Source organism: Electrona antarctica (genome assembly GCF_951216825.1).
Source record: "Electrona antarctica genome assembly, chromosome: 6".
Lineage (NCBI taxonomy): Eukaryota > Metazoa > Chordata > Actinopteri > Myctophiformes > Myctophidae > Electrona > Electrona antarctica.
The window spans coordinates 38,462,058-38,523,050 of NC_136811.1; the positions used below are offsets into that span (position 1 = coordinate 38,462,058).

The 60,993-nt window shown below is 41.0% G+C and overlaps 2 protein-coding genes across 3 annotated transcripts; both read left to right on the forward strand.

Moving 5' to 3' along the window:
* The first annotated feature begins 20,174 nt into the window (after positions 1-20,174).
* On the forward strand, positions 20,175-34,546 carry thrap3a (thyroid hormone receptor associated protein 3a). Its single transcript, XM_079502640.1, has 11 exons — positions 20,175-20,230; positions 20,335-20,480; positions 23,743-24,693; positions 25,299-25,970; positions 26,311-26,483; positions 27,385-27,493; positions 28,173-28,257; positions 28,978-29,159; positions 29,280-29,457; positions 29,611-29,763; positions 31,072-34,546. Exons 2-11 carry the CDS (start codon positions 20,359-20,361, stop codon positions 31,336-31,338), a joined length of 2,892 nt encoding a protein of 963 aa, XP_079358766.1. The 5' UTR covers positions 20,175-20,230; positions 20,335-20,358; the 3' UTR covers positions 31,339-34,546.
* A 4,628-nt stretch (positions 34,547-39,174) lies between these two features.
* sh3d21 (SH3 domain containing 21) lies at positions 39,175-58,062 on the forward strand. Of its 2 annotated transcripts, none has more exons than XM_079502987.1 (17): positions 39,175-39,346; positions 39,966-40,123; positions 40,262-40,319; positions 41,238-41,347; positions 41,887-41,977; positions 42,089-42,144; positions 42,243-42,291; positions 44,103-44,191; positions 45,137-45,235; positions 45,679-45,730; positions 51,185-51,235; positions 51,315-51,435; positions 53,045-53,201; positions 54,660-54,734; positions 56,607-56,788; positions 57,308-57,371; positions 57,522-58,062. In XM_079502987.1, exons 1-17 carry the CDS (start codon positions 39,343-39,345, stop codon positions 57,552-57,554), a joined length of 1,449 nt encoding a protein of 482 aa, XP_079359113.1. In that variant the 5' UTR covers positions 39,175-39,342; the 3' UTR covers positions 57,555-58,062. The 2 variants fall into 2 exon arrangements, with proteins under 2 accessions (XP_079359113.1, XP_079359114.1); XM_079502988.1 differs by having other exon boundaries at positions 51,327-51,435.
* The last annotated feature ends 2,931 nt before the right edge of the window (positions 58,063-60,993 follow it).

A 60,993-nucleotide genomic window follows, 5' to 3' on the forward strand; every position in this document is an offset into this window, starting at 1 on the left:
TGCAGCCAGTGTGCTAAGTCACTGATCTACTTGCTACCTGCCACAACACAGTCTGCTGTTCCCTTTGAGTACAACATTGATACAAAAATAAAATACAAAAAATAAAATAACAGGAGATTTTGTCTATTGTTTATTTTGCTGTTGTTTATCTCTAGACGTTTGAATGTTTATGAACCACAATGGAAACTGGCTCTTCTGTCATTATCTATTCTGCCTTTTAAGAACAGCATGCACAGTGGCTCACTGGGTACAGAGCCTGCCTGGGAATCAGGAGGCTGCAGGTTCAAGTCCTGGCTCTGACATAGAATCCCCATTCAAACCTATTTAGGTTCATCTTACGGTGGACATGTTTGCCTGAAAATGAATCTTTGAAATGTTTCATAGTTTTAGAAATATAGTGCTTTAAATTTGAGAAATGTATAATGGAAGATAGTGGCACGTCAAAAAATCATTCACCTAGAAACTCCATTCGCACTTTTTATAATTCAGCTTTCTGTGGAGACACATGCTGGAACTTTTTACTTTGAAATGTTTTGTAGTTTCTGAGTTATTTAAGTTAAACGCCCAATGCATTCTCAATGGCAATAGCACAAACTTTGGCATGCTACTAGTCCTACATACTTACACCTAGAAACCCCATTCAAACCTATTTAGGTTCATCTTACGCCGGACATGTTTGCCTGAAAAGGAATCTTTGAAATGTTTCATCGTTTTAGAAATATAGTGCTTTCAAATTTGAGACATTTACAATGGGGCTCAATGGCAGATATTGGCAAGTCAAAAAAGCACTTTCACCTAGAAACTCCATTCACACGTTTTATAATTCAGCTTTCTGTGGAGACACATGCTGGAACTTTTTACTTTGAAATGTTTTGTAGTTTCTGAGTTATTTAAGTTAAACGCCCAATGCATTCCCAATGGCAATAGCACAAACTTTGGCATGCTACTAGTCCTACATACTTACACCTAGAAACCCTATTCAAACCTATTTAGGTTCATCTTACGGTGGACATGTTTGCCTGAAAAGGAATCTTTGAAATGTTTCATCGTTTTAGAAATATAGTGCTTTCAAATTTGAGACATTTACAATGAGGCTCAATGGCAGATATTGGCACGTCAAAAAAGCACTTTCACCTAGAAACTCCATTCACACGTTTTATAATTCAGCTTTCTGTGGAGACACATGCTGGAACTTTTTACTTTGAAATGTTTTGTAGTTTCTGAGTTATTTAAGTTAAACGCCCAATGCATTCCCAATGGCAATAGCACAAACTTTGACATGCTACTAGTCCTACATACTTACACCTAGAAACCCCATTCAAACCTATTTAGGTCCATCTTACGGTGGACATGTTTGCCTGAAAAGGAATCTTTGAAATGTTTCATCGTTTTAGAAATAGAGTGCTTTTAAATTTGAGAAATTCAGAATGGGGGTCAATGGCAGATTTTGGCAAGTAAAGATTTGAGTGGGGTTTGAACCCACAATCTCCAAATCATGCAGCCAGTGTGCTAAGTCACTGATCTACTTGCTACCTGCCACAACACAGTCTACTGTTCCCTTTGAGTGCAACATTGATACAAAAATAAAATACAAAAAATAAAATAACAGGAGATTTGTCTATTGTTTCTTTTGCTGTTGTTTATCTCTAGACGTTTAAATGTTTATGAACCACAATGGAAACAAGTCTCTGGCTCTTCTGTCATTATCTATGCGGCCTTTTAAGAACAGCATGCACAGTGGCTCACTGGGTGCAGAGCCTGCCTGGGAATCAGGAGGCTGCAGGTTCAAGTCCTGGCTCTGACATAGTGTTCAAAATCATGAAAATATGACAAAATATATTATGCCGTCCCAAACCATGGACTATAGTATGTCGTTTTTTCATGATTTTCATCTTTTTTTCAAATCCTCCAAAATCATGAAAAACGACATGCTATAGTATAGTATGCCGTCCGAAAAAAATTATAACTTTGGCATGCTACTAGTCCTACATACTTACACCTAGAAACCCCATTCAAACCTATTTAGGTTCATCTTACGGTGGACAGCTTACTGTGGAGACACATGCTGGAACGTTTTACTTTGAAATGTTTTGTAGTTTCTGAGTTATTTAAGTTAAACGCCCAATGCATTCCCAATGGCAATAGCACAAACTTTGGCATGCTACTAGTCCTACATACTTACACCTAGAAACCCCATTCAAACCTATTTAGGTTCATCTTACGGTGGACATGTTTGCCTGAAAAGGAATCTTTTAAATGTTTCATCGTTTTAGAAATATAGTGCTTTCAAATTTGAGACATTTACAATGAGGCTCAATGGCAGATATTGGCACGTCAAAAAAGCACTTTCACCTAGAAACTCCATTCACATGTTTTATAATTCAGCATTCTGTGGAGACACATGCTGGAACTTTTTACTTTGAAATGTTTTGTAGTTCTGAGTTATTTAAGTTAAACGCCCAATGCATTCCCAATGGCAATAGCACAAACTTTGGCATGCTACTAGTCCTACATACTTACACCTAGAAACCCCATTCAAACCTATTTAGGTTCATCTTACGGTGGACATGTTTGCCTGAAAAGGAATCTTTGAAATGTTTCATCGTTTTAGAAATATAGTGCTTTCAAATTTGAGACATTTACAATGAGGCTCAATGGCAGATATTGGCACGTCAAAAAAGCACTTTCACCTAGAAACTCCATTCACACGTTTTATAATTCAGCTTTCTGTGGAGACACATGCTGGAACTTTTTACTTTGAAATGTTTTGTAGTTTCTGAGTTATTTAAGTTAAACGCCCAATGCATTCCCAATGGCAATAGCACAAACTTTGGCATGCTACTAGTCCTACATACTTACACCTAGAAACCCCATTCAAACCTATTTAGGGTCATCTTACGGTGGACATGTTTGCCTGAAAAGGAATCTTTGAAATGTTTCATCGTTTTAGAAATATAGTGCTTTCAAATTTGAGACATTCAGAATGGGGGTCAATGGCAGATTTTGGCAAGTAAAGATTTGAGTGGGGTTTGAACCCACAATCTCCAGATCATGCAGCCAGTGTGCTAAGTCACTGATCTACTTGCTACCTGCCACAACACAGTCTGCTGTTCCCTTTGAGTACAACATTGATACAAAAATAAAATACAAAAAATAAAATAACAGGAGATTTGTCTATTGTTTATTTTGCTGTTGTTTATCTCTAGACGTTTGAATGTTTATGAACCACAATGGAAACAAGTCTCTGGCTCTTCTGTCATTATCTATTCTGCCTTTTAAGAACAGCTTGCACAGTGGCTCACTGGGTACAGAGCCTGCCTGGGAATCAGGAGGCTGCAGGTTCAAGTCCTGGCTCTGACATAGAATCCCCATTCAAACCTATTTAGGTTCATCTTACGGTGGACATGTTTGCCTGAAAATGAATCTTTGAAATGTTTCATAGTTTTAGAAATATAGTGCTTTAAATTTGAGAAATGTATAATGGCAGATAGTGGCACGTCAAAAAATCATTCACCTAGAAACTCCATTCACACTTTTTATAATTCAGCTTTCTGTGGAGACACATGCTGGAACTTTTTACTTTGAAATGTTTTGTAGTTTCTGAGTTATTTAAGTTAAACGCCCAATGCATTCTCAATGGCAATAGCACAAACTTTGGCATGCTACTAGTCCGACATACTTACACCTAGAAACCCCATTCAAACCTATTTAGGTTCATCTTACGGTGGACATGTTTGCCTGAAAAGGAATCTTTGAAATGTTTCATCGTTTTAGAAATATAGTGCTTTCAAATTTGAGACATTTACAATGGGGCTCAATGGCAGATATTGGCACGTCAAAAAAGCACTTTCACCTAGAAACTCCATTGACACGTTTTATAATTCAGCTTTCTCTGGAGACACATGCTGGAACTTTTTACTTTGAAATGTTTTGTAGTTTCTGAGTTATTTAAGTTAAACGCCCAATGCATTCCCAATGGCAATAGCACAAACTTTGGCATGCTACTAGTCCTACATACTTACACCTAGAAACCCCATTCAAACTTATTTAGGTTCATCTTACGGTGGACATGTTTGCCTGAAAAGGAATCTTTGAAATGTTTCATCGTTTTAGAAATATAGTGCTTTCAAATTTGAGACATTTACAATGAGGCTCAATGGCAGATATTGGCACGTCAAAAAAGCACTTTCACCTAGAAACTCCATTCACACGTTTTATAATTCAGCTTTCTGTGGAGACACATGCTGGAACTTTTTACTTTGAAATGTTTTGTAGTTTCTGAGTTATTTAAGTTAAACGCCCAATGCATTCCCAATGGCAATAGCACAAACTTTGGCATGCTACTAGTCCTACATACTTACACCTAGAAACCCCATTCAAACCTATTTAGGTTCATCTTACGGTGGACATGTTTGCCTGAAAAGGAATCTTTGAAATGTTTCATCGTTTTAGAAATATAGTGCTTTCAAATTTGAGACATTTACAATGAGGCTCAATGGCAGATATTGGCACGTCAAAAAAGCACTTTCACCTAGAAACTCCATTCACATGTTTTATAATTCAGCTTTCTGTGGAGACACATGCTGGAACTTTTTACTTTGAAATGTTTTGTAGTTTCTGAGTTATTTGAGTTAAACGCCCAATGCATTCCCAATGGCAATAGCACAAACTTTGGCATGCTACTAGTCCTACATACTTACACCTAGAAACCCCATTCAAACCTATTTAGGGTCATCTTACGGTGGACATGTTTGCCTGAAAAGGAATCTTTGAAATGTTTCATCGTTTTAGAAATATAGTGCTTTCAAATTTGAGACATTTACAATGAGGCTCAATGGCAGATATTGGCACGTCAAAAAAGCACTTTCACCTAGAAACTCCATTCACATGTTTTATAATTCAGCTTTCTGTGGAGACACATGCTGGAACTTTTTACTTTGAAATGTTTTGTAGTTTCTGAGTTATTTAAGTTAAACGCCCAATGCATTCCCAATGGCAATACCACAAACTTTGGCATGCTACTAGTCCTACATACTTACACCTAGAAACCCCATTCAAACCTATTTAGGGTCATCTTACGGTGGACATGTTTGCCTGAAAAGGAATCTTTGAAATGTTTCATCGTTTTAGAAATATAGTGCTTTCAAATTTGAGACATTCATAATGGGGGTCAATGGCAGATTTTGGCAAGTAAAGATTTGAGTGGGGTTTGAACCCACAATCTCCAGATCATGCAGCCAGTGTGCTAAGTCACTGATCTACTTGCTACCTGCCACAACACAGTCTGCTGTTCCCTTTGAGTACAACATTGATACAAAAATAAAATACAAAAAATAAAATAACAGGAGATTTGTCTATTGTTTATTTTGCTGTTGTTTATCTCTAGACGTTTGAATGTTTATGAACCACAATGGAAACAAGTCTCTGGCTCTTCTGTCATTATCTATTCTGCCTTTTAAGAACAGCTTGCACAGTGGCTCACTGGGTACAGAGCCTGCCTGGGAATCAGGAGGCTGCAGGTTCAAGTCCTGGCTCTGACATAGAATCCCCATTCAAACCTATTTAGGTTCATCTTACGGTGGACATGTTTGCCTGAAAATGAATCTTTGAAATGTTTCATAGTTTTAGAAATATAGTGCTTTAAATGTGAGAAATGTATAATGGCAGATAGTGGCACTTCAAAAAATCATTCACCTAGAAACTCCATTCACACTTTTTATAATTCAGCTTTCTGTGGAGACACATGCTGGAACTTTTTACTTTGAAATGTTTTGTAGTTTCTGAGTTATTTAAGTTAAACGCCCAATGCATTCCCAATGGCAATAGCACAAACTTTGGCATGCTGCTAGTCCTACATACTTACACCTAGAAACCCCATTCAAACCTATTTAGGTTCATCTTACGGTGGACATGTTTGCCTGAAAGGGAATCTTTGAAATGTTTCATCGTTTTAGAAATATAGTGCTTTCAAATTTGAGACATTTACAATGAGGCTCAATGGCAGATATTGGCACGTCAAAAAAGCACTTTCACCTAGAAACTCCATTCACACGTTTTATAATTCAGCTTTCTGTGGAGACACATGCTGGAACTTTTTACTTTGAAATGTTTTGTAGTTTCTGAGTTTTTTAAGTTAAACGCCCAATGCATTCCCAATGGCAATAGCACAAACTTTGGCATGCTACTAGTCCTACATACTTACACCTAGAAACCCCATTCAAACCTATTTAGGTCCATCTTATGGTGGACATGTTTGCCTGAAAAGGAATCTTTGAAATGTTTCATCGTTTTAGAAATAGAGTGCTTTTAAATTTGAGAAATTCAGAATGTGGGTCAATGGCAGATTTTGGCAAGTAAAGATTTGAGTGGGGTTTGAACACACAATCTCCAAATCATGCAGCCAGTGTGCTAAGTCACTGATCTACTTGCTACCTGCCACAACACAGTCTGCTGTTCCCTTTGAGTACAACATTGATACAAAAATAAAATACAAAAAATAAAATAACAGGAGATTTGTCTATTGTTTCTTTTGCTGTTGTTTATCTCTAGACGTTTAAATGTTTATGAACCACAATGGAAACAAGTCTCTGGCTCTTCTGTCATTATCTATGCGGCCTTTTAAGAACAGCATGCACAGTGGCTCACTGGGTACAGAGCCTGCCTGGGAATCAGGAGGCTGCAGGTTCAAGTCCTGGCTCTGACATAGAATCCCCATTCAAACCTATTTAGGTTCATCTTACGGTGGACATGTTTGCCTGAAAATGAATCTTTGAAATGTTTCATAGTTTTAGAAATATAGTGCTTTAAATTTGAGAAATGTATAATGGCAGATAGTGGCACGTCAAAAAATAATTCACCTAGAAACTCCATTCACACTTTTTATAATTCAGCTTTCTGTGGAGACACATGCTGGAACTTTTTACTTTGAAATGTTTTGTAGTTTCTGAGTTATTTAAGTTAAACGCCCAATGCATTCTCAATGGCAATAGCACAAACTTTGGCATGCTACTAGTCCTACATACTTACACCTAGAAACCCCATTCAAACCTATTTAGGTTCATCTTACGGTGGACATGTTTGCCTGAAAAGGAATCTTTGAAATGTTTCATCGTTTTAGAAATATAGTGCTTTTAAATTTGAGAAATTCAGAATGGGGGTCAATGGCAGATATTGGCACGTCAAAAAAGCACTTTCACCTAGAAACTCCATTCACACGTTTTATAATTCAGCTTTCTGTGGAGACACATGCTGGAACTTTTTACTTTGAAATGTTTTGTAGTTTCTGAGTTATTTAAGTTAAATGCCCAATGCATTCCCAATGGCAATTGCACAAACTTTGGCATGCTACTAGTCCTACATACTTACACCTAGAAACCCCATTCAACCCTATTTACGTACATTTTAAATCAACTAATAGTACGTTGGTTTTGGTGAATAAATGTTTGAATATTAGATGAATATTCTCAGTTTACAAGTTAAAAGCCATAGAATGTCTGCATGTGATCTTACATTTCATGTATTCCAAATACACAGCCATATCGTCCTATCCGCACACGGTTAGCAGACTGACCTCGTCGGCATTTAAACTTGTAGCACTCCCTTTGTACTCACCCAATAATTAATTCCTAAGACTTTGAGTCAGATATTGTCCTCTAGTTTCATATCCATTTGAAAGTTCTGGCAGAAAACATGTGTTAAGTAAAAAATGGCCACTTTTGCTCAAGATTCACACGGACAACATTCTCTGTCAGCGATGAGGCCAGACCTGAAATTACTGCTGGACTAAAAATATGAAAACTTCCTTTGGGAACAGTCAATGTTTGGGATAGCACAAACGTATGAGGCACACAATTGACAGGTGCGTTGCGATTGGTGTGGGGTAATTGATCACACCACCTGCCAATTGTGTGCCCCATACATTTGTGTTTACCAAAGGAAGTTTTGCTATGTTCAGTCCTGCACTAATTCCAGGCCCCTCGTCGGAGAGAATGTTGTCCGTGTGCTGCAGCTTGTGGAAAAGTGGAGATATGAACGAGGACAATCTGACTCCAAGTCTTGGGAATTAATTATTGGGTGAGTACGCACGCAGCAGTGAGCACACACGCAGCGCACATGTTGTGGGACTGATCTATGGCTGTATATTTGGAATATATGAAAAATGACAGTGTGCTTATGGGATTAGATCTAGGCTATCGCTTAAATCAGCCTATAAATTCAGACTTCCAAAATTACATAAAGTTGTAAAATTGAAAAATCAGACCCGTCTGAAGTGAGTGGTGCTGTACTGTACTGTACTGTACTGTACTGTACTGTACTGTACTGTACTGTACTGTACTGTACTGTACTGTACTGTACTGTACTGTACTGTACTGTACTGTACTGTACTGTACTGTACTGTACTGTACTGTACTGACACAGGGACAGACACAGGGACGGACACAGGGACACACACACACACATAGCTGTCTATAGGAGTGGTTGCACCACTCAAAAAGCCATATAACTGACATGTGAGGCTAATAGCCTATACCATGGTGGCTATATAGTGCTGTATATATATTTTTAATAAATTAAACCTCCTGATAGTAGCCTAATCATAGTTTGTTCAATAACAGGGGTCTCTGTCTCCCTGTCTCTCGCATCTCTTGGTAGACAGAAATGTCATTTTCAGGTGGGACAACAATTTCATCCAATCAGGAGAGGGAACCCATTTATCGGGTTCAATTATAGCAGTGGTTTTCAACCCTTTTCATATCAAGGTGCATTATTTATTTGGCCTTTGAACCACGGACCACCATTTGATGAGATTTAGCATTGCAGACCAAAAACTAAAGAATATTTTTGTTATTGTATGGTATTGATGTGGTAGGCCTACCATAGGAGAGAGAACAGGCATAAAAATAACAATTCTTCTACATTCTCTAATTGTGTAGACTTCTTCTAAATTAAGTAGGCCTAATACAGATGTTTAACAATAATGTTGTATTGAAGTATTACGTACTTCCTGGCCTAAAAGAATCTTATTGTTAAAAATACCTTAAAAACATGGAACAGAATACGGAAACATTTTGGCATAACAAACCATATTTCTTGTTTGGCACCAGTAGCAAAAAACCCTGATTTTGTACATTCATGCCATGATGCAGGCTTTGGGGTATGGAAAGATGCTGGCATCTTGTCTATCAAAGACCTGTACAAAGATGGTGTGCTAAAATCATTCCAACAACTTCAATCAGAATTCAACTTACAGCAACCCCAATTCTTCCGTTATCTACAACTCAGGAGCTACATCAACTCTGTTCCAGAATATAGGACTGGCCTGTGCACGACCCCCAACCAAGTAGAATCCATCCTAATAAAAGCATCTACTCTCCCCAAAAAGATAGTCAGCTTTCTTTACGAGAGCCTATTCCAGGTGGAAAAAGTCTCAACTAACAATAGTAAAATAGCATGGGAAAACCATCTCCAAGTACAAATAGACGAGGGGTCATGGCGTAACATACTACTCAATGCAAAGAAAATAACATGCTCAAACAAGTCCTATGAAACCCAGTATAAAATAATACACAAACTACATATCTTATAACCAGGAGTAAATTTGACCCCCTATGCTCTCCCATATGCCCTAGGTGCAAAAGTGGACAAGGTACCCACAGCCATATGATGTGGACATGCCCACTAATCAGACCCTTTTGGGTATCTATTCAAGATGAAATTCTGAAACTGATCGGAATTAGAATACCATTAGATCCAATTCACTACATATTAGGGGCAGACATAATTACCATACTAACTAAAAGTAACAAACATCTAGTACGAGCCTTGCTCTATGCTGCTCGGCTGTCAATCCTTCATAAATGGATAGATGACAGCCCTCCTAGTGTTATATTATGGTTTGAAAAAGTGCTGCGCTTAATGCCATTGGAGAGGCTCTCATGTGTCCTACGGGGCAACCTGGCCGAATTCGTTGAAGCATGGCTGCCTCTGGCGCCTCATATAGGGGATGAGTTGTCAAATGTTATGTGTATTGGAATGACCGAGGAGGCCAGTTAGACGACATACCAATGTGGAGGTATAGGGGTCAGACTTACATAATCTAAAAGATGATGATGGCAGCTATATTGTGATGTCTAATATACTCAATTTGGTGTGAAACTGTAAATAGGTACTTATGATTTGAATATACTTTCTGTCCCTATGCCCCTTTGGCATATGTATCTTATGATTTGCATATACTTTTTGTTTTTGTCCTGTTATTGAACTGTCAACCCATTTGGGATTATGGTTGATCTCATTAATGTCTTATAGCTCTGGATGTAAACCCCCAGAGAACCTCAGTGTTTAATAGGAAAAAAAAAACTGTTACAGAAGGGGGTTCCAGCCCAGAATGGGCTAAGTGTCGTATGTCATACTTATGACACATGGGGTGTCATAAGTTCATGTATTGTCCATGTCTTGTCTTTTCTGCTTAATAAAAAAATATTGAAACACAACAATAATGTATTTACCGTATCTCTTGAGAGCATAAAATGAAATCAAATTAATGGACCCATAAGGGTCCATTTGGTTTCATTTTCATTTCATTTTCTCCTCCATCATTTAGCTGGGGACCACCTGGAACCCCCTCAAGGACCACTGGTGGTCCCCGGACCACTGGTTGAAAACCACTGAATTATAGTGTTCCAGTTCCAATTTTGGGCTCCTGTAATTCCCTCTCGATTGGATGAAATTGGTATCACGCACACACACACACGCACGCACGCGCACACACACACACACACACGCACACATGGAATAGCCTATCATAAAGGAACACTTTACACGAAAAATAAAAAAAACTAATTTTCACACTAGCAACCCAAGTGTAGAATAAACACATTGATTTCAGTTTTGAGCGTTAAAGCAGTTGAAATGATCTTCCAAAAATGATGTCATTTGTTTGGCATCTGTTTGTGTTCTATAATTGAAACAGCTAGCCTACTGTTTGGGGAATAGGGTCTATAACAAACACGCATCTCCTGTCCTCCTCCATCCAAACCGTGTTTTGACAGTGACAAAGAAGGGAGATAATATTGTGCTCTCCTCTCGATCCATACACCGGGCAGACACACCCCTGTGTGTCAGTGAGAGAAGTAGAACGCACACCAGCAAGCGGACTCCGCGTTTCATTATTTTATACGTCGGATCATTTGAAGTCTTTCGTAACACATTATTGCGACAAGATTAGTGACCACCATATTGCGAAATCGATGGACATGTTGGCAGGAACATCGGCAGAATTCTTGAAGCGGTCATTATAGCTCAAACTTGGATTTTTGGATGCGAAAAAGAACGAAATATCATATTCAGCAACTAAAGGATTCTTTCCGATAGTCACTCGGGGAAGCAGAAGCCGGGTCACGGTTCAAACCCGTCAGAGGAGCGCAACTTCTTTGGCACTCAAAGGTAAAACATGCCTCCCGTCTATCTACAGCACAATTGTTCTCAGTTTTAGCAGCTTGCATAGAATGCATATTAGAAAGATTATATGGTGCGTGTCATTCATTGTAGATGTAGGAGGCTATATATCTAATGAAAAATATCTATTAAATATTATCCACGCTAGCTGTCGCTGAATGACAACGACATAGGGCTACTTAAAGTTCAACAACACGAATGATTGATGATGTATATATCTCTATCCTGGTCAGAAGAGAATTAATCTTATTATCCGCAGGCTTTGTCCTGTTTAAGGCAGGATCTTGTTTTCATGTGGTCTATCCCCTTTGACAAACACCTGCTGCCCAAAAGTACACACAGTGATTAGGTGTGACCATATACTACAGGGAGATTATTGGCACGTACATGCATCATATCATAGCCTAAATTTGGATTAGTCACTTTGCTGTTCATTATGTGCCATTTGACCATGACTATTACTAATATTATCTTTATTATTATCTTATTATGAGTAATTATTAGTGTGTGTGTGTGTGTGTGTGTGTGTGTGTGTGTGTGTGTGTGTGTGTGTGTGTGTGTGTGTGTGTGTGTGTGTGTGTGTGTATATTTAGTTTTTTAGTCTTTTAATGTCCACATGTATGATCCATGATACAGTACTATTGTTTTGTGTAAGAGGGATTTAGGACCTCTTGCCAAATTGAACCCTGCATGCTGTCTCCAGAGACCTTGAGTTGAGTTGACTACAATGGATGCATTCAAGTGTTGAACCAGTCAATATTGACCATGTGGAAAGTACACATTCTATGACATTATCATATTTCACTATTTGATCGAGTGCTAATTTGCATGGTTGAGTGCTTCCACAGTATTATTGCGCACATTTGTTGTTTCATGAGTTCATATTCATTCTAATGGGTTGGAAAGGGACCACTGTTACTGTATAGTAACAGTCTCTCTGTCAAGAGTAGTATTACGCAAACAAATTCAATAATTAATTAATTAAAGCTGTACCCTCAACTTGATTCTTAGACATTATTGGCTTAATACCAACATGTCCTTAGACAGTGTGGAACTACAGATCTGCGTATAGCTTGCCATTTGCCAGGCGAAACCACGACCAAAATAGAGAGGAACTTTATCTGATGAGTTCCCTCCTGATAGCTGGAGAGCTCCATGAACGCAGTGTTGACAGAAAGTTGAGAAGCATGTCACTGTGAGGTGTGAGGGGCCTTCAGCAACACTTTACGGTTACCCATTTCCAGCTGAAATAGCCTCATAAACATGATAGGTAAGAGTATAAATTCATGCCTGACAATGGTCCTTATAGCCACACATTCTAAAGCCACACATACAGTATGTTCCCTACTGGCCTAGGATTGCATCAATCTCGCCATTCACTTCCCTTTCCTACTGTCTACCTAGGAAGACAAAGGGGACTGACCAAAACAATAAAAAAGCATATTTTGTTTTGCTTTGAGGGTTTGTGTAAACACAAACATTGTCCTAACACAAACATTGAATGCCATTGACAATGAATGGTTTTGAGTGTTTTGAGTGTTTGTGTATACCAGCACGACCACAATACTTGTGCGCAATGCTTGCGCAAGTAAATATTGCTGCAAGCAGCTATAAGACGGGGTCAAGCCCAAAAAGAAAACATGGCTGACATGGCGTAGGTAGACTGGAGATTACGTCATTTTTTTGATTACGCTGATGGGCTGAAGGGGTTGTTTGTCAACGCTGTAGTCCCGTATCCAGAGTCAGACTGCATGTATGGAAATTCTGTGATGTGGCCAACAAATGGCAGAAAAGTGGATCGAGCAAATCATAACAATTTACTCATCGATCTAAAGGTCAGAGGTCTTTTGATGAATGAGTGTGAGCTTCAGTTCCTGAGGGATCCTCACGTGGAAATTGCCGAATTTTGTGAAAAACTTCATATTTTCATGAAAACAAAAGGGGTCTACTCTACGCCCTTTGGGCTTGACTCCTAATAATCATCTTTATTTATATACAACACCTTTCTTAGCTAGGTTTAACACTTCTCATGTAGCCTGGAAACCAGACGAATCTGCCAAAGGGAAAAAAGGGAGATTGGTCTGGCACTCCTCAGTTGGAATTACATTTAGCTCACCCCAGAGTTGTGGGTGACCAATCAGAGCCCACTATTCAAAGTGAGACTTTTTTGCTGTGACGTTGGAATCTGTTTGTAACCGCCCCTTGGAAATAAATCTCTCCACACCAAAGACAGGGAACGTTCTTTATTTGCTCAGTAATTTCTGTACCTACCATGTTTGATTGAACAAATAGTTAGTTGCTGCTAGACTCATTTTAATCGTTAAGCCAGTGGCCAACATAAATATTGAATTGGTTTGTATGCTCATCTGTCGCTGTATGATATTGCCCAAACTGGTTTATCTGGTACAAATGTGAAGCAATAGTTCTGAGACACACCCAGTAAAGTACATTTACTTGAGTACTGTAGTATAATTGAGTATTTGCTTTTATGAAAACGTATGACTTTCACTCCACTAGCCTATGTTTCAAAGACAAATATTAGTGCTTTTGACTCGGGTACATTTTCTAACCCAGGACCTGTACAGGGATGCCACAAAAAGGGAAAAGAAAAAAAATGGTCAGTGTCAGGTCAGTATCATGGTCAGTATCATGTCAGTATCATGGTCAGTATCATGTCAGTATCATGGTCAGTATCATGTCAGTATCATGGTCAGTATCATGTCAGTATCATGGTCAGTATCATGTCAGTATCATGGTCAGCATCATGGTTAGTATCATGTCAGTATCATGGTCAGTATCATGGTCAGTATCATGGTTAGTATCATAGTATCATTGCATTACAAATAAAATGTACTTACCTTGCATACTCAAGTGTTTTTAATAGCATGTCATTTTAATGTGTGTGTGTGTGTGTGTGTGTGTGTGTGTGTGTGTGTGTGTGTGTGTGTGTGTGTGTGTGTGTGTGTGTGTGTGTGTGTGTGTGTGTGTGTGTGTGTGTGTGTGTGTGTGTGTGTACTGATTTTTCTGATCTGCACTGCAGGGGTCAATAAGTCATGCTACAAACCATTCTGTGCTCCAAACAAACAGACAGACAGACCTACACACAAAGCCCCTTATTGTGAGTGCAGCACTGCTCAAAAAAGCAATTACTCAAGTAAAATTCGTACAGAGCAACTTTTACATGTAGTTGAGTATTGTGTAACCAGAAGTATACTTTGACCAGAAGTATACTTTGACTCAAGTACTGGGGTTGGGTCCTTTGTCCACCACTGGACACCAGATAAACTACTGTATTAACTCGATGAACATTTATATAATTGACATTGAGTGAAGCAGGAAATGCTATAGCCAGTTGTCTTTCATCTGATGAGCCACTGAGGGAGGAAGCCATGCCCTCTACAGCATTGTCAGAGGCTTAGCCACGCATGAACAGCCGGCTGTACAGTATGCGGAACATCTTGAGGGAACTCTCTGACAATGATCCAAATTTGTTCCCCGTTTCAGTGATCAGAACCCATGCAAATGACAGTTGCTGTGGCTTTTTGAGCGGCGCACAGGTCTCCTTTTAAAGGGCTATGTGTGTCCCTAGTGTCTGTCTGTCTGTCCCTATGCTTGTTTAGTGTAGGACCTTTGACCCTGCTGTTTAGACAGTACGACCTATTGACCCCTGCAGATGCCGGGCCATTCAAAGCTAATTATGCACGCACGCACGCACGCACGCACGCACGCACGCACGCATGCACGCACGCACGCACACACACACACACACACACACACACACACACACACACACAAATCACTGCTCAGGTCACACGGATAATTGTGATTTTTTTAAAGACAGTGAAATGAAAAATAAGCTTTTTTACTTACTTTAATTAATTCCTTTGAACAAAAACGTGATGCGTGATGACGTGTCGAGTCCCGCCGCATGGATAAATACGAATCTTGATTTCATTCACCTGTTTGATTCCCATTGCTGTGCGTTCCTCCAAACACAGCTGAGGAGGAACGCACTACTCAGTTTTTTTTGTTTTTTTTCAATTTACTTTTTATTGAATTTTAATCAAACATACATGTAAACGAAACGACTATTTCGTTTTGAATCTCATTTAAGATGGCATCCAGACAGTGTATTACTCATTTAAAACTTGCACGCTAAAATGTGTATCTGAAAACATTATAGGTTAGAAAGCTGCATGCTCTGTATCTGACTTGGGGGATGTTCTGTGTGCATTGATGATTGTGATTCTTCCAGTTGCCACAATGGCATCCCACACGGTGAAGTTGATGGAGTGGAATGTGTCTGTTCTGGTTTGGGACATATCAGGTTGCAGGGCGACATTGTTGATCATACTGTAGATGCTTTTGCCATTAGGTTGTATGAAATAAACAGGTGATGAGGATTGGGCAACTGTTGCTCCCCTCCCTCCATGGGGACTCAATCCTGTGTGTCTGTCCATGTGTCCGTGTGTGTGTGTGTGTGTGTGTGCGTGTGTGTCCGTGCGTCCGTGTGTGCTTGCGTGCGTGTGTGTGTGTGTGTGTCTTCATCTGTGACCAAGTAATTGACTGCCTTCGTGTGTGCGACTTGAGGTGTGAATGATTAAAGAACAAACTTGTCAGAGTCTTTTTTAGAATCTAAAATCCCAGTGATTAGGGATGAGGAACACTCTCTGACAGCTGCAGCTGGTTATCAATTGAGAGTCTTGGGAGTCAGAATGTGTGTTGAAATGGATCCCACACAGTCAGATCTGGAGTGTTCATTATCTCCACTGGGCTGAAAGGCAGGGAGGCAGAGATTATGCTTTTGCTGTCTGTGTGTCTGTGTGCTAAACTTGGACACTGCTGGACCGATTAGGGTGATATTTTGCATGCACACTCCCAAATGGTTTTCAAGTTGGCCTCATTTGGGGGTACTATAGGCCACTTCACATGTTGGCCTTCTCTTGAACTTTATCAAACATTTTCCCCCTGGATTCCTTGGATCGTGATGCAACTCCATAATCGAAGCGATGTCCATTTCCACCTAACTATTTTCCGCCATTTATTTATTTCTTTATTTTCTTCGTTTATGTTTTCATTCTTTTTTTCTTTGTTTTTTCTTTGTTCTTTGTATCAATATCAGTCAGATTTGTGATTTGTCATATTCGATTCTGATTTACTAAGATTTTCTTCCAAATGTTGGAGGAAGGGCCCAAAATTCACGAGGGGTAATTTTTGGGTCTGATCTACAGCGCTCAGAACTCTAAGGGAACTGCTAATTTTGTTCAGAGACCTGATTGGTTCTGAGAAGCACCCATACCTAGATGGACCCGTAAGAGTCTTTCTGAGATCCAATTTATTCAGAAATATTACAGAACCTAACCCGGTTTTTATGGCACTGACAAACTAATAAAGACTAATATACAGTTGCTGCAGGCAACAATGGCGTTCTAAGTACATGCCAGTTATAGGCTATTCCACAATGGAATCTAGCAGCTATGTTGCAGCTGACAATAGGAGACAAAATATAAAATGTCATGTGTTCACCTCAATGAAGAAGGAATCCAAGATTGATTCCATGGAGGTATAGTTTGATGCGCTCTGTGCCGCTCTCCTCAAGCCACTGAAACTGACGGCTGGCAGCCTAGCAACAAAACCTTTTCCCCTGTATATTATGCTGTAGTAATCCAATGTATTCTCACACCCGTGCCGTCAAATGGGTGATGGCTGGGGACGGATTTGACAGTATCAATCACTATTGGACTATTTGAGGTGTTTTAGGTGTAAATAGTAACTAAAAATAATATTACCCAGTACAAATGTAATCAAATGGACCTATAAATTAACATTGAGGATTTTACTGTGTAGTAATCTCTCAAAGTCAAAAGAATATTCTTGAATTATTATTATTTTATGCTACACATTTTATGCCACATATGCTATGCTTGCTTTCCTCTTCCTTAGTAAAATAAACCAAACTTTCTCTCAGGTGGTCTTGCTCAATAATACCAAGGCAGTTAGTAAAGCAATCAGCATACAGTAGTAATCTTAGTAATAGCTACAGTACCCTTTCCCCTTTCCCTCTGGTTGTGTATAATTTTGTTTTGTATGCTGTTTAAGGAATCCACTGCCATTTAAGAGTTCTGAGGACTGTATTTTCAATTGGGTAAAAAAAACTAAAAAAAGAAAAAACCCCAGAGCAGATGTGTGCATTTACAGCTTTTTCAAATTCAGAGGTTGAGCCTCTCTTTATCACAACTCGTTTTTAATACCAGGTCCATTGTTGCATGTATCATAAAGCTGAAAGAGTTGTCATAACATTGGCATTTATTTACTTTAGGGATTTTTGCCCACATGTGGCAAAAGGGGGCACGTTTGAGTTCCTTTCTTGAAATGTGCTCTGTAAGCATAGTCCATCTGTCTCTTCAGGCAGTAGCCTCAGGAAATTGTACTCTGAAAGCCAAAAACAACAAGCCACTTGGAATGAGCAGAACGGGAACTTCATAGAGCAGACAGAGGTGGAGGCGGAGAACACAGATCCATTTCACTACTCTCCAAAATAGTAGCAAGTTAACAGTCTGGGACCACCAGTGTGCTATAGCCAGCGTACACTGTTTTCCAAAATCCCTATGATGTTTAGTCAGCAATTTCCTTTTTATAAAGTCCACTGCAGATGCCTTCTGAAATGAAAAATCAATTTTTGATCCCTGGCAATTACTTTAGGCCAAGGGTCGTATGTCACGTAGAGTGTCTAGAGGACACTGGAATGGGTTAGATGCTTCTGCAGTATCATATTAAAATGTTTTAAGTCCACTAGTTAAGCCGTTGAGGAGAAAGCTCTGGCCTCCTCTGACGTAAGAAATATACTGAGATGCTTGGCACTGATTAGGTCTATCTGATGGGTGCATGCCTGCATGGTGTTGCATTAACCACTAAAACATGTATGCGTATATCAGTCACTGGGGGTCTCCCATGGGTCTATATGCCCTATAGTACTTAATCCTCTTTACCCCGTCGAGGGGCAGAGGGCGTCCGCCCTATAGTACATTATGGTCTCATCCTTTTTTTTCGTCTACACCAAATCTCTTTGCAGAAAATAGCCGACCTACAAGCTCACAACAACACGTAGATCTGCTTTTTTCCACCGCCAAATGTTCACCTATCATGACAATCTCAGAATAGAGGTAGCTAGGGTTCTTGTGGTTAAGCAGCTTTGACAAAAATACAAACATTAAATAGGATGTAGATGTAGTGAAACTGTTAATGTTGACACTGTGACACTGCATTGATTATTGCTATGTTGTGCGTTTGATAGCAATTAAAAGATTGCAATGTATAGAGGCTCTTCAAATGTATCAGTGATCCCCCCATTAAAAAAACCCAGTAAGCATTATTGGCATGATGTTTGGCATTGCCTTTAAGCGGGGTCATAAACATTTAGTTTAAAAGCAGCACCAGTTGTTTACCGACTCTTAAAGCTCCAGTAAAGTATAGTGAATGTGTTTACAGTGGTGGAAAAAGCCCTTGTGTAAATGATACCTGTTATTACAGTACATGTTCAACTGTGATAAAGACTGTTTTATATTTTACAAACATGGTGTTTTGAGAAATATTTTGGCCCAGTCATGAACATTTATTATTTATTTTCGATTTTAAAAAAATTACTTTTTTGGCCAGATTCTAAAAGAATGTGTGATGGGATTGCTGAAATACAATGACGTAGACTAAAGATAATACTAAAATATACCTTTTTGTCTGTTGGCCAACATGGATTTTTGTCTTTCTTTGTATTTTTAATATATTATTTATATATTTAGTATATTTTCATATACTGTAGAGTTGTCATTAGGGAGTGTAGCACATTTACTTCAGCCATGTATTGTCTCACACAGTGACTAGTGGCAATTAGCAAATGTAAGAATATTCAATTTGAAATTAGCAAAGTATTTAATGTACAAACAAATGGAGAAAAGGCACAATTTACACAACACTAATGATAGTGCTGTCCAACAAATCTATGAAGCTATCAAAGCTGCAGCATCAAGAGGCAACCCTACTCAGTCACCTACTCACTTCAGCTAAATATAGTAGACAATCAGCTAAATATAGTGAGCTATAGTGAGCTTCTTATCAAGTTACATGGAAGGCTTTATAAAAAAGAGAATAGAATTTATTTTCTTCAAATGCAACACTATTTTATACAGTAATATACTATACTGCCCTACAAACCCAGAGTGCAGTGCAGTACAGTAACTACAGAAAAAAATAATTAAATGATAAATGGGTTTAAAATGGTTTCAAACTGGTCTGCCAAATTGGCATTGATTTGACATTGACTCGATAGGAGTAGGTAAGTGATATTACACTAATTGTATATCTTTTCTTGAGGTAATTGTTTATCCCTCAAAATCACGAGGGCTAATATAACCTTTGGTACTGTATATGCAAATAAGTCAGTATGTCCAAAAATTACTGCACTTTGGCTTTGTAGGGCAGTGTAGTTGGGGTCCATTCTTTAGCTCTCTCTCTCCTTCTCTTAGCCCGGCTAAAAACATTGAAGACTGCTTTATTTCCTGTGGTTTTAACACACAGTAAACACACACAGGTTAAATCTTAAGTGTGTTGATTGGAATGGGCCCGCTCTCTGTGAAAATAATAAAAGGAGTGTGTTGCACCTGTGGTAGAGTGAGAAATTGCCCTCTTCCCTTTTGGACGCTGCCGCTGTAGATTAGATTTGACTGCAAATGATCAATGTGGGTTTTCACTTCTGGTTTCCTCCCATTGCTTGATAATGGTGATTTATTCAGCAATTCAGTTCTGTGCTGTTTCCATTGCTGTGTCAGTGTGTCTCTCCAAAAGCCTCACCTAAAACCTTAACCCTGACTGTTTGTCTCACAGTGTTCACAGTGATTATCTACAGTGATGCCTAAATCCATCAAATCGGCATCCAGGTCCCGGTCCCGCTCAAGATCCAGATATAGATCCAGCTCAAGCTCTCATTCCAGAAGTCGTTCCAGATCCCGGTCGAGGAAGCATCGCTACAGGTAAATTTAACGCAATCGGCAATACTGTAAGTACTCTGTGGTGCAGTGTTCAGGCTTGAAAAAAACGACAGTGTTATAGTTTAATAAATGCCAAGCTGACTTTTATTAGCTGCTTAATTGTGTACTGTGTTTCCACAAAGAAATTAAACCTAGACTACCTAGAATGGTAGAGGCATCATCTATTTTAGTTGTGTTATTTCTGTCCTGAAGCTGTGCTGGTGTGTATGGAAAGCAATAAACGCTCGGCACATTGCTCTGCCAGACCTCACAAATTGAAACAAGATAAGGGTTGCTAACAGAGTCCTGACAGGTATGCCACAAGCAGAAGAATACCTCTGGCACAACAAAGGTCCAAAGTATAAAAGACCCGGCAAAGGTTGTTGCCAATGTAGAAAAAGGGAACTGTCAAATGTATTGAATTTAAAGACCATGTCATGAGCAATGTTCCCTCCAAACTCTATGCACATTATTTGATTTGTGCTTTCATGTTATGCTATGGTATTATTCAAATACCAAGACTTTGGTGCTTTGTCATTGTGCTGTTCAGTTAAATTGCATAACGGAGTGGACGCCCACTGGCCTAGTGGCGCATGCCACATATAGGCTCTGGCCTAACAGCACGTTGCGTGTTCGAGTCCCGTTCATGACGACCTTTGCTGCATGTCTCTCCCCTTCTCTCTCTCCCTCTTTCCTGTCTGCCTTTACTGTAACTATCAATAAAGGCACAAAAGCCAAAAACATATTAAAAAATAAATAAAAAATTGCATAACGGGGACTAAACTCTAGAGAGAGTACCTATTATCATTCTGAGGCTTTGATTTCTTCTTTCTTCTTACTCCAAAATCGTGTATTTCCTGTGCTTTATGAAGTTGATGCTCATATAAACTGACATGGCTGTAGCAGCATGCTAATGGATCCTGGACTGCAGCCCTTTATCCAAAGGAAATTAATGTGTATGAAAAACTTGCTATTGGCCAATGGCTACTGCCAGCTCTACGCTACTGTAGGATGTCTGTCACGAGTCAATTTCCATGTAGGATTGTTTATAATACTTTTTGCACAAATTAGCACACCACAGTGTCTTCATGGAAATATTCGGTCGATGCATTTGTTGTATTGTTTGGAAGGCGCCAGGGAAATTCCTTGGTCGTGGGGTCATGTGCTGGCTGTGATAGTGTGCACTTGTGAGGGAGACAGAGTGTGGTTTAAATGTGACGCCACTCCCACATACAACTGGCAAAAATGACTGTGGCAAGGCAGTCGAGAGGCATGGCAACTCGTTTCCTGGCAGATGCACAGTCTGTACGGCTAGTATTTGAAAGAAAAAAAAGAAAGGCAACAAGAAATGCATGCTCGCGCCTCCAGAACTCCATTTGCATACGTGTACATGGCCATGTACATGCATGAACACATGCACACTATTTCACACTCTCACAGTTTATTTGCATCTACTGTTGAGATATCCCTGGAGCTGACTAATAGTAGCAGCTTTCTTTGCCACATTTGGGCTGATCCAATGGTGGAAAAGTGAGAGGACACAGGGGACCCATGAGCCATGAGAAGGAGATATGCCCTGGCTTCCTGTCCAGTTCCAGCCTTAACCACTCTCTCCCCAAGGGGTCCAAATGAGCCAGAAATTAGTAAAACATTCACTTTTCACTAACTCTCTCTCTCGTGTGCGTGCGTGCGTGCGTGCGTGCGTGCGTGCGTCACGCAGTATCAAGTGATTTAACACAGGGGTAGAAGTTTCAGTGTACCCTACTTGAAAGCGTAACCACTTTAACCCTGGCATCCCAAATTTGGGCATGGCATTATAGGATGGGGGAAAAAAGATGAAGATATAGAAAAACTTCATCCACCAATCATTTACAACTTTTTTGTGGCTAAAATGAACACAATAAGACTCAAATTTCCACAAACCACTATTTATTGTTGTGTAAAATTGGGTGTTCAACATTGTTGTCAATTTGTTTTTGTTATGCAGTACATAAGATATCAAGTTGGATAGTTTAGAGAATGTTGATCAAGTAGTGCTTAATATGAAATAAGTAGTAGCAGTTGTCTGTCTGAAATGCCATTTTTAACCACAGGTCTCTTTGCTGGCTGGCCAGCCAGTGTAATTGGCAAGCGTAGCTTTGAAGGATTAGAACAGAAATGTTTCCCATATGGCCATGTGACTACTCTCTCTGCACAAGGGCTGGGCATAAGAGATGCAGAGTCTGTAGCTCACACAGTGATTGTGCGGCGCTGCTCGATGCACTGCCTTCTTTAACTAACTCTGTATTCCAATGAAAAAGCACACTAGGTGAGTCCTGTCTGTTTATGTGCTCTGTATATTTTAAAAAGGTTTTTCCAGGATTGCTTTTCCTTGCATCGGGTTGCCCGGAAAGTTTTGTTAAATGGTATTTTTGTATGCTTCTTTTAAACTTTGGATTTTGTATGTTTCTCTGAATGGTATAACTTAAGTAGACTTTTTCAGTCTAGTATTTATCTACTTTATCTACAACATGAAGGTGGAAAAATGTGAATGTGACGGAGCAGTTGCTGAATCTTATTATTAGGTAAAAGAAAAGAAAAACGTGCATGGCATGATAGTTTGTCGTAAACCCCTAAGTTATTAGTTGATACTTACAAATGTAATAGAATGCATGTGGTGAGTTTATTATTGAACGCTGCAGAAGTGCTGAATATAAAACATCATGTAGCAGCAAGCAATATGATTGTGTTTTTAGAGACTTGCACTGCACCTCTGTCTTCTTGTCTGTGGTGTGTTGTCAGTGGTGCACTACAGCCCCCATGTGTTCACTTTGGGTCTCACAGCTTTGTTCAGAGCCAACAGACATTGTGAAATTGCTCCTTTGTGGACACCTCTCGCTGCAGCAGTTAAATATTAACATGTGTTTTCATACTTCCCGTGATGTATTTGGCAGACCCAGCTGCATCTATGTGCAGTTTATTTATGATATTTCTTTGCCAGCTGTTACCCCACGTTGCTTCTTCCTTGTTTTATATTGAAAGTTGAGTCTTTTGTGCAATTAATGGAAATAGGTAATAATATTACATCTTCTCATACACTGCACAAAAGAACCGATTACTACTACTATTAATTGATGTCACATATAACATTAATACAAATTCATACATATTTAATGATTGTATTAAGTGTTTTAATACAACAACTGATATTACTAGGCTATGTTGCATTCATATGGTACATACTTTTATTTAAAGTTAGACATGGCCTTCCTCTCTGCCCTTACAGCTCTAGGTCTCGCTCAAGGTCACGTTCCAGGTCCCATTCTCCATCTCACAGCCGGGAGAAGAAATATCCACGGAGCTATCAGAACAACCGCGAGTTCCGTGGTTACCACCGCGGCTTCCGGAGGCCCTACCACTTCAGGGGCCAGGGGCGCGGCTACTTCCAACGGGGCCGCTACCAGCGCGGTGGATACAACAATAACAATGGTGGATATAACAATAACTTCCGCAACAACTGGAAGAACTACCGACAGTACCCCCAACAACATCAACATCAACAACAATATCAGCAGAAGCAGAAGCAGAAGCAGCAGCAACAGCAGCAGCAGCAGCAGCAGCAGAACCATTCACGGGGCCGTTCGCACTCCCCCAAGAAGCGCTCTGGAAGCCCTCACACCAGTCAATCGCACCAGTCCGACCGGTCTTCCTCACCCCGGTCCAGACACTCTCACCAATCTTCCTCTTCCTCGCACTCCCCCTCTCCCAAATGCAGGTCAGCTGTGGGGTTGGCCAGGCAGAATTCCAAGGATGTGAACCAGGAGCCTTTAACCTCCAAGGAGCTCCAGGGAGGAGGAGGAGAAGGAGGAGGGGGAGAGCGATTAGGTGGAGATGAGGAGCAAGTAGAACCAGCAGGGGTTCTGGCAGGAGGCGATGATGGCTCAGCTGGTGTTGGAAAACCCGGGGGTGCCTGGCAGAGCTTGACAGACTACAACAGCAGCCCCAAGAGGGCCAGTCTTCTGACAGGCTCAGCTGACTTTGCTGACCAGGTCACCCCAACTCATAACCACTCTGATCTGTCACCTAAAAGCACAAATGCCACCAGCAATGGTGCTTCCTCTTGGCAGGTGGTTGGTAAAAGCATCTCAAAGAAAAGCCCCACATCTATGTTTCAGCCCTTCTCCAAAGAGGACGATCTAGATGGAGATACGTCAGCAATGTCCTCTGCCTTTAAAAGGTAAGCACAACATTTCTCCGATGTCTGTGTTCTAAGATGTTGTTGTTGTTTTTCTTTTGCTTTGGTAAAGTTTTGAATGAATTAATATCCATTTGGTTTCTAATGCAGTCATCAGTGGGTTTGTTATTCTTTCAGAAGTCAGTTTTCCTTTCTTTTTTTTTTTTACGTATACCACACGATAATTGCCCTTGGTATTTTTCCTTGGCTTATGCGCCCCCTCAGGAAATAGTGGTAGTCATAACAAACCAAAATAAGATGAAAGAGCTTATAGAGCTCTTGTGTGGAATACTAACTGCAATGCTTTGCAATGGCAGATCTTATGGCCTTACTGTATGCAGAAAAACAGATTTCTGTACCTTGCTTTGACAAAATAAGTGCGGATAAAGTATTTTGAATTACACTAAATTGACCGGCTTAGACCGTCATGTACACATAATTGTTAACAGATATTGCAAAAATGAATTACTTAACATACAGTTGTAGGCCTACTCATTAAGCTTGAATTCAACTGTGTGTTGAATTTGTATATGTGTATAGTATAGTGTTCAATAGTACAGTATGTTCAGTTAGATGCAACTATTAATCATTTCTTTCCCTTTGTTCAGGTTCTTGGAGGAGCAAAACAATAAGAAATCCAAATCTTCCAGGGAAAATGACATGGCAAATCATATGGATATGGAGGAAGAGAAAACAAATGGAGGCATCTTTGACTCTGTGTCAAAAAAGCACAAGGAGGACATTGATGTGTCTTTGACCAGCTTCTTGAAAGCCCCTCCTTTTGAGGAAGAGGAAGGCGAGGTGACAGCCAAGCCTTACACAAGGACGCTTCGTAAAGAGTGGGACAATGGTGATGAGTATTCTAAACCCAAGATCACGATCACCCGCTCAACTCATGGGCTGTTTGAAGAGCGTTTTGGCAAGTGTCAGAACCTGGCCTACTTGCAGGTAGCCAAAGATGATGATCTTGACCTCGATGCTGTGGCGGAGGAGATATACCGCAGTCGAAAGCAGGACAAAGCGGCCGCCATTGCAGCAGCCCTCACCAAGAGGGAGATAGTAAACATGCTGAGAGAGCTCTCCCCAGAGAGAGGCTGTTTCAAAGGCAGGAGGATGGAGAAATCAATCTCCAGCCTGACTCCCTCACCTCCATCCTCAAGGAGAAACTCTGAGAGGGAGATGTTCATGGTGAGGGGAGATGACTCACCCCCCAGGGCCTTGAGGAAAAGAGAGGCAAAATGCAATGTCAGAATGGATTTCCTAGGTGATGGCCTGTTGAGGTATGCAGTGGTCACACTGGTAAAAGTCTCTAATCTGATTGTTTCTCCTTAATCGGACAGAAACGATAATGCATTCCTTTTTCTAGCCATAGTCTTCATTGTTCAAACAGTAACAGTTCAACAGTGTGTAACGTTTCGTGAGAATGAATATTATGATAAAACCAAAATTTAAAAGTTTGTTGAACTAATAATTTCCAATATTTTATCATCTCTTGATAAAGGCTGTTCTTTATGTCTGTATGTTTTCTTTCTTTCGTCTTAGCTTCTTTGTTTATTTACAGTCAAAAGCTCAAAAGCTAGTTAAACAATACCATAATTGTTACTTTTGTCTGATTTACAGCTCGTCTGATATTTTGGCAGAGGAGCGCCAGTTGTCTCAGGATCTTGTGCAAGCTTCAAAAAAAGAGCAGGAGTTTCGCTCTATCTTTCAGCATGTTAAGGCCACTCAGTCAAAAAGGAGCACCTCTGAGCTTTTCTCTCAACATATTGTGGCCATCGTCCATCACTCAAAAGGTGACTTTTGCCTCTCTTTCTTCTGATTTAATAAGGATTTGTATCCATGTCATGCAAGGACTGAGAAGCTTCAGTGACCAATATCTGCATTTGTTGTGTTGCACATAAGCCAATGTATTGGCCAAAAAAGTGCATATTTCAGGAATAAGGACAGAATGCCCCCTGTCAAGCTTTGAAATGACATTATAGAGAATGCATTTCTTACTGATTTCAAGAGTGAGTGCAAGAAACAAACTGCAAATGCATACTTCATGTGAGAGAGTGAGTGCCTAAGTTTTCAGTTGAAGCAAGAAAAACACCATAATTGCAAGCTCAGTGGTTTGTCTCCGACAGCTGTGGTATGTTTTGTTTTCTTTCCTTTTTTTTTCTCGATGTCAGACATACAGCAACGAGCTCAACCTGCTTCTACAAACTCTGATAACATTTGATGTAGCATGAGAACATTGAAATTATATTGTTTAACACACTGAAAATTCTATTAGCTTGTATTGACTAAACAGTATTAATTGTACAGTTGCATTTCATTGCATTGAATATCAAGTCCAGCACAGTATACTATTTCTTACATTTCTCTATATTATAATGTATGTACCTATTATGTTATTATTCAGTGACTAATATGTAACACTTTGAGCAAATTGCTACCCAAATATAAAAGACTTGATATGTAATGAAGTTTGCATATCAAGCGCGCCTGCACATGTGCTCGCACTCATGCATGTGCACACAACACGCACGCACGCACGCACGCACGCACGCACGCACGCACGCACGCACGCACGCACGCGCGCACACACGCACACACACAGAGAGACAGAGAGACACACAGAGAGACACAGAGACACATACATAGTGAACACCTGTTTATCTCAAATGCCATTCTTATTGTCTGTCTCTACAGCTCAGCACTTTCCGCCTCCTGGGATGACTTTCAATGAGCGTTTCTCCATGTACCAAAGAAGAGCAGCCGAAAAGGAAATGAAGCCTCGAAAAAGCCCAGAGATACACAGGTAGAGTCGCCTATTGAGTGACCCTCTCCCCCACTCAGTGTGCTGTGGCTTCAGCCTCTTATAACGGCTTTCAGGTATTTCTCTCACCTGTCCCACCTGAAAATCAGCAGGCTAATCTTGACTTATTTGTTTGTCATGCTACAACGTGCTCCAGTGGTGGTGAAATAATGTCTTGAAATGTTCAATGCTCGATGTTCATAAGGATTGTTGTTTCTTGTTATGAAAGCTGCAATGCAGAACTTGTTTCCATATATAGAATGTTATTTTAACAATTCTGACTATGGTATGCGCACTGTATGTAAATACAATATAATAGTGCATGTTATGTCTGCATTGCAGTTGTTTCGAAGTGGTCTCCGTACACTTCCATTGAATAATTTTGACCCTGCATGGTGTTGGGTTCGACACCTTCTGCTGCACAAATTCTGTAGTATCCGCTGGCCAAAGGGCCATTGCCTATTGGCTGAACAGTAGAAATTTTGTCTATCATCCGGGAGACCTGTGTTCAAATCATAAAAGTTATGGATAGTAGCTTTAATCGTTTCTTGTTTGTTTTCATTTTGTTTTTCAATTTAGCTCCAATCCTGTCTTGCCATTGTGATCTGACTGGCACCTGCTTTATGTTGATTCACTGTGAACATTTTACATTTTTTGTCTTGAATGTGCTTCTCTCTTGTAGGAGAATTGATGTTTCTCCAAGTGCTTTTAAGAAACATGCTCACCTTTTTGAGGCGATGAAAGGCTCTGAGGATGCCAGTTACAAGGTGACCGAACATTTTGCAATATGAAGTGTATTGGGACAGACTCAGAGACAAACAACAGCAAGCACGTGAAGCCAGCCGCCTTTAGACTGCACTCTCGTTGTGAGCCGCTGGCTTCCTTTGAAGGGAGATGCATAAAGTCTAAGAAAGCAAATGCAGAATGTGGCACGTTGAATGTGTTGTTTGTTAAATACCCCCTCCACGTATGGTGCATTGATTAAAGTGTGGGTATGAGCCTGCCCTGGGCCATTGAGTCTAATAATGAGTGAGGGGTATGAAATGGAAGTGGCCAATTGCTCCTGTGCCCAAGCTGTACAAAGGACTGTCATAGTAAGTATTCTTCTTTGGAAAAATAAGGAACGGAAATAATCAACAGCAAGCAACACTTGTACTAGCTGTGCTCATATGCTTAAAACCTCTATTTTGTTTGGAATGAATCTCACAGTATTTCAGTTATGGTTGCGCATGGAATCAGACATAAATGTTTCTCCACAGAAAGGGTACTACTGTACTTCACAGAACTATAAAAAATATGTGCTGGTGCACACCTGGAAAGATTTTTGTTTTTCTTAATGGAAACAAATCACCACAATATCCAATAATCATGCTTATAGAAGTTCCTCTTCTAATGTTTCTGCAAACGACCGTGGCAGACACATGACAACATCCCTATGCTAATCCCAATCTGTCCACGACCTTGTGTTCTGTTTTTGAATTGCTCAGGACGGCAAAGAAAAAAAGAAGGGTGAATCTATGGACCTTCGAGTGGATATTGAGCGCCGCAAAAAGTACTTGGTGCGTGAGGGAGATTTTAATCAGGATGGGGCAAGAGATATAAGAAAATCCCCAGATTCTAGTAGAGAGAGGTCTATGGAGAAGTCCTCCAAGCACCACAAGAAATCAAAGTATGTGCAATTGTTCATCATTTTCCCAATCATCCACAGACACTTTGAAGATAACGCTTTAAAAAAAATAATAATAATTGCACTATAAACCTTCTAACCCTACTCTAACCCTCCTTTTAGAAAAAGTAAGAAGAAGCGTTCTCGCTCCAGCTCTTCCTCTTCCTCTTCAACCTCACACAGGGGAGACAACGTCCCCCGCGATGAGTCAGAGCCCACAGAGGAAGGTTTTAGCAAGGCTCAACTGGGACCACAAGACCGTGGCGGCCATGTTGACAGAGGAACGTCACGTGGAGGATTTGTAAGTCAAGAGTTATTTTTATTTTATTTTTTGAAGCACGTAAGCCCGTAAAGCTTCACGTGCAGTATGTGTATTTAACTTGTACGACTGACTGAATGTTCGCTCTGCACCACATAAAGACCCCATGTCTTATTTTACACCAATAAATTACAGCAATTCAGGATTCGAGGGAGGGGCTGGAACAGAGGAAATTACCAGGGAAACAATGCAATACAGGGACACAGTAACCCTTTGAACGTGCAAGTTCAGCATAAGAATGAAGACTGGGACCCAGAACACACCCCCAAGAGCAAGAAATACTACTTGGTAGGATTATGCCGTCTCATTCTTTTGCTTTAGCGTTTAACGTTTTTAATTTCATGGATACCCAATAGCTCTCAGAGTTACAGACCTGAAAGGGTGTATTTGGAACCCCCTCAAAGAACCCTGGACCCCACTTTCAGAACCACCTTTTGCTTCTCAACCTTTTTTGGGGTAGCCCTCAGCCCAGTCTCCCCCCCGCCCCTCCCTCCAATATCCAGGTCCCTTGCTAATCTACAAGTTCACAAGGGGTCATGATGCAACGCCTTGTGAGCTTGTAGAGCTGCTATTTAGAAGTTGTTGAAATTTAAAGCAAAATGGTTAATGGTTAATTCAGACCTGCTGAATCCATTGCATTTGTCAACACACTTGAAAATAGTGAGGCGTTTTTGCCCAGCACTGTTAGGACATATGGTCAAACTGAGTATAATGGATTGGATACTACTATGAGCAATCTTGTGGAATAAGGAACAAAACATTTTTCCCCCATAATGTTGGCTGCAGCCTGACAAATATGCTGTTGTGAAGGTGAATGTGGTGACCCTTTGACAACTACGCTACTGGGAAACGCACCTGAGTGAATAGCTAGCAAATATGCATCATGAACATTGGGTGATTTTAACTTGGAATTTCTTAAAATAGTCCAGTAATAAGTTTTTATATTTAATGTGCAAAAACAACTGTGTGTCCTGAAAAGGATACCCAGGATCCAGAATACATTCCGTTTGGCAACAAGCTGTTGAAAATAAGCTTTTTATGAATGGTACTGTATCTACTTCACTGTATATGTTTCTTTTCCCTTTTTACCTCCTTTATGATGAATTCCTGTTCTGTCTATAGAAGTGTCTATTTGTACGTCTCTAAATGTTTTGATGATTTGAACATGGTGGACCCTATTGGAAACAAGTGTAATGCTTAATTGGGTCGTCCACTCACAGTTAACAGCCTTTGTATTGAGTTTGTGCTTGAAATGTACTGTAATTCTGCAAACTGTTAATAAATTCTTCAATCAATCAATCAAACCATAATTATACCAAAAGACACTCAACTAAACACCTACAGCAATGGACTGATAAACCGCACCTCACTTAACTGCAGTTTTATATAATGAAAGTATTTCTGATGATAAAATGATGAAAATGTGCAGTCACATTCTCTGAACACCCCCTTTGAGAATCACTAATTTACATCATAGTGGTGAATTGAAGCGCCACTCGGAGTGAGTGTGCTTCTTTCTCTGATCATGACATAACAACACATATTATGTCAAACTAATATTTCTTCATCTTGGCTTTGTCTTTGTTCCTCTAATAGCATGATGACAGAGATGGGGAAGCAAACAGCAAGTTGTTGGATGGCCGAGGGCGAGGCCGGGGGGGAAGCTTTACGCGTGGCAGAGCATGGTTCATAATACGGAAAGGCCCCGGGGGCCTCAACAACAGCAGCAGCAACAACAACCCCAAATGGGCCCACGATAAGTTTCAGCCCAACGGGGAGCAAGGCGGACAGGAAGAGGACGACGACAACACACAGCCAGACCACAAACAGGGAGGCAACGACAAAGGCGTTGAGAACACTTGAACACTCAAATTTCACAGGCATTCACGAGAATGGATGATAAACAGCACCAGACAGTTGGTTTCATGATGGCATGCTCTCTCTCTCTCTCTCTCTCTCTCTCTCTCTCTCTCTCTCTCTCTCTCTCTCTCTCTCTCTCTCTCTCTCTCTCTCTCTCTATCTCCGACAAGATATTGAACAGATTCAAGTCAAAGGACAACAAATCATAGGTAGTAGAAGAAACACTGTTTTAAACAGTAAACATTTTTTTTTGTAAACGTTTTTTGAAGGATTCTAAATGCAACATAAGCACTAGGCTATTTTCACTGTGCAGGGATTACAGTATGTGGTAACTTTCCTCGGTTTTGTCCAGTGAGCTGGTGAATACAAGCCCTCTGCACCTTTGGTGTAGTTTGAACTAGCAAAAATGAAAATCACAGCGTTTGTGGTTCCGGAGTTTGTGCCTTAGAGATCATCATCATAAGCAGGCTATCAAATAAACCGTTAATGTACGATAGCCTAAATACCACACAAAACATCCGGAAGTGAAGACGAGATTGGGCCATGCATTATAGTTGTAGTGATTGTCATGAAGTGCATTTTTCACAATGAACACACCGAGTTGAGTTCAGCCAAGCCATTTGACAACACCTACCGGTTATCTGACAATGGGACCAAACTGTAAAGGGTCATCAGTTATTATTTTATGCAGTCTTGCATAGTGGAACATTTGACCAATCAGTTACAGTGTCTGGCTAATAGACTGTTAACCAAAGTGCTTTTCAACATGTGTGCTTTCATGGACTTTCATTGTGTTCTTTCTTCAGCCTGTTGGTTTTCAGATGTTCATACACGTCACTTAATTAGAGCTCTTAGCTGGATCTTATATACTACCTACTGTATGTGTGATGATAATAATTGCAAGGGTGCAATTTGGAAGTCTTTTTTCCCTTCTTTTACACAGATCATTATTGTTACATTTGGCCAAATTATTAATATATCCTCATCACTGTCGGGTGGAATCCTTGTCCAAAACCGTTACATATCAGGAAATGACCTGTGTTCCTGTGTCACAAGTTCTTATTAAAGGTAGGGTAAGTGATATGTATTGGTTAAACAAAAAGGTCACTATAGTCTGATAGTACTTGTTGCTTTTTTATTTAATTTTTTGCTTTTTTATTGATAGATTACATTAGTCTGACAGGAAATGGGGAGAGAGATGGGGGGGTGACACACAGCAATGGTCGTCAGGGTCAGGACTCGAACTCGCAGCACGCTGCCAGGCCGGACCACCAGCCCAGGTGCCCAGACGGCTACGCCAGGGTCGATACTTCTCATTACTATACACCAGCCCAGGTGCCCAGACGCCAGGGTCGATACTTCTCATTGCTATACACCAGCCCAGGTGCCCAGACGGCTACGCCAGGGTCGATACTTCTCATTGCTATACACCAGCCCAGGTGCCCAGACGGCTACGCCAGCCGCCAGGGTCGATACTTCTCATTGCTATAGTGTTTGTTCAGTAACAGGCGTATCCTCGTCTCTCCTGATTCATTTTCAGGTGGGTAGCCAATTCTTTTGCCAATCAGGAGAGAGTGTTCCAGTTCACAACAAAGTCTTATGCATAACTGATTAGCTCAGAGACAGGTGCGTAGGCAGGGATCAGACGTATAGAATAAAATAAAGTGACCCACACACCGTCTACACTTGCACAATAAGGACAACTTTATTTAGGCAACGTTTTGGTCAATTGACCTTCAGAGATGCCTGAAGAAGTGTGCCGGTAACTTTATTTTATTCTATAATGTTCCAGTTATAAAACAAATCTGCTCATTTCCTTGTGTCATCACTTCCATTTTCACTTGTTTGTACAATATCCTGTATGAGTTCTCTCTCCTAATTGGATGAAATTTGTATCCCGACCTGAAAATGCATGTTCTATTTAATAAAGAGCTGGAGAGACATGGAGACCCCTGTTACTGAACAAACACTATATCCATGAGCTATCAGAATATAAATCACAGAGGAGAGTCTCTCTTACCTGTATTTAGGCCAGGTGCTGGATGTCAAGGCATCAAGGCAAACGGGTGCAGTACTTAGTTTAGACAGTTTTTGGTTTAGACTAGTCATTGGTTAGACCAGTCATTAGTCCTACAACTACAACCTATCTCAAACCCTAAACCTAACCTCCCACGGGGCAGCACACCTAAACCTAACCTTAACCCATGTCTAACCAATGACTAGTCTAAACTAAGTATGCACCCCAGGCAAACATCAAAGAAGAGGAAGAAACATCTGCATCTAGTTTCTAGAGCTCCTAAGAGACTTACTTTATTAATGGCAAAAATGCAACGTTACGACCCTTTAGGTCTTCATCAGGCAAAAAACAAACAAAAAAAACGTTTTTTTTTTCATTACATGTTTGCCATTAATAAGGTCTCTTTGGAGCTCTAGAAACGAGTGTGCGCATGTTTCTTCCTCTTCCTATCAGAATATAAAGACATGTAACACTTATTAACAAAATATCACTTACCCTATACCATATTCTAATAAATGTAAAAATTCTTTACAAATCTTTCAAACATAGCAGAAATAGAAGATCTACAAGCTCACAATGCATCGTGATGCGACACATTGTGAGCTTGTAAATCACTATTTTTGCTACTTTTGCACAATGCTGTGACAAAGTATGAGATACTGAGAGGGCATTAATTTACTGTATGTTAAAAAAAAATATGGAGATACAAGGTTTCTGCCTAACAGCGATGAAATTCAATCTTACAGCATATTCATAATTTTGACTATTACTTTGACTTTGACTATACATATTATGTAAAGGGAGGCTGATCTATATGCAAGCAATTTTAGAATAAATATTTTACTTGCTCTTTGGGAACTTTACTGTAACTGTATGTGTTTTTGTTTCTTTTTTTAATGAATTAAGGACATGCTCTATTTGTGGCAACATTATTGGATGAGAGGGTTAAAATGTCTGCATTCTTGGAGGTGGTTAGAGGTTTTGTAGCTGTTTGAATGCTATTATGTTGCACTTATGTGATTTGTAGACCTTGCTGTGGGTGCACTGCTGTTTATTGTACAGTATAGGATAATAGGTTGTGACTATTGTGCTTAAAACACACTTGGCAGAGCAGAGGATAATTGCTTTTTTAAATGGTTCTCATCACTGTTTTTTCTTAGAGATTGTAAATTAAAGAAACTATGGTTACTGGGATTTCGGGGTGATTTCTTTTTCATATGAATCGCTAGGATACTTTGAGGTGGTGGCTGCCTGGTTCAAGTCTGTAAATCTTGAGAAAATCTGAGTCAGGAAATAAAATATTCTCTCTCACTCTCTCCCCCTGCTTTCAGTAGCCCACACAAACATCATAGTTGTTCTCAGCTATTTGTGAGTGGTGCAACCACTCCCTTACGGAGTTATGTGGGTGCATTGGCTGGCTGGCTGGGTGGCTGGCTGGCTGGCTGGGTATGAGCATGAAAACAGCATGGTTGTTTTTCACCACCTGTGCGCAACCTAACACACACACACAAACACACACGCACATATTAACTGTATATATGATGATTTTGGGTGTGCCAGTACAGTACAGTGACAGTACAGTACAGTAGAGGGTACAGTAGAGGGACCGGCACACGGTAACCCTGTCATTTCTCAACCGTTTCGGACACGGGGCGGCACGCCGGAACCGGCCCCCTGGAACCCCCGGGAACCCCCACACGGAGTTGCACCACTCACTTCACATGGGTGTGATTTTAGTATAGAGCTGATATCGGCCATTATTTGGCCATTATTTGACAATTTCAGCAATTATGCAGCCGATGTGTCCCGATTTGTATCCACTTTCAACCTGGCATGCCTATTTTGGGCGTGTCATTTGATGTAAAAAATAATAGCTCACAACGCATCGCAACGTGATGTGTTGTCATCTTGTAGATCAGCTATTTTTGAGGGGCTCATGAGCTATCCTACAATATGATGTAATCATATATGGGTATACATGCCTGGCATCGTCATGGTTATATGTACCCAGTTGGCTGGCATCGTCATGGTGATATGTACCCAGTTGGCTGGCATCGTCCTCATGATCCGCATCCAGTAGGAAAGTATAAAAGAAGGTTAAGAAGAGGTCTATATTTAGTTAGCAGCAACTCATACTAGCGACACGGGAGGCTTCAAAGCCATTGACACGAGACCTTTTTGGCCTTACAACCCAGATATTGTAGTGTAAGAAGCTTCGGCATCCTGGTTGGGTTTTAACTCGGACAAACAGCACTAGTTTGAGCTAAACATCAGTTAGCGACTTGCAACAAGGAAACCAAGCTGCCTTCATCCTAACAAGTTCATCTGTAAGTTAGTTGTCAACACTCATTGATGGTGGAGCTGCTGTGTGAAATGTGTCACTGGACGATACATCTGGAAGGAGAACATGGGAAGGACCAGGCTGCTGTGGTGGTCAGACACGAGATCTATACTGCTTTGGAGGAGACAGAAACCAGAGGAGAAGAGATCACATTGAAGTACACGTCTTAAACACAGTGTCTTTATGCTGGAGGAAGTTGACTCCAGTGACCCCTGGAACAGGGGAACATCACCTTGAGGTTTCCTCCAGGTGTGAGGACCACACAGCTGTGCTGATTGGTGACACTATCTACCTCTGGGGAGGGTTGACTAACCAAGGTTACTGCAACGTGAGTTATGCATTTGATGTCGACGCCCACAGGTGGTTCAAACCCAGGGTGTCTGGGACTGTTTCAAAGGAGAGGAGGAACCACTCAGCCACAGGGGAAGGTCATGTTTATCCATGGAGACCATGACATCTACAAGTTGGACACCAGCACAATGGTCTGGTCTTTAATTAACATCAGAGGAACTAAACCATCTCATGCAGGTGGTCACTCTGCCACCAATATTTTTGTATTTAGACAAAGATTTTTGTATTTGGGGGCTATTGGGGTCAGTCCTACAAAAACATGACACAGAGACCAACAAATGGATGAAGAACTTCACCTTCTGCACAGGTTCTTCCAGAAAGACGCATGAGTCATTCAGCCTTTACCTACAATGGAAAGCTGTACATAATTTGGTGGCTAGAACGGTAACCAGTGCTTCAATGATCTGTGGAAATTCAGTCCAGAGACCTTCTCCTGGAAGAAGAAGGTTCTGGAAGAAGGTTGAGCCCAAGGGGGGGAAGTACCATCTCCGACCTCTAGATGTGCTGTTGCATGGTTGGAGATCGTATCATGCTCTTTGGATGATACAAACAGATTCTAAAGGATGGAACATACAAATACACATCCTCTGATGACCTGTATGTCTTAGACTTCAGTCCTAGCCTCAAGACATTATGCAAGCTATCAGTTATTCAGTACGGTCTGGAGCAGTCTGGACTCCCACACAACATCAGGTGGGAACTGGCAGCCCTTACTACCAGCAACTGAGAAAATAAACATAGTCCTCTAAACCAGTCGTTCTCAACCGGTGGTCCGGGGACCACCAGTGGTCCTTGGGGAGGCACAGCGTGCGCATAACGCACGCACCGGGTTCTCAAAATGCATTTCTTTCTGGGTTCTCAAAGTGCATTTTGTGCTCAAACACGAAGATTTATGTATAATACATTTGTGCACAGTAATGAGCAGGATAATATCTGTCTATAGACATACAAATATATGCTACTGTACCTTAGAAATTTTTATGTAGACCTATTGACAGTGCATAAACATAATTGCTCTGACATTAACTAGCATCACACACACACACACACACACACACACACACACACACACACACACACACACACACACACACACACACACACACACACACACACACACACACACACACACACACACACACACACACACACACACACACACACACACACACACACACACACAGGGCCAGCCCCGCCCCATGGTGCCGATGGGCTGGCGCCGCCGGGTATTTGACGCCTTCATGCTCTGGCACACCCGAGGGTAAGGGCGTCGGTTAAGTTTGTGGGGGCCAAGTTCGCTTGGTCGGGTCTTAGGAAGGTCTTATGATGGGCCTTCTGTGTGGCGTGCCAGCAGGCCAAGGTGCATCATCACACTAAGGATCCCTTGAAGCCGTTTCTCATTCCTGAGAGGCGGTTTGACCATGTCCACGTGGACCTGGTAGGCCCACTTCCCTCGTCTCAGGGTTTCACTCACCTCACTATGGTGGACAGGACCACCAGGTGGCCGGAGGTCATTCCCCTCAGGTCCACCACAGCTGCAGAGGTGGCCTGGGCGTTCATCTCCGGCTGGGTGACCCGGTTCGGCACGCCATTGGACCTGACTGGCAGCCAGTTCACTTCTGAGCTGTGGAGCACTGGGAGTGAAACTCCATCGTACCACAGCACACAACCCGAAGGCAAACGGGATGTCACAGACAGCAACTGTGTCGACCATCTGCCGTGGGTCATGTTGGGCCTGCGCTCTGCCCCTAAAGATAAAGAAGCGCTGGCTGACTGACTAACTGACTACGACTAACAACAATAAACAATAAAATGATACTGACATACTTTACTACTGGTGATGTCAGTATCCTCATTAGTTTACTCAGCATAAGAGATGTGGGAAAAGTCATATGGTCAGTTGAGTCTAGCAGCTTTCACCATATAACGTTGATGAATTTTAAATGTATTAATTTGACGACATTTAGCCGTTATCTGATGTGATGTAATGCCAAGCCTTAACTTTTGTCTTATTGTATTGTGATACTTTGTAAAAACCTGTGGAATTTCAATAAAATACTTTAAATACAAGACACACAGTGACAGACAGTATAGTCTGTTGATTGATTAGGTCAGATAAAGAGCTGAAGAAACAGTCTCTATGTCTCTTTAGTATATTGATGATACTAAAACAAAGAAAGAGTATACTAGATTACATAAAGACTCATGAAGCTGTTCCAGAGGTCAGTTGCTACTAAGTTATATTAAATGTTTACTTCTCAGAAATATTTTACAGTGTATAGGCTACACCAAATTGTTCTACAAAGCGAAATTGAAGTAACTATATGTTTTTGGACAAACTGACATATTTGTGTATCCCAAAGGTCAAATTGTGATTTTGGGGGATAAACAATTACCTCAAGAACAGATGTAGTTTATATGTCATGTATATGCCGTTTTTCATGATTTTCATCTTTTTTTTCTATCGTCGAAAGCTATGAAAAATGACATAGGCCTACAGTTGCCTTTTGGGGCATGGCTCTTTAGCCGACTGGTAATCTACGTGCCATAGGTCACAGCTAGGTTTGCCTCCCGGCCCAGAGTAAAGAGAGTGGCGACACTAGCGTTGACTCGTTCTGTGCTCATTCTATCTCAATGGGATAGTTCCAATGTTTGGAACTATAGCCCGGCCCCATAGGCACCCGCTTTGCGGCGAGATCAAAGTGTGTCGCCACTCTCTTACTATTCTCTCGGTCCCGGCCGAGGCTACACTATCACTTCACTTATATGTTCACTTATAATATAACCCAATTGGCTGACCAATTGAAATGCTTTTAAACCCTTTTATCAGTTAAATTATTTGCATAGTTACTGCACTTTGGCTTTGTATAGGGCAGGGCAGGATTAACCCTTTGTGGAACTCTGGCCTTCCATTCACGCACATACGCACGCACACATTATGCATGTTTTGCTTCACTTCAACCATATCATGAGCTCTCTCTCCTTCTGTTAGAAACCTGTCTCACCTGTTTTCTCTCACGTCTCGTCTTACTCTCTGTGTCTGCCTCCTTCTCATTGACCCATCCTACTCCGTGCTTGTGACTTGCCATGACTCGCTGCAAGAAAAGTTGCTCAATGTTAATGTTTGACGAGTAGGAAGAAGGGCCTTGGCTGCCATATCAAGAAGTCTTAGTCTAGGCAACGTTGTTGTACTGTACTTTCAGTTCTCCTTAATTAAGAGCTCTTTGTCTGCACTGTGAAGAAGAGGATTACACATTAACTGAAGCAGAGAATAGTTTTACAAAGATTCCAAGGAATCATGGGTAAGTCAATATCACCAAGTGATTCTTTCAGAAACTCACTTCTTAAGGAATGTTTAATTTTTTGGGGTCAGATTTATGCAAGGACGTTTGCAGGTTTGAATACTAATTTCCAGGTTCAAGGGATATAGGTTATAGACCTTGCATCTGCAAATGTGCTATAATGGGCTATAAGTTAGTTAAGTTAGTTAACAATCTGTCCCCACATACTCACCGTAACTACTACCTTATAGTGTACCAGTACATACTTTGAATGCTTATTATTTTCTTAATGTATTAATGAGTAGTACATACATACCCTTAACTGTGGTGGTCTTATTATTATGTCAGTGTCATTAAGTCTGTCAAGTTGAGTCTTGAGTGTTTCTTTTTTTTTTGTGATTGTTTCGAGAGCTATGTTCAGACAAGCAGGGAGTCGAGACACTATCCTTCACTGGCAACAATGTTTAGGCTTTGACTCTCTTACTGCTCTAAACTACTTAAATCTCTCCACTAGCAAAACCATCACACAACCTGTTAAAACTGATATCGAAGCATATTACTTTAATTATTTGTGATAACAGCACTTAGAAGCAAGAGATGTAAAATTATGCAATGCCTCATGTATGAATGAATACCTCAGAGGTGCTGGTGCTGATGGACTTTGACGGCACCATGAGAGACGAGATGACAGTGAGGACAGGGGACATTGTGAAGAACGTTACCAGGGCTAGCGAGGAAGGATGGCTGGAGGGCGAGCTGAGGGGCAAGAGAGGCATCTTCCCTGCAAACTTTGTCAAGGTCTGTTTGTCCCATTGTTCAACTTGACAATATCACAGCTTGGTGTGCCGTAAAATGGTTTGTTTTGGAGGTGATTGTATGTATGTTGACTGTGTTTCTACCTCTAAACATGCTTAATTACCCTGGCTTTCTTCACAGGAAGTACCAGTGTATTTGATAAGGGACAACAACCCAGAACCAAGGAGCCTAAGAAAATGTATGTTGTTTTCCGAACTCAGCAATGTTTATGGTGTTCCACAACTTTCTTAAGGCTAATTTATAGTTAATCACAATGATGTATTTTCAACTGAAAAGAAAAATCCTTTAGTTGCAAAGCCTCGGCCATGAAGATATGTGCAAATATATTAGTTTGAACATGCACTGTACATTTATACCAGTTCAGCCTAGTGTTAATTTAACTCTGAAAATGTAAAACTTACAGCTCTGTTTTAAGTAAAACACGGTTTTGCTGTGTAGTTCTGATTTAACACACAAGGACATATAGGTCAGATAGTGTGAAATGCGCCTCACAGTGATCTCATACTAAATTTCTATTTACTTTTTCCTGGCTCTCATTCTTACTGCATGTTGCAACCCACCCATCTAGTACAGTAGCTCCCAAGTAAACTGAAACAAATCACAACAAGTATTTCACAAATGCTATTTGCACATGTCTGCAAATGCTCTGCTGATGTCTGTCAAATATGAATCTTGTTTATGGCACACAAAAAGGAGAAATATCAAAACATTGTAGTCATCATGATGGATACATTTTGTCAGCCAGACAGTGTAACAAGCAATCACAGGCTCAATGTAAATATATATCTTTCTTGACCACATCCTTTCCACACTAAGCTTAATTACAACGTAGGAAAATGGACCAGATAAAAACAACCCTGGTCCCTTTGAGGGATTAGATGTGCCACACACATAAAGGAACTTCCAGTGCTTTGCTGTCTTAGAGAGCTTTCCTGTTGAGACTATCTTACTGCTGCCTTCCAGCTGGTTAAATGTACTGCGTTAACATTACCTTTCATCCAACATTAAGATTTCAAATGTTTTTTTGTTTTTTTTGCTTTGAATAGTGATTCTGTGAATGTATGTGACTGGTGATGCTTTGCCTTTGTCTGTACAGCGAGGATGATGAAGCTGAAGAGGAAATGTGAGGTTGCGTTTGCCTACAGCCCCACGAGTCCCGACGAACTGGAGCTGGTTGTCGGAGAGACTTTTGAGATCCTGAGAGAGGTAGAGTGCTGCTCACGTCATTGACACTGTTAACCTCAGTTTACAATATACAATTGTCAATACTTTCTACCAGTTCATATAGTCAAACCCGGCCTGACAGCAATGGAGTTTCATGAGTTCCATAATGTACTGTACATTGTGTTGTTTGGTTAGGTTGCTTGACATTTCTTTTATGTGCCTGCCAGGCTGACAAAACGTGTTCCCCAAACACATTCCAGCTACACTGTGATTCACAAGAAGTGGTCCAACTTGTTCATAAGATTTCCCATGTGCCATCAAGCAACAGAAATAACCTTAATACGACTTTGCAAATGTTATTCTTATCCTACTGGCATTTATTTGCAGCAGAGTCCTAAACTAAGGGATTAAATGGTAAAAGAAGACTAAAAATGGTAAAAAAGACTATTTAGTTGAAAATCAGTAATTTTTTTAGCAATTGACATGAAAAAATAAATAAATAAAGTAATAAATTACACCATTGCACACGTTTCCATCTCATGTAATCTCACCATCACTGTTTATTTTCTTATTTTGGATAGATTGAAGATGGATGGTGGATGGGGATAAAAGGGGGTAAAGTGGGAGCATTTCCATCAAATTTCGTCAAAGAAATATTTGTCACTCCAAAAGGTGAGTAAATTCTGAGACAGAGTTAATAAATGTCCCCGTTTGTAAAGAACCTGGACATAAATTGATAGAACAGAACTCAACTAGGTTATTAACTGTTTGTTATATTAACAGATACCAATGAGGGTAAGACAAGACCCAAACTTGCAGATGCAGTATTCAGAAAGGAGGTATGGCATTCAGAAATGTGTTGTAGTTTGTCTGTGGTCATTTGATTGAATATACTGTATGTATTATATTTTGTATTGTATATTTTGTTTTCGTCCAGACAAAGCAACCACAAGAAACCATTGTGAGGAACAAAGACAAGTGCAATGGTATGCTAAAAATATTCTGTTTCTGCATTCTTATTATCTGCGCCAGACCGTCAGTAGGCTACATCATGCTTTAGCCTGCGTGCGCGCGTGCGTGCGCGCGTGCGTGCATGCGTGCGTGCAGGGCCAAATTAGCCATTGGGTCGGTGGGGCCGGGTTACAGGGGCCCTTGGCTCAGATGGGACCTTCGGGGAAACTGGACCATGCAGTACTGGGTTTGAGGCCCTGACAAGGGCTCCTGGGGCCCTTCATTGGCCGTTGATTCTGTTAAATTTAGGTAAAAAATATGAAAAAAAAAAATTATAATAATTTGCGTGCACACACGCTATGGGGGGTGAGTGCGTGCGTGACTGCGTACGTACATACGTACGTACGTCCTATAACAGGCCAAAAAAGGGTGGGATATATTCCTCAGCCTAGTAGTAAAGTCTGTGAAAGATTTCACGTAAATTGCACGCTGCGTTCATGATTTGAGGCTTGATTTGAGGTTTGAAATGGGCCAATCCTGCAAACTTTGACTGTATTAGGATGGAATATGAAATATCGGACAGATCCGTCTTGAACACATGACTATAGAGATAGTGTGTAACGATTTGCGGGAATTTGACAGAATCAGTAATATTAAATATTACTGATTAATATAAAAAAAATGTAATATTATAAAAAGTAATATCAAAAAAATAAGTAATATTAAAGTAATATTAAAAGTTATATTAAAATGTGTTTTTCAAAAGTCAGCCTCCTGGTGGCGCTATAACAGGCCGTTGTGGAAAATTTGGGGCAGAGGTTCATCGTTGGCATCCAGGGAGTGTGTGTGCAAAATTTGGCACCGACCGGGTTAACGGTGCCAGAGATTAGCTGTTAACAGACGGACGGACACACTCACACACGGACGGACTCACACACACACACGGACGGAGGACAAAACTCTACTCTCTCCCCATGCCTTCGGCCTGGTGGAGACAACAATGAAGCGAGGCAGACAATAATGTGTATGAGAAAGAGGGACAATAATGTGCAACTGGCAATCAAATGATGTGGTTAGGCTATTATTATGGCATGTCTCCTGGCAGAGATTTGCACTCTACTGAGACACCTTTCCAGTTATACCTGTACACAAAGACGTCCTTGTACCAGTATCAGTATGAGTCAAAGAAGCAATCAAGGAAGCAAATTCAATACTGCTGCATTAAATCCCTTCCATGTTCCATGGGGTGACTGTGGCTCAGGAGGTAGAGCAGGTCGTCCAATGATCCATGGGTCGGCGGTTCGAATCCCGGCTCCTCCTGTCTACATGTCGAAGTGTCCTTGGGCAAGACACTGAACCCCAAATTGCTCCCGATGTGCTGGTTGGTCCTTGCATGGCTTCCGCCGCAATCGATGGGTGAATGTAATGCACAATCTATGTAAAGCGCCTTGGATAAAGGCGCTATATAAATGCACCATTTACCATTTAAAGTATGTGCTGTACAGGAGGTTCTATTTTTAGGACAGCACTAGCAATTAGTTTACACAATAGAGACTCATCATTGACAAGAGACAGGCAGATATTCCTGTCACCTAACCTAAATAGCTCAGTGGGTGCGGACAAATAGTTAAGTTAGGTAAGATTGACATCATAGAGAATATTTATTTTTACAATCTTTCAGCACACCCTCTTTGTGATAAGGGATTTCTAGTCACTGCCATGAATACTTCCTGGCTTCCATACGTGCACAACGGTCATACTCCCATTGTAATGATAATGATAATGTTAGTCATAACATTATTATTATTAATTTCTTCCCATTCATTTCCTCCTACTGTAGTGTCAGAATGTTGCCAAGTCATGTTTGACTACACAGCCTGCACAGAAGATGAGCTGACTCTGAAGAAAGGAGACAACGTTTCAATAATCAGCAAGGTTTGGGTCTTGATAATGTTCATAGCTACAATGATGTCATCATGCTGTGGAATACTTGAGAAGTAGCCTGGGAGGCATACCATTTCGGCTTTATGATCTGGTCGGGAGTGGATGATATGACAACTGCTTTGTAGTCATCAGGCTGGAACCCCCAAACCGGAATCACAATTACCCAAAATAATTCCCATGCATCATAATTTTAGGGCCTACCGAATAAAATCCCTGATGTGGCGTATATGAATTCGACAAGTTTCTTCAAGTACTTCTTGGAATAGATCGTTTGGTATATTTTATTACAACTCGTAGCGACTGGCGAGACAAAAAAAAACAAGACGGGGACCATAACTCTATAGGGGGGAACCAAAAATGTATTCTTTGTTTTTATTATCCGGCTTAGAGTTCTCTAAACCACGCCTAGACCAGATCACACAGGCGATTTTTAGGAACACAGACCAGGCTTTCCTCCAAGGTGGCAAGTCTGGTGATGCGAGGTTACTTGAGAAGTCCATCTCACCTTCACCACCCTATGGCCAAACAAACCCACAGGGTACCTTTCTCAAAGCACTAGTGACAAGTCTGTCATGAAATTCCGGTACCATATATATTTCAACCAGCAAAACGTGTTGTGTAACTTGACTCACTTTGTGAGTAATTTTTGAAAAACTTGTGCCACAATCCACAACATTATATAACAAAGCCTTACAAAAATATAGACAGACTACGCTCCCTGTCCCTGTCCAGTTCATATATATTGTAGTATGGCACCATGGGACAACAAATACTTTTCCCTTTTTAAGATTACATGATATTCATCACTCTGGGCCAGGCAACAATGTTTTTTCTGACCCTTTCATAACCCCTTACTGTATACAGCAATTTAAGTTCCCAATGGACATTGCAGTGCAGTCTTTGAGGTTCTAATTTTGTTTTAATCTTCTTCTGAAGGAAACAGAAGATGAAGGCTGGTGGGAGGGAGAGGTCAACGGGCGACGTGGTTGCTTCCCCGACAACTTCGTCATGGTGATCCCACCAACGGATCTGCAAGTGAGTTGCCCCTATAGATGTTCTCAGGAACAGCCTGTCCGTATCCCTGTAAGCTGGAACTTCCCCACATTCCACTGGGGTTTGGTAAATGCACTGAGCTGCCATGAGACTGTGGACACGTCTTAAAGTAATTGATATTGGCTATACTTTTTTTTTTACTTAATAGGTCAAAACACAAAGCCCCATTATCTGTAGTTGGCTGACATAAGACCTCCCTGTCTCCTTTGGCAAGTTTTGCTTTTCCCCCATTTTTTTCAGTTCTGTTATTGCTTCTATAACGGGCTATGACTCAGGGTTGTCTTCAATGTCCTCTGTTTTGGAGTTACTCACTGAAAACTTCCTGAGTGGAAAGAGTGTGTATAGCATAGCAATGTCTCAGGAGTACCAGGGACACATATTTGCCAACATGTGCTAACTGACTGTTGCTCCTTGTCCTCCCCCAGTCTGGGACAACGAGCCAGCCGCCTGCTCGCCGGGGCTCAGAGAGACACTCAGGTAAGAGAACAGTAACTTCACTCTTCAGCATTGATCAGATCAGCGCAGCACACCAAGATCTGTGACAGGAACAAGTGCTGTATAGTGGATTGGTATTGGTTTTAACCACTTAAACCCTAGAGTAAACGATATATGTCAAATGGCAAAAAATAAATGATATGCTATTTTCGTCGAATGTTTGCCTATTTTCGTCCATCATTACATGCAGGCCAGGAACAGGATTGGCATGTTAGGTTTCATTTGATTAGCTGAGTTGAATGGGAAGACAACTTAATACTGTAGTGGTACTTGCTGGCACAGTGTGGAGGATTAGACTGTTGTTTCAGTGGCTGAAATTATTAGTAGTATCACGTTTTAGTGGTGTTCCACACGGCATGTGTGGTTTAGGGGAGGTGATCAGTGTCAAATATTGTATATTTGTAATATGTCACGATGCCCTTGCAAGATTTATTGAATGGGAAAGTTCAGTCCCAAAATTTAGAAAATTATTATAGTGTGGTATTGGAAAAGATTTAAAGAATGACTTGAACACTTGATTCCTCATGCAACCCTAATTTAAAGAAAAACACAAATGTGGACTTTTTCATCACGGCAAATTGTGAATTATTATTGTGTAGCATTTGTGAAAGTATGGGTGTGGGTTTGGATTATGTCTCTGGTATGTCTTCATATGGCAAAAGTTTCCATTAGCCTTGCTGCCAGGTTAAAGCTACAAATTTGCAGCGCATTTATCTGTAGTAGCTCAGGATGTATGTAACAGTAGAGTAAACCTAAATGACTGGTTTCTGATGAAAATGCATACTGTATCTCATACTGTATCTCACAAGAGTAGACCACAGTGTCACGTTTCGGCAACGAACAGTGACATTTCGTTACTTTAAATGACACATAAATTTGCCCTCGACATGTGATTCAAATTTGGGGGAAGATAATTTGTCGCGACTGTGGCTCAAGAGGTAGAGCAGGTCGTCCAATGATCCATGGGTCGGCGGTTCGAATCCCGGCTCCTCCTGGCTACATGTCGAAGTGTCCTTGGGCAAGACACTGAACCCCAAATTGCTCCCGATGTGCTGGTTGGTACCTTGCATGACTTCCGCCGCAATCGGTGTATGAATGTGTGTGTGAATGGGTGAATGTAATGCACAATCTATGTAAAGCGCCTTGGATAAAGGCGCTATATAAATGCACCATTTATTTACCATTTGTCGTATTTTCTTTTTCAAAACAGGCCCGTCATGCAAAATATTGAAGCCAATCATAGCCTATAATCGCAATGGAATAAAACAAATGTGACTGATACATTTTGATCACATAATTCCATAGATATTCACATGGGCCTTTGACAAAATAGAAATTTCGAAAATGTTTTAAAAATAGGGACACCAGTGTTAATGTGGTTAAATCACAGTAAGAGAAGGTTGTCGATTGGTTACAAGAGGTTATGAAGTAATTTCCTTCCCTCATAAACTGTAATTTGAACACACTGACTTAACATCGGTCTCTGTTAGTGTAGTACTTTGCCTTTGTTTTGAGTTAGCTGGTAAAATGCAGATGCTTTGCAAGTCTATAATATATTTTCATTTGAATGTGTTTTGTTTATGCAAATAATGTGATAAACAGTACACTGTGACACATGTCAGGAATGAGTTACGGAGTAGGACCCAAAAGCAGGCAACCAGATGCAGAGTAGATTAACTTCAAGGTGTTTATTTGACAATAAATCAGGGGTAGCCTATTCCAAAAGGCAAGATGTTTCAGACACAAAACTCACTCGACATAGGTCTACGGACCAACAAGGACACACTGCAAACAAAGGGCTTAAATAGACAGGGGTAACAGGACACAGGTGAACTCAAAACACAGGATAGGCTAACAGGCAAACAGAACACAGGTGATTAGGATACAATAATCAGGTAGGTAAGACAGAACAGGAAACACCAACAAGAGGCAGGAAAGCACAGAACAATACTACAAAATAAGACACACCAAAACAACAACAGAGTTAACAGTAAACCAAAACCAAACACCACAAGGCAAAATACAGAACATACAGAATAAGTCCAAAACCTGTCATAAGTGTTCAAAGGCAACACACATGACAAGCGCTTCCTTTCTTAACATTCAAGGCATTACATTCAAGGCATTACAGAACATGAACTAAACACAAAATGGTCACGCCAAAATAAGAGTTCAGGGTTTGGAGCCATAGTCACGGCTCAAATACAAAGGCAGAGGAGCGGGGCGTGACACATTTGGAAAATACGGACATGGATTGGAGGGAGAAAAAGCACATGGAATCATTCGATGGTCTTTGACCACCATCGTGGGGTTGGGGGACCCCCAGGAGTCTTTGTGGGGGTTCTAGAGGGTCCCCAGCTAAACGATTGAGAGTTAGGAATAGCAACCAAATGGGCCCTTACAGGCCTGAACCAAATGTCCTTGAAGTGGTTCCATTGGGGTTTTTTGGCGGTTCGTGGCGTAATGTATACCAAGATGGGGGTCCTTGAAATTGACAAGTTCGAGAACCACTTGTCTTAGACGAAAGGATGTGAAGGTTTGAGCTTCACTGTCAGAGCCACAGAACACAACAGGATGTGGTTCATGGTCCAACATTATCAGCTCATCCCCAGATGCTGTCTCAGGCTGTTCTCTTTCAGTTCGTCATTCTTCCTCACTTCTTAGATATCTTACTCTCTGTGAGGTGTGTCAGCATCAGTGTTTCCACCGAAATTGAGGTCAGTGGATTTGTTGACTTAAACACAACTTCAGGAGACATTTTCATTCAAATAGCTATAGTTCAATTGGCAATTTGACATATTGACATTCAATCCAATATATAATAGTAGTATAATAGTACAAAAGCATGCTTTTCAGCTATTATTGGCTGACTGAAGGAAATCTCAGCTCTGCCACTAGGCTCTGATACTCCAGTAGTGATTTTTGCACTCAAGAGTTACAGAATGTCACAGGAAGTTTCAGACTATGGTGTAATGGGGCTGGGGTTGGAGGTGGGGTTGGTCATGTGACATCATTCAGACGTCTTGGAGGAAGCCAGGGGCAGAGGGGGTGGGGGGCCGACTGAGGCGAGTTCTGTCACAGAGATTTTCCCAGCCAACCCAAGAAGCAGCACTGTAATTGCTACAGTGAGCACAGTGTGGTTGGTTTTTCTTGAAAAGGATTATTGCATAATGCTCTGATCAGAGAAGGTAGGCTGCTTTTATTTTATTTGTTGATTATACTAGAACATGGTCAGGTTGTACTGTTCTAAACCTTGTGTTGTAATGCTTTCAATGAGACTGGTGTTTGTATTAGTTCAATACAAACACCAGTCTCATTGAAAGCTTGTGGGGCAGGTTGCTCAAATGTCCTCCAGCTGATTTGCCCATTTGAAAAAGCTCATTGCTCCATCCATTACCTCAGTTCAGTGAAACACTTCAGCTGAAGTCAGAATGACCATTAACCATTTATTGCAAAGCTATTGCATTTAGTATGGCGGTGTGGCTCTGCTCATGTGATATTCTATCATATTTGATATCTCAGACTATCTGTGCACCGAGACACAGCTCTGATATCAACAACTCACCCCAGAGCAGAGCATAACATAAAGTCATTACATCAACAATATAACTTTCAATGCATTCCATATACCACATATACTGAACATACATATCAGAGGATCATAATACAATCCATAAAACACATTAAATCACAGATACCCATAACAGAACTAGATACCACATATAGTACAATCCATAAATTACGTTTCTAATCACAGAAACACCCATTACAGAACTATTGCCACAGGGAGGAGGCCGGGAGGTGGAGGACATTTTTACGCTGACATCTGAACAACAGAGACACGGAGTCAGCTAGCATGAAGACTGAGGACAGTGTAGTGACCATAGATATTAAAAAATAGATGCCTCATTGGCCGCTGCAGTTCGTTGGAGCGATGCGTGTTGAAGGAGGGGCGAAATAATTTACACTGGGAAAGGAAGTACGCCGGAAGTGTGGAAGGCACGTTACGTCACGCTGCCACTCTAGATTACTGATTACTGGCCAATCACAGCGCATCTTTTCCGGGACTTATCAGACGCGAACATGCGCACGCTCGCTCATGCTTCCGTGGTGCTTCGCAAGGAATCTCAGGAAAGTTTTTCCCTCCCTTGAGCACATACGCTCCAGAGCCGGAAAGGGCGTCTACCTTTATTATGTTTATGGTAGTGATACTGCTTAAAAAGAACACCTGATTGAATGTGGGTGTGAGTGAGTTAGCTGGCAGCGAATGAGAGTGAGGGGAGTTGACATGGAGAGACATCTGATTTAAAGGAACAGAATAGAGCACGAAGGGGAGATTAGATTATAAACCTTCTGCCTTCCGTGTCTCAATGAACTATCGCTGCGCTGGATTTCAGTGAAGCTTCCTAATTCAAGCATCTATTCTCGTTTTCTACAAGTCACGGGCAATGTCTCTCAATGTATTGTACAGTATAGCCTATCCGTTTAGCCAGGGACCTAGTCCTAGACAAAGCTTGGTGGGACCCACGGGAATGCTAGCTGCAATTCAATTGGATACGGCTGTGACCTGGTCCGCTCCACTGAAGAGCAGATCATTGCTTAGCCTTTCACCAATTCCCATGCTGCAGTTCTCAGTTCGGAATTCGTTGAAGGATTGTAAGCACTTCTCAGTGAACCACATTATACCATAATGCTTACAACGGGTGAAACAAGGGGAAATGTACAATTCCTCAAATTATAAAATAGGCTGTTTTGGTATGTGGCTTTAAGGAACTGTATTGTTTCTGCACACAACATGCTTTGTTTGCACAAGTCAGATCGAAGTAAACAATACAGTAGGCGCTGTAGGCCTACATTGATTCATGTGCGAGTAATAATATCAACTCCAAGGAATTATTGGTGATTTTTTGTTTATTGGTTATACATAGTATTAGGTGTCAATGGGAAAAGTGTATCAACATTCATAATTAACAATTAAGTCCTGAGTAATGCACAATTTGTTTGGGTTATAGGCCTAATTTTATTTATTAGCCACTTATATAGTGTCCCTATCCTGGGAAAAACATTCAACGAAAATAGCCAAACTCAAGCTCACGAGATCAGCTCTTTCCGGAGATATTTCTCAGGAAACAAAGGATGGGACCTAGTATAGTCCCCTGGGGGACTCCCCTTCGTCTCAAGTTCTTTTTTTAGCAGTTTACAATCATGCAGTCACACAAATCACTCAAAAAATAATTGAAGTGTTTTGCTGTTTGTCACCAAGAAGCTGCACGGCAGTGCCTTGGTCAATGGCAAAGGATTTGAATCAACAACATTGCAGTCAGAGGCCGCACACATTGTAAAATATGCTCGCTAGACAAAATATTGTTGCAGTACATAATTAAAACAAAAGTCAATATTATGTTATAGTTTCTCATACAGTTAACTCTTTTTCAGTGAAGCCAGACGCATCTGCCATGGAAAAGGGTGGTCCACCAAAAACAAAAGGTAATAGAGGCATAGAGTCATTTTATGGCACTATTACTCTAAATCCCTCATAATAGTAATAGTCAATCATGCTTTTCAGACGAAAAACCAGAGGGAAAGGACCTGCGAAGCAATCCTCCAACCAAGGTCAAACTACCGTCCCTCATCAAGCCTGGCCCACCTCCACCAGTAAAGGACAAACCAAATAAGGTTCTGCCTAAGTGAGTGACACCAAGATCACTCAGATTTTCCCTGTCATTGTTATTAGTCACCATGCACCAGCACTACAAATCTGCCATAATCAAACAATAGATAATAACAATATAATAATTTAGTCCCCTTTATTTTATTGTTGTTGTTGGGGTATTTGCTTAAGTCTCCATAATCAAGACCGACAAATAGGGCACTCAAAGTGAGGCTTTTCTAGTTACACATTTAACCCCTCTAATGATAAAGGCAGAAGCTCTGTAGAAAATGTCAAGAGCACCTTCCTCTTGTGTCTGCTGGCACTGGGAGTGAGGCCACTGTGGCTGGTGCCACCAGGTTTCCATGGCACTCTTAAATGTGACTGCCAGGATGGGCAACCTTTAGTGAAGCAGTGGAAACTCCAAGATGAGTCAAATCAGGCTTAAACAGACGAGCGCCGCCCATTTCCTGTTTCCTGAACACACACACACACACACACACACACACACACACACACACACACACACACACACACACACACACACACACACACACACACACACACACACACACACACACACACACACACACACACACACACACACACACACACACACACACACCTGTCTTTAGGACTATGCTTTTCTAACAGTTCTTTCCAAATGGATATGCTCAGAGAGGCTAATTTTCCAACTTCTTAAAGAGTCATTTTCAGTATTTACTAAGGCTGTTGTCTTCAAGGTGTTCGCCTCAGGGGTGGTTATTTGTGAGAGATTAAATAAACATACTGAGAGGGGGTCAAGTGGTTAAACTGTACAAGGCTTTGATGCCTGACAGTGTGTCCCAGGTTTGATTCCCGAGCCTGCTGGCGATGGAATTGCTGCGTGTTGCTCCCCAACTCTCTCCCCTGTACTATCGATATAAAAGGCACATTATTCCCCAAATTACATTTAAGCATTATAATACTTGAATTTACAAGTTATTATAACAGGCTTTATAACATGTTACAGTACGTTGCATTATGTGTGCTTGTAAGTTCTGTATTTATACAGTGTCCTAAGCAGATTACAATGCATCTACTTAGCCTTATAAGTATTAAATTCTTCATAATGTGTTGTGGTTGTTAAAAAGCATGATGGGTATTTATAAGTGCTTATCAAGCTACACTAATCCAAGACGATGGCCATGGAGTTCGAGACAGCTTTGTTCTCATGTCTCACAGCACACACGCAAGGTCGAATTACTCCACATTTTACACCAAAAAAAAAGTATTACGCAAAGGATGAGGATTCCTCACCGTTAATGCAATTGCACGATCTACAGTTAATATAAAACTATATGACACTATGTTATTGGCGTGGCGCTAGAGCTTAACCTGACTCCGCCAGATTGCGGCAGTATTGAGTTCACAAGTGGAGGAACTCACTGTTGCCGCCATCTGGCGGAGACAGGTTAATAGCTAGAGCTTCTAGTAACTATAATTATACAGTGGTAATAAGCAGATTATAAGTGATACATTGATGTCGTCTTTAACCTGTAGAGGCCAGTGTAGCACTAGTTTTCTTCATTGTGACTTTAGGTGAAGTTAAAAAAGTTTTCTGTTTGAAATGCCTATGTCACTAGACTGTTTTTCTTTTTGTTCAGAACCAATGGTGATGCTGTGCCTGTCTCACCGAGAAAGGAGAATGAATCTGGCCAGTTTGATGGAGTGGATGTGAACACAGAGAAGCTGAACCATCCCACAGCAAACAGAGCCAAGCCTCCACAGAGGAGACCTCCGTCTGGTCTGGTTACACCAGCAGTAAGTCACACAAATAATGTCATTGGCATTACAATTACAAATTACCGCACTACTAGAACATGCCACGTTTTGTCCAGTGATTCCGAGAGTACAGATTGTTGTCTGTGGACACACACACCACACATGAACAAGAACACAACACATATTAAAAACAATACAGCTACTGTAGGAGTGCAAACTACAATATCAATATCTTGATAGGTCTGTCCGTTACTGCAATGTCATATTTATGCAATGCAATGCAAAAGTCAATCAACCAGTTGAGCCTCACAGGCAGAGCAAGTCAGCATTTAGCCTCGGAGACCGCAGTCTTTTCGTTTTCAGCATTTGGTCCGAAAGAAACGGTTGTAGGTACCCATCACATACTGTAGGCCTACGTGTTCTGATCTGGTGAGATGAATTTATCAGTGACTTTCTGAGCAATGAAAATGTGAAAGCCTCTATGTTTGTCTCCTATCCACGAGTGCTGGAGAAGGGGGGAAGGGGGGGGGGGGGGGGGGGGTCACGACGGGGGCCAGCTATTACAGTTTTAGAATGTTGGCGATAACATCTACAGTAAAGCCTATGACTATTGTTTGGGCCTAATCTTTTCATCCAATCATAAACGGCCATTATCATAATGGTTTACCAACTCAACCTGCTTTTCCTGCACATCCACAAAGCAGTTGATTGATTGAGTTTGACATGAATGAGGTACAGAAAAGACTTCGGGAGTGACAGGCAAACCCAGCTAATGCTTTGGGAGACTAGCAATGCTGCAATGTAGAAATACTAAAAGTCCAGAATTTAAAATATACTTGAGTGAAAGTACAAAAGTATTGGCATCAAAATGTACTTAAAGTACACCAGTGGTTTCCAAGGTGGTGTCCGGGGACCCCTAGGGGTCCTTGAGAGAGTTCCAGGGGGTCCCCAGCTAAATGATAATTAGGAACCAAATGGAGCCTTTGGTTCCATTTAAATTAACATTTGGTTCCAGTTAAATTAACTTAGATTTTTCAATATACATTGCATCCCAGAGATAGAAATGCCATTAAATGGTGGACCGTATAGCTTCATTCAGGTCAAACCTGGGGTACTTGAAATTAAACTGGTTGAGAATCACTGCTAGAGCCATAAAAATCTTGGGGTCCTTGGTGTATATTTTCTAATGGGGGTCCGCAGGCTAATGAGTGTCAATTTGGGGGTCCTTGGCGTATATTTTCTAATGGGGGTCCGCAGGCTAATGAGTGTCAATTTGGGGGTCCTTGACATGAAAAAGTTTGGGAACCACTGCTTTACACCAATGCTGATTGACATCCAGCCTGGCAGCAGCACACTGTCAGGGTCCTCCTCCTCGTCATGGTCCTTCTTAGATTACATGCCTCTGGATCTTTCTGGAATGTGAGTTAAACTGTGTGAAGTCATCCTTTAAGTAACGGGATCATCATTAAAGTTCACGGCTGGTGTTTTTATCCACAGAGTCCAAGTGGCACCGAGCAGACTGAGACAGATTCATCACCAAAAAGGTCAGAGGAAGACAGACCTTCGGCAAAGGTTTGTGTATTTTTGTTCTCTTTTTTTAAAAGATATGTTTGTTCAGTACTGTAGTATATGATATTTAATCACAAATGTGGAATTATGAGGTTTCAATGTAGTTTTGGGGAATGTAACAGTAAAAAGACACACTAACAACATTTTAAATTTAATGTCTAAGAGAAAGCTGCTTTACATGTTACTTGTAGGTTATCACCACACCTTGAAGTAAAATAATAAATAATGCAATTATGTACCTTCTGTGAAGGTTGGCCAAAGCTCCAAAAAGTCTACTAATGCTTGCAGTTTTTTTGTATTACTGTTACGCCCCCTAGTCTAGGGTTAGGGGAAGCAACATAAAATGCAGAAAGACAATTGCAATAAAACTGAATGTGCATTTATTTACAGCCCAAAAACAGGAATATTTACAAAAATATACAATAAGCCCAAATTAACCGGAACTAACAAACTAACTAAAGAACTGGACAGGATGGTCGCAGGTTGTGGTGAGATGACAGGGGGACCGATTCCCTGCTGCCCTGAAGCTGACAGTCCTCTGAACAGAGTAGCTTGTGAGTGAGCTTTATAGTAGATCGGGTGTGGCCACCACCCAATCCACTGATGGTGTCAAGGGGCTCATCAGAGCCGGCCAATCTGTGGAGAGGAGAAATTCCCCACAACAGCAGGCACTCTCCAGTAATCAGTCTCATGATGGCACAGGTCTCCTCCACTTCTCATCAACTCTCCATCTCAGAACACAGGAAACAACAGATAATACCAAATACAAAATAACCTAATTACGGCTGGCCGTAACAATAATTACTATAGTATTTACTTTATTTTAGAACGAGTTTAACACCATTATGCCCACAATGTTTAAGTCTACAGAATAGGCCATTATAATAATCACCATATTAATTACTTGCGCAAGCAGAGCGTGCAAGTAATGTTATCAGTCAGGTGCTACGATGTGAATGTCCCTTAGCAGCATACGATATCACGTCATATGCTGGCACGGTAGATACGGAAGCAGACCGTGCAGGTATGTCTTCCGTCATGCTACGAAGCGTATGTCCCATGACGTGATGAAGATATGTACCAATGTCCCTTAGCAGCATATGATATGACGTCATATGCTGGCACGGGACATACGGAAGCAGACCGTGCAGGTATGTTTTCCGTCATGCTACGAAGCGTATGTCCCATGACGTGATGAAGATATACACCAATGCCAGGGTATAATTGGTTTACGATGGTAACGTAATGATGATATGTTTCAGTGTCGGGTGGATTAAAGGGACATACGCATCAAACCAACCGAGTAACCACATTATACCACTAATCATCTCTATAGACATATACATTATATATATAGACATATGAGCATATGACGTGATGAATATATGTACCAATGCCAGGGTATAATTGGTTATCGATGGTGACGTAACGATGACATGTTTCAGTGTCGGGTGGACTAAAGGTAATGCTCCTATGTATACATGTATGTAATCTGACACCACTGCCATAACAGGCATAAGTAATCATTACCATACTTCAAAATACTCCTTTTTTTCAGCAAGGTACGTAGCAAATAGCTAAACCTAATAATTCAATATTGCAAACGTTCTTTCACAGAGAGGCTGAGCTTTTAAAGTTTGTAGCAGTCTACAGTACTTGCACGCTCTGCTTGCGCACTAGTAGGCCATTTATGGCCTACTTGTGTGCAACAAGCAAGTAGGCACTCGACAGATTGCAGTTCTAGTTAAATAAGTGTTCAATATATTGAATGTGTATATATTTGTGTTTGCTGAACCAGGTTATTGCAAATGTAACTATTATTATTTTAGCTTGAGAAATGATTACCATTCTTTATCCTTGAAATATACATTTTAGGTCGCAGAAAATGTCACACCTTCACCCGCTAAACCTGAGCATCCATCCAAGACCTCTCCGCCTACGAGACCAGCGCTACACGGAAGAGCTACCACCCAGAAAGAAGAGGCTTCCTTGGATGGCCTGCAGGCTGAGATCAAGGAGCTGAGAATGGCTCTGGAGCTCCTTCAGACACAACACAAGTGAGTAGCATTGTTCTCCAAAGAGAGACCACTGGAATCTTGAGCCAGTTGAGTTTAAAATGTATTATTACTCTTAATCTTGATTTAATTTCCCCCCCATTGCTATGATTGGCAGACCCTGTTTAACTAGGGAATCACAGTAGTATCATGGTCAGTATGATGTTCGTATCCTGGTCAGTATCATCATGGTCAGTATTATGTCACAGACTCACAGGGCTGTGACAGGGCCTGTATATTGGGTAAGGGGGGGGGGGGGGGGGGGGGGGTGGTACTGAGTTTGAGAAACACTGCTTTAGGGGCTCTATATAAACAGCCCCACATAACTTCATTCATGACCATTATCACTACAGCATGCGCACCATACAGTAAATCTGTGGTTGTTTAAATGCAAGTTATGATAATTAGCTACTTCAGAAGCATTCCATAATGACTTCCTATTTTGGGAAATTATATTTTATTGTGAAATACACTTCAAATTTGGACTAAAAACAGACTGTTTATGTTGCTGTTTTCGTTCAGGCGAGACATGCAGGAAATGAAAGAAGAACTGAGAGAGGAGAGAAACAAACGGACGACATTGCAGGTCAGTGAAGCGTGTTTGGTATTTTGTTTGTCCAATTTTCCAACTTCTGCTTTGGGGCCCTGCCTCATCTGCCACAACAAAGCTTGCAAGAAGCTTGTAGGATGGGAGACTGCAGTTTAACCATCAATAAAAATGTTCCTTCCTGCATAGGAGGAGGTAGCGAGTCTGAGGACGAAACATTAATCCCTTGTGACGCCGTGGCTGCTCGTCTGAGATGGTGCTGGCTGGGTCCTCGGAGCAGCAATGAAGGCTTCTCTACAACTCTTGAATCTATGAAGAACATTTTCCTGACATGAGTGCAACTGGGGGAGGGGGCAGACAGTGACCCCTCCTGCTGTGGACACAGAACCGAGGACTGCAATAGACAACTTAAACAACTGGACACAGCACCGAGCTAATCTTGCACAAGATGGAACTACGTAATCATAGACATTTTACATTCAATAACTTGTATACTTATATGGTTGTACATTATTTGAATGCTGGTCACAATAACTGGGGTTAAGTGGGTTGTATTTTGTCTTGTACTTCTATTTAAGGGCTTGTGTTTTCTTATTTTTATGGAATGATATTTTATGATGAAGAGCCATGGTTCAAGGATAATATATAATATGCAATTGTACATAGGCAGAAATATTTTTATGTCATTTTTTACAAATAAAATAGATCAATATGATTTTAGGAGCTCTAATCAAGAGGTTTGACCTATAATTGCAATGTTAATAGCTGAAGTTAAGTATTATTGCAAGTTCACTAGACCAGTGGTTCCCATAGTGGGGTCCGGGGACCCCCAGGGGTACCTGAGGGAGTTCCAGGGGGTCCCCAGCTAAATGATAGTTTGGAACCAAATGGACCCTTATGGGTCCGTTTGGTTCCATTCAGAGTTAAAATAACATTGATTTAACAATATAAATTGGGGTCTCAGAGATAGAAATGCCATTAAATGGGGGGTTCGTAGACTAATGCATGTCAAACTGGAGGGGTCCTTGAAATTAAGAATCACTGCTAGAGCCGTTAAAAATCTTCTCTTATGGGGGTCCCTGGCATATCTCTTCAAATGGGGGTCCGCGGGGCTAATTAGTGTATTTGGGGGTCCTTGACATGAAAAGGTTTGGGAACCAATGCACTAGACTAATTGGCAATGTTCCATTAATCCACTAGGGGGCATTGTACGTCTACACTTGTGTGTATGGTTGAGCAACAACCTGTGTGCCATTGACTTTACATGCTGGGCTGATAGTAATCTCTCTAGCGCTGAAGAATGTTGGGGAGTCAACTTGGAGAACTTGCAAATAGAGGGAAATGTGTTTTCTTCACTTTAATATGTATTGTAAAATGCACACACGCTGCTGTTTCAATCTTTGAAACCCCAGTTTAAACCCACACCCGGCCTAAGGTACCAAAGTCTGTGGTTTAATAACTGAAGTAGAAAGAAACAGGATTGTGACACTGGAAAAACATGACTCATTATGAAACTGAAAAAATAGTGACTCACCTCGATGGAAATAGAGAATGTGGGAAGGAAATTAATGAGAAATTCCACCCTTCATAAAGCCTTTTTATTTTAGAAATGTTGGACCCTACAATACATTCTCCCAAACATGTTGCCTATAGATTTCTTTGCTGGTGCAAAGGTTGGTGACATTCTGTCTTGCCCTAGCAGTGCTGCACACTGTAGAGCACATCTGGACAGCATCTGGAGCTCATTAGAGTTAGGGGGCTTCTGAAAGTGCCATGGGAACATGCTATTTTTAAAAACTTCATGGACTATGCCTTATGGAGGGCATAATTCCTCTTGGACAGCAGTGAGGTGAAATAAATGAAAGTAAATACCGTAAATACAGCCAGTTGACATTGTAGCATATTCAGCACTTTTTGAAAGTTACATTAAAAAATAATTCTTTACCGCAAAGGCTCTGCAAACAAGAGAGCATTTCACTTACTTTTCTTTTTACATTTGAACTGGTTGTCAATCACATTGATGGTCACAGTTGCTTACAATGCATTCTCTTTAAATTATTATTATATAAGTTCAACCTGTCATTTTTGACTTATTGGGCGAATGAGCCTTCTTTGTTGGGAGGACAGCAGACAACAGAGCACTGTACAGAGGAGGAATGTAAAGAAGTGGGTTGGCACTTTCGGGAGGGCAGGGAGCCAAAAAATGAAGGATGTAGGAAGTGAGAGGTCAGATTGCTGTAAGAAATAGCTAAAATTAGAAATAATGAGAACAGAACTGGGGGGTAGGCAGTTGGCTTCTGTCTTAGAAAATAGGTGGAAATGCAAAGTTAGATTGCATGGTTGACCTTTGACCAAATGGAAACGCGTCTCTAATTTAATATCCTACACAGATAAAGAGCCTATACAAGACTTGGTTGGTTGGTGTGCTATTCAGCTATTGTAGCTAGTGGCTCTTGCCTGAACCTTGCAAGCTTAAAACCTGATTTATACTTCATCTGAGCCATGTAGTCCATATGTAAGGAGTCTATCTCCTGTGTCTGTAGCGTTAGGCAGCTTGATGTACAGTACAAGTATACCCCTGGACATGCTAGCATGTCGCAGGGATTTACCCCCAATCCAACCTTTGATGCTGTGTGCCAAGCAGGGAGGCATTGGGTACAATTTTTGAGGGGCCTCTCCAACACCTGGCTTTGTTTATTCCCCCTGTGACGTCATGTGGCAGCCACGTCTATATGGACCTTTGATGTTTGCCTTTGTGTGTCCCCACGCCTGTTACATCATGTGGCAGCCAAGTCAATGGACTTTTTACTATGACGTATAGGCGACCCTCACGAGTGTGATTTTTATCGTCTTTGGTATGATATACCCCTTGGCTAGGGCTATTCCCACCTCCCAATGTCAGGGCAGACACTAACCACACTGAGCTGGTATACTTAATCGTAGAACAAAATTAAGCACTTAAAATCAATAGTTGAGTCCCCCACGGCTCTATACTTCTGCTCATTTTCCCCCTCTATGCCAATTGCCAAATATCTTTGCCAAAAATTGCAGAGCAACAAGCTTGTAGATCTGCTATTTCCACTGAATGTTCACCCCAGAATATGCTACCCAGAATTGGGATGCTAGGGTTCATGTGGCTAGGCATTTTATCTCCCTTTGCCCGGGGGAGATTAAACTTGGTTGAATCCAAATGAGGTTCCTTGTTTTCTATCCCCAAACTGGAATCCTGAAGATTTTTTTTGGATGGTGTCATTTTATAATTCCAGTTTGGGTTTAATTACAGATTTTCCCCTTACATTAATCAACAGAATTCCATGTTGTTGGGTGTGCATTCTAAAGGGGGAGACCAGTGCAGTGGTTGAATAGGTTGGCTGTAGCTATAATTATTTATGAAGTGGTGTTTTCCCAAATCAGCCAGAGAACCACAAATTACAGTTTTACCCCCATCTATGATGTTGGATGTTGGTAGTGGAAACCTTTCCCACGCTGCGTTGTGGTACTCAAGTACGGCTTCCCTTAATTGGAATTTCCTGATGTCAATGTTCTTGTGGCCTCGCTTGTGTATTATTTGATAGTTGCATAATTATTGAGTCAAAAATATGTCACTTAACTGCCTTGATTACATTCTGCAAATGACAAGGATGTTCAAATATTGGACATA

What these genes read in the sequence shown, in the direction of transcription:
- thrap3a (XM_079502640.1), top strand. Translation starts at nt 20,359, where the DNA reads ATGCCTAAATCCATCAAATCGGCATCCAGGTCCCGGTCCCGCTCAAGA. An exon ending in TCGAGGAAGCATCGCTACAG is followed by an intron (nt 20,481 to 23,742) that starts GTAAATTTAACG and finishes CTGCCCTTACAG; the next exon opens with CTCTAGGTCTCGCTCAAGGT. An exon ending in CTGAGGATGCCAGTTACAAG is followed by an intron (nt 28,258 to 28,977) that starts GTGACCGAACAT and finishes TGAATTGCTCAG; the next exon opens with GACGGCAAAGAAAAAAAGAA.
- sh3d21 (XM_079502987.1), top strand. An exon ending in ATGCAGTATTCAGAAAGGAG is followed by an intron (nt 42,145 to 42,242) that starts GTATGGCATTCA and finishes GTTTTCGTCCAG; the next exon opens with ACAAAGCAACCACAAGAAAC. An exon ending in ACGTTTCAATAATCAGCAAG is followed by an intron (nt 44,192 to 45,136) that starts GTTTGGGTCTTG and finishes CTTCTTCTGAAG; the next exon opens with GAAACAGAAGATGAAGGCTG.